The sequence below is a fragment of the Coregonus lavaretus genome (assembly GCF_964263955.1).
Source record: "Coregonus lavaretus genome assembly, chromosome: 9".
Classification (NCBI taxonomy): Eukaryota; Metazoa; Chordata; class Actinopteri; order Salmoniformes; family Salmonidae; genus Coregonus; species Coregonus lavaretus.
In genome coordinates, this window is record NC_139996.1 from 43,771,108 (window position 1) to 43,843,196 (window position 72,089).

Genomic DNA, 72,089 nt, shown 5'->3' on the forward strand with positions numbered 1-72,089 from the left:
CTCATCATTAAGCTTGGGGCCCTGGGTCTGAACCCCGCCCTGTGCAACTGGGTCCTGGACTTCCTGACGGGCCGCCCTCAGGTGGTGAATGTGAGAAACAACATCTCCACTTCGCTGATCCTCAACACTGGGGCCCCTCAAGGGTGCGTGCTCAGCCCCCTCCTGTACTCCCTGTTCACCCATGACTGCGTGGCCAAGCACGCCTCCAACTCAATCATCAAGTTTGCAGAAGACACAACAGTAGTAGGCTTGATTACCAACAATGACGAGACAGCCTACAGGGAGGAGGTGAGGGCTCTGGGAGTGTGGTGCCAGGAAAATAACCTCTCACTCAACGTCAACAAAACAAAGGAGATTATCGTGGACTTCAGGAAACAGCAGAGGGTGCACCCCCCTATCCACATCGGCGGGACCGCAGTGGAGAAGGTGGAAAGCGTCAAGTTCCTTGTCGTACACATCACTGACAAATTGAAATGGTCCACCCACGCAGACAGTGTGGTGAAGCAGGCGCAACAGAGCCTCTTCAACCTCAGGAGGCCGAAGAAATTTGGCTTGGCACCTAAAACCCTCAAACTTTTACAGATGCACAATTGAGAGCATCCTGTCAGGCTGTATCAACGCCTGGTACGGCGACTGCACCGCCCGCAACCGCAGGGCTCTCCAGAGGGTGGTGCGGTCTGCCGAACGCATTACCGGGGGCAAACTACCCGCCCTCCAGGACACCTACAGCACCCAATGTCACAGGAAGGACAAAAAGATAATCAAGAATATCAACCACCCGAGCCACTGCCTGTTCACCCCGCTATCATCCAGAAGGCGTGGTCAGTACAGGAGCATCGAAGCTGGGACCTAGAGACTGAAAAACAGCTTCTATCTCAAGGCCATCAGACTGTTAAATAGCCATCACTAGCACAGAGGCTGCTGCTGCCTATTGAAATCATTGGCCACTTTAAGAAATTGTACACTTGTCATCTCATATGTATATACCGTATTCTATAATATTCTACTGTATCTTAGTCCATGCCGCTCTGTCATTGCTCGTCCATATATGTATATATTCTTAATTCCATTCCTTACTTAGATTGGTATGTATTGGGTATATGTTGTGAAATTGTTAGATAATACTTGTTAGATATTACTGCACTGTCTGAGCTAGAAGCACAAGTATTTCGCTACACCTGCAATAACATCTGCTAAACACGTGTTTGTGACAAATAAAAATGTGATTTGATAGATTTTTCTCTAAGTTGCCGCGATGTCACGTGTCCTACTTAGATCAGTACACTCGTAACTTAAGCATTACATAACTTATATTTGATCAAATAAACCTCACGTAACAAATAATCCGTACATTTTTTGGGTTGACCAAATTCGACACTCATTGACCTCTACAGTATACAAAAACTCCTTGGTTGGTGGGCGAAACAACGAAAAAAACGCCACCTGCTGGAGGGAGACAGATTTTCCACCAAGTTGGGCTCCCCTTCCTCTCTGGCTGAAGGCAGTTCTCGCAACAACAAAAAAACAGATTATTGCCATATTTTTTGGGAGTCAAACATTAAAATGCTGTTATAGAAGGTCAAGTAAAAATCCAACCCAGTACATGAATGAATGCCTTTATAGTTTTACGGTTTACCGCCCAGCCAGTGTATTCTGTGCATATGACAAATAGACTTGAATTTTGTTACGTGTATAGCTAGCTATCTAGCTAATGTTAGGCCTACTAATTTGTGTATAAATGGTTGAAGATTTTACATCAATGACAAAAAATGAATGTAAAGATTGCAATTACTCTCATTTTTTATTGTTCTGAATGTATAATGTATGTTTGTCTCCTGAGTGGCGCAGTGGTCTAAGGCACTGCATCGCAGTGTTAACTGTGCCACTAGAGATCCTGGTTCGAATCCAGGCTCTGTCGCAACCGGCCGCGACCGGGAGACTCATGGGCGGCGCACAATTGGCCCAGCGTCGTCCAGGGTAGGGGAGGGAATGGCCGGCAGGGATGTAGCTCAGTTGATAGAGCATGGCGTTTGCAACGCCAGGGTTGTGGGTTTGATTCCCACGGGGGGCCAGTATAAAAAAAAGATGTATTCACTAACTGTAAGTCGCTCTGGATAAGAGCGTCTGCTAAATGACTAAAATGTAAATGTAAAAAATGTAAATGTATAAATGTGAAAGTGAGTTTGGATGTTTGAAAAAGTAGCATTGTATAGCCTAACATTAACGTTACTAGCACCTTGCAGGGAAGCAAATGTGTTTCACCAGTTTGTCCAGTATGGGCAACCATAGTTTGGCAAGTGGATGTTTGATAGTAATAACACAGAGTAACGGTATCTTTTGTAAACAAGCCTAAAGATTGTTTTAGTGTTGACTACTGCAGCTGGGGTAGCAAATTAGCAATAATATTAGCAAGCATTTTCCAGCTAGTATTTTCACCAGCTAGTACGCATGCCCTGACACATTCCTCAGGATAAGGTTTTTTGGGATTTATAGGAGGTGGGAGAGTGAGTATTGTAGGTTTGCAAGAGTTTCAAGAGTGATCGGGAGTTTTTCAGACATGCACACATTTCCTGCAGTACATGTTGTCAGGAAACCTAAGAGATGCTGTTCGTTCACGGGTACGTTTTTGTGAATACTCAACCCGATCACGCCGGGTTAACAGACCTGTTCGTTTCCCAACGTTCACGCAGGGTGTGCCGAAGCCGTATGTGTGTGACACCTTTGATAACTCCTGAAACCTGTTAGTTTGCGGGAAAGTGATCTGGAAATTTCAGCCCGGAAACGTTTCTCTTCATGAAGTGCATCGAACCAAATATTATTCCTGATGAAAAAAAAATATGCACAGTGCGCAGGATTCACTCATCTGAATCATCACAATCCAAATTCATCTTTTCAAAACATATGCTGGGTTTCTCATAGTTTTGTAGACTTTCCATTGTCGCACAGAAACACTATCCACAATAGAAATAAGGAAAGGTAAATACGATGGAGGAACACAGTTGATATGAATGTATAGACCTCAATCCACACCAAAGCAAAGCTTTAAAATGGAATGTAACAATGTTGGCGATGATGACAGGAGTTATTTTTAACCCAAAGTTACTTAGAAGTAATCCAACTTCATTCTCTGCATGTCCGCAATATATTTAAAAATATCATACAAATTAGACAGTACCAATTGCCTACATATTTCCCTATATTGTACATGGTATGACACTGACAGGGTGATTTAGAATTTTGTGCAGTAGTATTTACTGATTGCCGCAAACAGTGAACACAACTGCAGGTACAAAGGCAAGAAAATGATCAGAAGTTCTGTAAATGTATTTAAGCATTTGATCATTGCTGTTCCGCTATAGATACGTTTCAACACAGATCAGAAAATTGCTTGCATACGATTGAGAAAAACTAAGTATAAAATGTAGTATTTCCATTGGTTTTTCCAACCTATTTGAAGGTTTGATGTCAGAGTTTCTCAATGCAGCAATTACCTTGGTGGAGGATGGGCTTCATTACCATTTCAAAAGTTTTCAGGGGAGTCAAACCAAAACCTTTTAGACGCTTCGTGCAAATTCCAATTTTGGTTCAGTATTAGCTTTTATATGGAGGAATTTACAGATTCATCCCATAAAAGTAATGGTTTGTTAATCAAAAACGGGAAGATAGTTCTAGATCTGCTGATGCATATGAACACTGACCTGATAGCTAGTAACAAATATTATTTTAATTTCAGCAGGAAGGAGAGAATAATACGTTTGGGAATCGTAACAGGTACACTAAGTAACAGAAAAGAAACGAGAGCAGCACAAAACCTAAATGATTTCTATGAGCCTATTTGTGTGATTGTATATTAGCTCTAATTTTTTTGTAGTGATAATTTAACTTCTGAAAGTTAATACAGGACATCAGGACATCCATAATGAGCGGGACATTGATGCAGAAGCTGCTTTAAGAGCTTCCATGAGTCAATGACAGGCAAGAAGCATACACTGATCCTCCCCATGGTAATCTTTGTTTTCCCCGTCACTGAATAAGCACATCGTTGGAACACAACTATGACACTGCACTGTTACTCTTATAGTACATTTTGAAATTGTTCAAAGATATAACAGCTGTGAACATACTAGCGTTGAAAACATTTGAGTCAATTTGGGCTTACAATTCTAATAAGTGGACTTCATACGAAAAAATAAGGATCTCATTAAGAAAATCGAAGGTACAAAAAAGCAGGGTAGGAAAATAGTGTTATCTTGCATTAACCAACAATAACGACATGAGGATCCCGTCCGTTTGTTTCTTACATCTCCCTTTCTTTAACGACAGGGGAACATACAGTAACGCACCAATAAAATATATCCCAACTAAAATTGCACATTGTTAATCCAGCAGATACCGTAATACTTGGAACCTGCTGTTATAGAGCGTCTTTAGGCTGTCATAAGCATGACATAGCAGCAATGTATTATTCCGTAGGGCTAAATGTTCAGAACGTTGCAGATAGAAATGAAATGTAAAGAGCTGATAAGTGTATAAGACTCTCTATTCTTGAGGACAGACAATCATATCAATATTACACAATATGTTTCTATCTGGACGTTCTGTGACATTGCACCCTCCTGAACAGACCACAGGTGTCATTGGTGATAATAACACCTTGTATTAGCTGCAAGCAATCTTGCAGCATAGTGTCACATACAGCGGTAGTCAGCCTAAGCATGTCAGCTTATTACCATGAATAGTTATGACAGCTTATAACATTTATATCATGCTTTTAACGGCGATGTGACTGTTCTATGACAGAGTCCCAGGAAAGTGTTACCAGAGATATGCTACACAGGGTATGTGAAAAAACTTTACAGATTAAATGAACAAGGTATTGCACAGACTAATAAAAAGGCAACAATAAATATACAGCAAATTCATAGAACATTTACATTACAATTTTAGTCAGGTTTTGGAAGATTTTAGGATCAGTTTAGTGTCAGTTGTGTTGGGGTGGAGGTGGAGGAGAGACTTAACTAGTCATCCCATTCGTCATCATCCTCAAAATCCTCTTCGTCATCATCATCTTCATCTTCATCTAGGATATGACAAAGCAAACTTGTAAACAAACCATAGTGATCTACATCTTTATATTGAGGGAAACTGGTAATAAAACAATTCAGATGAGTACTTAAATTCAGCGTCTTCACAGCTGCTCACCAATGCCTGCTCGGCACAAGACTGTATTCGGACGTTAAATTAAAGGCATTAGCTCAGCTCTCAGGCAAGGTTATTCCTCAAGCATGTGCTGTTAACTGAATCACTTCCATCACACTGACAGTGGGCACCTACCTGAGGAGTGGATGGCTTTGCTCCTCTTCTGCATTACTTCCATAAGTGCCCCCACTATACCTGCCGACGGAGCTGGTGTAGGGGAGCCAGAGTCTGGGCCGTCTGGTACCTGACACGCGCACACACACAGTTACAAACACACACAAACATGGAAATGCACACAAACATACACAGGCAAAGGTGGTACACTTACGGTTTTGAGCTGGATGCCCTGTCGTATCTGGTCGAGCAGCGCATCGCGCCCCACAGTGGTGGCCGGTGGCTTGGAGGCCAGTGCCTCCACTTTCTTCAGCTGGGTGCCCCCACGGATCTGCTCCAGCAGGGCCGATTTACCCCCCGAGCCCTGGGGTGAGTGGGACAACGGCACACCACAGTCCAGCTCTGGAGGGGGCAGGGGTCCAAGTGGGGGTGGTGGAGGAGGTGGTGGAGGAGGGGCTCCCCCGCCACCTGAGGGTGGTGCTGCTGGTGGGGGAGGCGGTGGTGGGGCATGGGGTGCTGCGTTGGCATGCAAGGGTGGAGGGGGAGGTGGTGGCTGGTGGTGGTGGCCCCCTCTGGTGGGGGGCGGGGGAGGAGGGGGGGCTCCTAGGGCGCCAGGCCTGGAGGGGGGGGGTGGAGGAGGGGCAGAGGTGGGGGCCCGAGAGGGTGGAGGTGGTGGCGGGGCACCCCGGCCACCTCGCAATGGTGGTGGGGGGGGAGCTGGGCCCGAGCTGTGGGGCGGGGGAGGGGGAGGTGGGCCTCCCCGAGAGGGAGGGGGTGGTGGGGCTGGGTGGGACAAAGACGGAAAGAGACGGAGAAAGAGAGAGAGAAGTCAGTTAAAGAGTCACAATATCCCATCCAGCAGGGTTCGAGTTACTGGGGTGCACAAGAGTACTGCTCGGTCCCATTACAAATCAGGGCTCTCTCACTTAATAGGCACTGAAAATAGCGTGTGCAACCCCATAAACGTTGTTTCCAATTATAGGTTACCCTCCAAGAGTTAATGTGTAATTCAAACCCTGTCATCCAGATACTCTGTTTCAAATCACTCCAATACACAGCCAAAACAACACCCAGCACAGCAACTTGGCAATTAACATCCAAAATCAAACAGTGCTAAAAACTAAAACACTCCACCACAAGTTTCCAATCCATGCTTGATTTTCTGAGTCGAGTAGTGGAATACCAGGAACCTCATTAATATTTTTTAAATCAGTTATACTTCTGGTACATTGACTGTTCAAGAGCTCAGAAATTCTGGCAACATTTTACATTATAGCCTTTCAACTCTGTTTATTTAAAATTCAGACAAACCACAAGCTAGTTAGCTTTATCCAGTCAAGCAGGTCAAAGCTCACACAGTCAACACCTGAGGCAGAATCACACCAACCACAACTCTATTGAAACACACAGATAGTTACCCACCACACCACCTGCGCGGCCCTGGAAAAATGCCACATAATTAAGCCCCATCTGGCTTGCACCATCTCATTACCAGTGGAGTGCATTCTCAACAAGGAAGTTCATCACATTCACAGTGGGTGGAATCCTTAATGCTTGAGATACACAGAACTCAGAGGGTGGTTCAGGTGAGCTCACCTTGCCTACGGAGCTCGTTCTTGACGGCCTCCACCCCTCCTTTCTTTTCGATGAAGTCGTAGATAACCTTGGAGGTCTCCTTGTCCTTCAGCTGGGCCTCTGAGATGCCACACATGTCAAACAGGTTCTTCAGCTCTGGGTCCAGGTTATTCAACTGGGACAGATAAATGGAGACAGAGAGAAAGACCTGGTCAGGACAATCCAAAACAGGCACATAGGACAGCATCTGTGGTGTTTTGTGGGCTACAATTACGCTGTACAACCATGACCTAAAATAAAAAAATGCAATGCCAATTTCATTTAACTCAGAAAACTTCTTATTGAGCACGCAATAATCAAATTACTTTGTCAATCTTTGTGACATTCTGCCATCAGGTGGATGAAAAGGGGAATTGCACCTGGTGGTGCGCACAACAATAACCCCAAGCACACATCAAAATCCACAAAGAAATGGTACATTGACCACAAAATCAACATTTTGAAATGGTCATCTCAGTCTCCAGACTTGAACCCCAATGAAAACCACCTGTGGTTTGAATTCAAGAGGGTAGTCCATAAGAGCAGACAAAGGATATCAAGGATCTGGAGAAATTCTGTATGGAGGAATGATCTAAGATCTCTCCAAATGTGTTCTCCAATTTCATAAAACATTTTAGAAAAAGGCTGTGTCGTTATCCTCTCAAGGGGCTGGTGCTAGAGCCCCAATCATTTTGACACATTTCTTTTGCATTTTTTTGTATTACTTGTTAAACAAACTCTTTCTCTTAGTAATTGTATTAGTATTAAATAATATAATAATTTCCCAATTTTTTTTGCATACGATATAGCTCAATATTTGTGTTATTCATTTTATTGTATTTTCTGGTCATCTTTATCAAGGGTGCCAATAATTATGGACCTGGCTGTATATTCAGGTGTCTGCTAAATGGCGCTTTATTGATGTAATTTGTTAAATCCACTTCAAAATCAGTGTAGATGAAGGGGAGGAGACAGGTTAAAGAAGGATTTTTAAGCCTCGAGACAACTGAGATAAGGATTGTGTATGTGCCATTCAGAGGGTGAATGGGCAAGACAAAATATTTAAGTGCCTTTGAACGGGGTATGGTAGTAGGTGCCAGGCACAACGGTTTGTGTCAATAACTGCAACGCTGCTAGGTTTTTCAAGCTCAACAGTTTCCCATGTGTATCAAGACTGGTTCACCACCCAAAGGACATCCAGCCAATTTGACACAGCTGTGCAAAGCATTGGAGTCATGGGCCAGCAACCCTGTGGAACGCTTTCGACACCTTGTAGAGTCCATGCCCCGATGAATTGAGGCTCTACATAGAATAGAGGAGCGCACTACAGAATATAGCCTAGTTGTTGTTCCTGTCCAGTTTGTAGCCTATTCAGTGCACCGTGGATTGGTCTGCCACTTCCCCTTGTACTGTAAAATACATTGAATCCCCTCCCCCTCATATAATTAACTCCAAATAATTTTCCACCAACAGGTTTCTGTGTCAATGCAACACACAACCAGTAAACAAAACATACCGACATGGTTTGCGTTTTCAACACCACAATAAATAGACAAACAGAAAACAGATCCTTCCCTACCTTGTAGGCTTACCCAGTATGAAAGGCTTGGCTTGACAAATCTCTGAATGTCATTAAACATTAAATCTGTTTTGTAACAGATGCCTCTTTCATCAACTTGCCTCTGTACAGTTTGGATTGCATATGATGCAGTAATACAAGGACTGAATGCACGTCTAATTTACACATCTCCATCTGGCTTTCGGGGTCACCTAATTTTTTAACATAGCTACATCTATGGGCTTTTATGTTTTTCTGTCGTGCGTAGTCTGTGGTTGCCTATATCATAGACTATGTATTGGATGACACTCCCGGTTTGGGCGGGAAATAGTGGGTTACCCGGAAGAAAAGTGATTCTCGGGATGGAACATTTTAAAAATACCAGGAAAATGTTGAACCCTAGTATGTAGCTTATTCTTTAGATGTTTGGGGCTGCAGGCAAAATCAAAGTGACACTGGACTGGCACACTTGCCAGTCGGTTTCCATCCAATTGGCAACAGATTTTCATGCGAATATTCTAAAACCTGCATAAAAACAATATCTACATTTCAGGGTTTAGTTTAGGAAAATTTGGCGACAGACAACGTGACCGGGAAGATTTTAATTTACCTGACATTTGAGAAATTTACCGGACATCCAAATGCATTCAGATCCGATTTGGTGTGGCCAGCGCCATCAATAAACAAGGAATATTGGTCAAATTAGCCACATTTAGGTGTCCTTAAAAACAGCATAAAACAAAAACACTACTCCTAGTGTTTCGATGTGTAGCACACGCTATTTTCAGTGCCTATAGACACCTTTTTTATTGGTTTTTAGTCTACTTTCCTAAAACAACAATTGTCCACCTCAGGTTCAGCTCTCGGAGATTTGAGCACTAAATGCATCAGGGCATTGCATGCATAGGTCTAGATGTCCATTGTATGATACTAATATTAACCTCTAAAAGTTTAAGCCGTTGGGCCTTTACTACTACAGTACCAGTCAAAAGTTTGGACTCACCTACTCATATTGTTTACTATTTTCTATATTGTAGAATAATAGTGAAGATATCAAAACTATGAAATAACACATATGGAATCATGTAGTAACCAAAAAAAGCTATTCTGCAAATAGCCAACCTTTTCCTTGATGACAGCTTTGCACACTCTTAGCATTCTCTCAACCAGCTTCACCTGGAATGCTTTTCCAACAGTCTTGATGGAGTTCCCACATATGCTGAGCACTTTTCCATCACTCCGTGGTCCGACTCATCCCAAACCATCCCGATGGGGTTGAGGTCGGGGGATTGTGGAAGTCAGGTCATCTGATGCAGCACTCCATCACTCTCCTTCTTGGTAAAATAGCCCTTACACAGCCTGGAGGTGTGTTGGGTCATTGTCCTGTTGAAATACAAATGATAGTCCCACTAAGCCCAACCCAAATGGGATGGCGTATCGCTGCAGAATGCTGTGGTAGCCATGCTGGGTAAGTGTGCCTTGAATTCTGAATAAATCACAGACAGTGTCACCAGCAAAGCACCCCCACACCATAACACCTGCTCCTTCACAATTGGAGATCATCCGTTCACCCACACCGTGTCTCATAAAGACACAGCAGTTGGAACCAAAAATCTCCAATTTGGACTCCAGACCAAAGGACAATTTGCTCGTGTTTCTTGGCCCAAGCAGGTCTCTTCTTCTTATTGGTGTCCCCCTAGACATGCTAACCTCTCACCATTACAATAACGGGAGGTTAGCCTTATTGGTGGGGTACGATATTTATGACTAACTTTCTCACTCATCATTATTCACAATTCATTGATGATTATCTGTAATCATCATAGCGTTCACATTTGTATTTACAATAAAAGTGACTCCAAAATGACACAATACATGATCTACCATTCATTTCTACTGGGCACAAAATACTCAAACACAACGAAAACAAAACAGCAAATGCATCCAACAAATTTGTAATCACAAGCTTGATGTAGTCATTGCGTGCTAGGAATATGGGACTAAATACTTAACTTTTGACTACTTTAATACACAAGTGAATGTCCCAATACTTATTCTCCCCTAAAAGTGCTGAAAAAGTTCACCTAATATGGATGAAAATACCCTCAAGTTAAAGCTGACAGTCTACACTTTAACCTCATAGTCATTGTATCATTTCAAATCCAAAGTGCTATGAGTACAGAGCCAAAACAAAGTCAACAAAAACTGTCACTGTCCCAATACTTTAGTAGCTCACTGTATTTAGGCTGTATTGAAGCGTTAGTTTCTAGGTGCGCAAGGAATATCCACTCAGATTGGAGAGCAGGCAGAGCATGTGTTAACTTTCCTGAATAACTGGGCCTGCCGGGAGCATATGTGGCTACATTATTATAGGACGACTTGGGAGAATGATGATCTGCAACAGACAGCGCATTCAGTATCAGAAGTAAAAACACAGCCAGACTAGCATGCTACTGTGCCTTTCCAGACCTTATAAACTGTCGAGAGTAGACCCACAACTGATCCAAATCGAACGGAACATTCAAAACACAGGGCTTTTGCGACGTTATTCAAATTACATTTTCACTGCAGAATGTTGTACTCACTTGAAAACAATAATGCAATTATTCATTGCATTGTGGTGTTGTAGACTAATCTAGGTAGGATCATTGTATTGTCCCTAAACAAGATCAATAGGGGAGATTTTTGAGCTGTGTCTCTCATGTCTTCACTGTTCTTTCATGTGCAATGATGCACTTGGCCTCTCTGCTGCCTATCAGCTATTCCTATTTGGCGCATGCAGGCAGATGAGGAAATTTGGCTAGAATGGAATAAATTATTTAGTAAAACCTGCAAAAGAGCGAATGTAAACCCCAAAATAAAAAAAGCACTACCCTCACCTGTGCCCAAAAATATAAAAAAAATAAACACACAACTCCCCCCAAAGCAACAAAAAAAGTTTGTCAACCCTCCCCTATTTTGGACCACCCCTCCCCCAGTAAATTGCGATCTGTCCCTTACAGAGACTGCAGGAATTGAGTAGGTCGCCTAGCATTTCATGCAGCGGTCTTATTACATTGTGTAGTTAATAAAGATCATTGTTTGCTATATCTGTGTTGAGGTTTGGTGTCCTATCCTCTGACGCTGGACCATACCGTCAAACAAAGGTGGTGGCATCATCAAGCTACTCTAACATGCTTTATTACATTACTTTGAGAAGCTCCATGGCACATTTATACATTTGCACGCAGGCCAGGTAGCCTAGGTCTAAACAGGTGAACAAACTTGGACAGGAGCGTTCCAAACAAAACATAATGAATAAATTGACAAAACCCGTCAATGGAATGAAATAAACCAAAAATTGTTTCTCACAAGTGTAACAAAGGTTATCCACTCTGACAATGAGAACGGTAAATGACTAATAATATATTGAATGCATTATCAGAAATTACCGTAACCAAACAATTATTGTAGATTAGAAATTATGGGAATTAACAGTAAATGTACAACTAGTGATATACAATATGTAAATGGGGGAATTGATAGACACTAACAATCAAAGGGCAAACAATTCACACAATGATGTTATGAAACAATAAATGCACACGAATTGGCGGGAGAGATGTGCCTTGTGCATCTAAGCTAGGGCTGGGCGGTATACTGATATTGATGCATGGACCTGTTTGGGTTATTGCTTTACCCTCTATAAGGTATTTCACTTTTATAGTTTACTCCGTTACTTGAGTCAGCTATATACAATATTTTGGCCCTATCGCCCAGCCCTAATTTAAGCCACACTCCCCTTCCTCTTGACTCAACATTTTAAATTATACACAAGAAACATTATCTTGACACATACTGTAGGCCTAAGGAATACTCTTACAAATGGCGTCAGGTTCAAAGAAGTAGCCATTTATGGAAAACCACTGCAATTTCGAAAAACAAATGCAATTTAACTTATTTTATCAATTTTATCAAATTGCTTTGCGTGCCAGGCAAATACCCTCGTGGCACGTCGAAAAGTAAATTCACACACTACGGAGATAGAGTGTACGTTAATGTAGTTTTTATGTCACAAAAGTGGTGGCTTCTTGTAATACACTACGTTATTCTACGTACTTTTGTACAACATGAAAATTGTGATGCGCCGTATTATTCCTTCCGCCGCCGTGGGGGCAGTGTCATCAAAGATATTTATAACTAACCCAAGATAGTTCATCTGTGTCTTTTACAGTGGGAGCAAATGAAGCGTAGTGGGCAGAACAAGCAGAGAGGTGGGCAGAGCCAAGCCCGAGTGAGAGATCCTATCGGCGCGCTGTAGCATATATTTGCATATTTCCGTTAGGGAACGCGTCCTCTGTGAAGTGCAAACTTTAGAAGGAGTGCAAACTCAATTCGACCTTGTACTCCTTCTAAACAACGCAACTTTTTAAAAAACTTTGGCAAAGCGTCAACTCTATAAAACTTATTTTCGTAACAGATTCTAGTTTTGGGAACAGAAAAATGTATTGAGATCAGATGTTTGCCCAGTTTCACCTAGTTCCATCCTCTCCCACTACCCACGACTGGACTTCCTCTCACTACCATATTTGGTGATGAGAAAACGTTCTAAACGGATGCTTCAGCTTTATAGCCCCTGTGAAGTGTCTGGGTTACCCTTTCTGTCTGTTGTGTCATCGCTTGGTTCCTTGATCTGATCTATAGGCTATAGCTATTAATCAAAGTAGCCTATTTTGCATTGATAATCTCAGTGACTTTTCAAACAGTAAACCAACCAACAAGAATTGACCCAAAAAGGTATTTTGTTTAGAAGTAATAACTAGTGATTCCAGGCTATTGTGAAATAGTAGAACCTGCTCTAGCCAACTGTGCTTTTTTCTTTGTGACCAAAACATGAAGTTCTATTTTTAGTTGATATCGAATGAATACACAAGCAGGATATTAAACTGGTATAATGTTTCGCTTAATATTTGCCAGGGTATATTTTTTTAAATTATAAATCTGATTATTTCGTATGGAGATGTGGGAAGCTAAAAAGGCTAGCTAGCTTGCTGCCAGCTAGCTACTACTAGCAAGGGAAGGCAACTCTTCCTTGCTTTCACAAAATGAAATTACAAAAATGTAAAACTTTGCTATCGCATCCTTGTGATTGGGAGTGGGGAACGGTGAGGATATTATGTTACCAAAAAGTGTCCACTGCTCCAGAAATCTCATTCTGTGCACGCACATCAACGGAGTGAACCTTTACGTTGACGATGCCTGTCTTAAGAGTGATGGACTGTGCCAACCCCGCGGCCTCCGCAACAGATTAGTCCACTGAGGAAGGCGCGAATCAGGCACGTGTCTAGTGTGCCATGACTTTTTTTTTTTTTTGCGACTGCTTGACAAAAACATATTCTCTTGACCAACAGCCTATCGTCCAAACAATGAACCAGTCGACTAAATGGGGTCAGCCCTATTATATATTATACAGTGCCTTCAGAAAGTATTCACACCCCTTGACTTCCCTTACAAAAAAGGGAATTTGCATATACTCCAGAATGTCATAAAGAGTGATCAGATGAATTCTGACTTTCAGATGAAAGTCCCTCTTTGCCATGAAAATGAACTTAATCCCCAAAAAACATTTTGTAAGTACGTTAAACAATGCATGAACATAACGTTTTGCGGTGTAAAGGACTTGCATTATGTTTAAAAGTGATAAACAGTGTTTTTCATGGTTGCAAAAGCGAGGGACGCAAATGCAACTGCAATTCAAGAACGACCCACCAGCTGCTTAGAGAGCCACTATATTGCAATGGATAGACAATTTATCCTATATTCCATGTCCATTTTTTATATCATCTTATCACTTTCTTTTGTTCTTCTTCCATTATTGTAGTTTTGTCTTCTCCCTCTACACAGATACCCACTTTTCGTTTGTTTTTGTTCATCATCTTCTTCCTCCTCTGGGAAACAAGTATTTTTACCCAACAATCTGTACTGCATGTTCTGACACATTATGTAACACCATTAACTTTAATCTTTGAGGTCTCCCTCAGGCTTTGTTGGTCTATTTTTCTCTCCCTGGGCATGAGCTATAGTGACAGGTCTCTTCAGGGCCACTAAGTGTGCTCACATTGCTCCTGTAAACCTATCTTGTTGATCCCCATACCCTTAAAAAAAAGGAGAACATCATTGGCAGACACTTTACACCCCTCCCCAAAAAACATTTCCACTGCATTTCAGCCCTGCCACAAAAGGACCAGCTGCCATCATGTTAGTGATTCTCTCGTTAACACAGGTCAGAGTGTTGACGGGGACAAGGCTAGAGATCACTCTGTCATGCTGATTGAGTTAGAATAACAGACTGGAAGCTTTAAAAGGAGGGTGGTGCTTGAAATCATTGTTCTTCCTCTGTTAACCATGGTTACCTGCAAGGAAACACATGCCGTCATCATTGCTTTGCACAAAAAGGGCTTCACAGGCAAGGATATTGCTGCTATTAAAATTGCACCTAAATCAACAGTTTTTCGGATCATCAAAACTTCAAGGAGAGAGGTTTAATTGTCGTGAAGAAGGCGTCAGGGCACCCAAGAAAGTCCAGCAAGCGCCAGGACCGTCATCTAAAATTGATTCAGCTGTGGGATCGGGGCACCACCAGTGCAGAGCTTGCTCAGGAATGGGAGCAGGCAGGTGTGAGTGCATCTGCACGCACAGTGAGGCGAACACTTTTGGAGGATGGCCTGGTGTCAAGAAGGGCAGCAAAGAAGCGACTTCTCTCCAGGAAAAACATCAGGGACAGACTGATATTCTGCAAAAGGTACCGGGATTGGACTGCTGAGGACTGGGGTAAAGTCATTTTCTCTGATGAATCCCCTTTCCGATTGTTTGGGGCATCCGGAAAACACCTTGTCCGGAGAAGACAAGGTGAGCGCTACCATCAGTCCTCTATCATGCCAACAGTAAAGCATCCTGAGACCATTCATGTGAGGGGTTGCTTCTCAGCCAAGGGAGTGGGCTCACTCACATTTTTGCCTAAGAACACAGCCATGAATAAAGAATGGTACCAACACCTCCTCTGAGAGCAACTTCTCCCAACCATCCAAGAAGAGTTTGGTGACGACCAATGCCTTTTCCAGCATGATGGAGCACCTTGCCATGAGGCAAAGGGTGATAACTAAGTGGCTGGGGGAACAAAACATCAACATTTTGGGTCCATGGCCAGTAAACTCCCCAGACCTTAATCCCATTGAGAATTTGTGGTCAATCCTCAAGAGGCGGGTGGACAAACAAAAACTCACAAATTCTGACAAACTCCAAGCATTGATTATGCAAGAATGGGCTCCCATCAGTAAGGATGTGGCCCAGAAGTTAATTGACAGCATGTCAGGGCGGATTGCAGAGGTCTTGAAAAAGAAAGGTCAACACAGCAAATATTGACTCTTTGCATAAACTTAATGTAATTGTCAATAAAAGCCTTTGACACTTATGGAATGCTTGTAATTATACTTCAGTATACCATAGTAAGATCTGACAAAAATATCTAAAAACACTGAAGCAGCAAACTTTGTGAAGACCAATACTTGTGTCATTCTCAAAACTTTTGACCACGACTGTACTGCAATCTTTTTTCATAAGGCTTTTTCCACATATTTAAAAACCGTTTGAGGTTAATGGCTGTGATAGGAACAAACTGAGGATGGCTCAACAACATTGTAGTTACGCCACAACACTAACCTAAAAGACAGAGTGAAAGGAAATAAGTCTGTACAGAATAAAAAATAAAAAATAAAAAAAACATCCTGTTTGCAATAAGGCACTAAAGTAATACTGCAAAGAAAATGTGGCAAAGAAATTCATGTTTTGTCCTGAATACAAAGCATTATCACCGAGTACCACTCTTCAAATGTTCAAGCATGGTGGTGGCTGCATCATGTTATGGATATGCTAGTCATCGGAATAGACAGTGGGAGAGAAATTCACCTTTCAGCAGGACAATAACCTAAAACTCAAGGCCAAATATACACTGGAGTTGCTTACCAAGACGACATTGAATGTTCCTGAGTGGCCTAGTTCCAGTTCGGACTTAAAATCGCCTTGAACATCTATGGCAAGACTTGAAAATGGCTGTCTAGCAGTGATCAGCAACCAACCCGACAGAGCTTGAAGAGTTATCCAGGTGTGCAAAGCTCTTAGAGACTTACGCACTTCTCAGTAGTTAGTATTCAGACTTACCTTATGAAGGTGCGTAACGGGCTTTGCAGACATGGTTCCCTTGCGTGCACTAAATACATGTAATTCAACCACTGAAAACCCTCCCACTTGTTGGCCAACAGATTTTCTCGTGGAGTTTTCATTCAATTGGGTTTTCAGTACATTTATCTTAAGCCATCCCTTTAAATACGGTGTACATTTAATTCAAATTTTGACGACAGACTAGAATACATTGAGAGAACGGGTTCAGAAATAGCTATCAATGAAAGAAAGCCATCTAAATAAATCTAAATATACAGTGCATTCGGAAAGTATTCAGACCCCTTGACTTTTCCACGTTGTTATATTACAGCCTTAATCTAAAATGGATTAAAACAAATATTTTCCTTATCACAATACACCATAATGACAACGCAAAAACAGGTTTTTAGACATTTTTGCTATTTTTAACATTTACATAAGTATTCAGACCCTTTACTTAGTACTTTGTTGAAGCGATTACAGCCTTGAGTCTTCTTGGGTATGACGCGACAAGCTTGGCACACCTGTATTTGGGGAGTTTCTCCCATTCTTCTCTGCAGATCCTCTCAAGCTCTGTCAGGTTGGATGGGGAGAGTCGCTGCACACTCCTGTGTTGTCTTGGCTGTGTGCTTAGGGTCATTGTCCTGTTGGAAGGTGAACCTTCGCCTCAGTCTGAGGTCCTGAGTGCTTTGGAGCATGTTTTTATCAAGGATCTCTCTGTACTTCGCTCCGTTTATCTTTCTCTCAATCCTGACTAGTCTCCCAGTCCCTGCCGCTGAAAAACATCCCCACAGCATGAGGCTGCCACCACCATGATTCACCGTAGGGATGGTGCCAGGTTTCCTCCAGACGTGACGCTTGGCCTTCAGGCCAAAGAAATCAATCTTGGTTTCATCAGACCAGAGAATCTTGTTTCTCATGGTCTGAAAGTCCTTTAGGTGCCTTCTGGCAAACTCCAAGCAGGCTGTCATGTGCCTTTTATTGAGGAGTGGCTTCCGTCTGGCCACTCTACTATAAAGGCCTGATTGGTGGTTGTCCTTCTGGAAGGTTCTCCCATCTTCACAGAGGAACTCCGGAGCTCTGTCAGAGTGACCATCGGGTTCTTGGTCACCTCGCTGACCAAGGCCCTTCTCCCCCGATTGCTCAGTTCTGCCAGGCGGCCAGCTCTAGGAAGAGTCTTGGTGGTTCCAAACTTCTTCCATTTAAGAATGATGGAGGCCACTGTAGTTCTTGGGGACTTTTAATGCTGCAGAAATTGTTTGGTACCCTTACCCAGATCTGTGCCTCGACACAATCCTGTCTCGGAGCTCTACGGACAATTCCTTCGACCTAATGGCTTGGTTTTTGCTCTGACATGCACTGTCAACTGTGGGACCTTATATAGACAGGTGTGTGCCTTTCCAAATCATGTCCAATCAATTGAATTTACCACAGGTGGACTCCAATCAAGTTGTAGAAACATCTCAAGGATGATCAATGGAAACAGGATGCACCTGAGCTCAATTTTGAGTCTCATAGCAAAGGGTCTGAATACTTACATAAATAAGGTATCTGTTTTTTATTTGTAATATATTTGCAAACATTTCTAAAAACCTGTTTTCGCTTTGTCATTATGGGGTATTTTGTGTGGATTGATGAGGATAAAAAATAATTTAATCAGTTTTAGAATAAGGCTGTAACGTAACAAAATGTTGAAAAAGTCAAGGGTCTGAATACTTTCCGAATGCAATGTATGCATATCCGTTTCAACAACTGGTAGATTTAAAAACACTGATCCTGTAGATTATTTTGGCAAATTTTAGGAAAGTATGAATTATTTAAAAAAATTAACGGGTTTGGCGAGCCTTCACGCACAAAATATATAAATGAATAAAAACATACTGTGGTTTACATTTACATTTTACATTTTTTATCCAGAGCGACTTACAGTTAGTGAGTGCATACATTATTTTTTGTATTATTATTATTTTTCCATACTGGCCCCCCGTGGGAATCAAACCCACAACCCTGGCGTTGCAAACGCCATGCTCTACCAACTGAGCTACATCCCTGCCGGCCATTTCCTCCCCTACCCTGGACGACGCTGGGCCAATTGTGCGCCGCCTCATGGGTCTCCTGGTCGCGGCCGGCTACGACAGAGCCTGGATTCGAACCAGGATATCTAGTGGCACAGCTAGCACTGCGATGCAGTGCCTTAGACCACTGCGCCACTGAGCACATTCAGTTTTTTAACCCATGGTAATGTTTGAATATTAGTGTACATAGAATTATAATAGGGAGAATAGTGTACAATAGTAGGCTATACCCTCTATTGCCTGCACTAACCATGGAACTGTGTGATGACACAGCCAATTATTGCACCATGCGGCAGGTTCAAACTGTTATGTTTTGGTCTACACTCGGCTCCATAACGATTCAATTAGCCTATGTGTCTTTTTTTAAATGATCAACTGTTACTAATGATCCTCAGCAACAACCACATGTTCATTTATGCGCGATTACCTCGGGTCGGAATCGGGGCCTATATGCTTAAGCCAACTTCTCTGACAGTTGTTGTCTGAATGGCATGACAATGATTGTCAGATGACTAATTGTTAGGTCTAATATTGGCAAAAAAATTTAGTTACATTAAACATTACGTTTTGGGCAACACTTCCAAGCATATCAAAGTGATGGTAATGATTGATGAACTACAGAACACAGGTATTTTATGAGGACCAACTGACTTATGACTTGCGCTACTGAAGCATAGCTTCCCAAAACAGTGACAAACAATTTTCTGGAATATTCCGGGTTGCAGGAGAGGCTTGTATGACGGCATTGGATGCATGATAAGTATGCGCTGTATACAAATGAGGCCATTGTGTGGGTCAATCATGGGTCGGCCACACAGGTCACCATTGTGTGCCCATGAAGGATCCGGTGTGTGTGTGTGTGTGGTACTCACATCGAAGCCTGTGCTTGGGTCCCAGCCCACATGGCCGATGTGCCTGAAGAGAGAGACACATGACAGACAGGGATGAGCACATACATACACGTGTACTCACAAGCAAGCCGATTGACAAACGTGTGTAGGTGTGCATTTCACACGCAGCAACAAACACGTGCAAGCACAGACACTCATGTAAGACCACTCACTTATGCGCACACACACACACACACACACATTTATGAATGCAGACAAACACAACTGAGCCACTGAAGAGGTTCTCAAGACACAAAGAACACCCTCAAACATGAGTGACAAGCTCAATCCGTTACACAACTTCAGAGAACAAACATTCAGAAAAACTCCAGCTGCGCTACATTTATCTACACAGACCCGTCTGAAGTGTACTCTAGACGGAAGTGTGGTCCACTCACTGGAAGTTGCTGGGGGTGCCTATGTCTGCCTTGGTGAGCTTCTTCCTCTTGCCCTTGACTTTCTTCTCCTTCTTGCTGAGGCTGCTGTGCAGCATGTTGTTGAGGTGGTGTGGCTGTGGAAGCTGCTGCTGCTGGGAGTTGTGGAAGCGCACATTGTTAATCTCTGGGTTCTTGATGTCCACTGTGGCCATAGGGAGAGCCGGGCCTATAGTAGGAGGGAGAGATGGAGGAAGAAAATGAGAAACTGTTAGAACTAGAAGCTCAGAACCAGTGCTGGGAAGCTCAGAAGCAGTGTTTCTCTCATGAAATGAGGTGGAGCCAATCCAAAAGGTTGTCCTTTGATTTCTTAGCATACTTCACAAGTTGTATTACACCAAGGCCAGATAGATCATACACAACCCTTTTAAATTATTAATAAAAAGTAACATTTACTTTGCATACTTGACTGGTAGTAAACTTACTTTGCATAACTTGGCCTGTGTTGGCCTGTGTTGTGACTATGGTAGTCTTTGAACCCATCAATATCGCAATCTTAAAATGTAAATATCAATATCTCTCTCTCTCTATCTATCTATATATTTATTTTTACATTGAAACAAGGGAAAACGTTCAGGACTGAGCAAGACAGCTGACAATGCAGGACCACACACAATAAAACACTAGTCTTTCGATGTATTTAGCACTATTTCAAAATAGTGTACAGACAAGAAACAATAGAGGGCACTAATTGTCTATACACATGCCAGTGCCTTTGTGAATATCTAGAACCCGAACACCAGCATAGGCGCCAAACAACAACAAAGTCAGTATAAATTCCATTTAAATTATAATTCAAAGATTTTACATTTATCCAAAGAAATTGCATAATTATGTAAATCATGTGCATTCATTTCTTAATTCACTAGAATTTAAATGGGATCATGGACATGAACTCTGCCTGACGACAACCCTACCGTTAAACACCTCTCTCAGCCAGCTCTTAATCCTCGGTTCCTCTAGCACCACACACCCCTTCTTTTCCTCTTCCTCTTCATATTCCTTCTCTTTCTCTTCCTCAAAAGAACAGGGGCAGAACAATGGCATATAAAACCCATCCACTAGCAGCACTGGACACCCAAGCAGACCCAACCAGTCTTCCAACTTCAACTCACTGTCCAATGACTCTGTTAAAGACAGGCTTGATAAAGAAGTTGTGCAATTCATCCTTGTTCCATCCATATGATACAGTGTTGGGTAGACCAACTGACTAGCGAGGCTCTCAGACTGCCTGTGGCTACGCCAAGGAATAGCACAGCAGTCTTTTACAGACAACTAAAGAAACGGTGACAGAATCAATCTGGTTCAAAGCCAGTGCCTGTCCTCCCATTGTGTGTGTATGCGTGTGTGTTTGTTTCTTATGTGACATCAGTTGAGTCAAACCCAGTCATACAAAAAACAGAGCTATGGCCAACTTCAGAGCTGGGAGCCATGTTGCTCCTTGGACAATTCATCTTGACCATCTAGTGCTTGGTTTAAAATTCTGCCAATTCTTTGGACTGTTAATGGTAAAAAATGACCCAGGAGGCACCAACATGGCTGCTATCAAATTAACGCAATGTTGTCTAGGAACATTATAATAATGACTTCTGATTGAAACTGCAATGGCCAACTAAAACAGAGCTACAGTAGTTCTGTGAACTATTCTTGCATGAGGAATAACCTTGCATGAGACCTAGGTTAGGCTTCAGTTCAGCAGGCTAACAGTCTTATGGCATGCAGATGATTCGGGTCCAACCCCAGTTAGTCACACAAACTCTCATGGTGTGGTCAAACCTTCCCTCTGTCCAGGCATTTGATCACGCTCCTCAAATCCATGTTAATCTCCACAAAATGCAGATGGATCAGACATAAATCAGTAATCTACAGCTAATCCCAACCAAATCCCTGGATTTCCTACAAATGTTAGAAGTCTCAGCTATCAACGAGGACTTTGAAAGCTCCTTCGCCTTGAGACATGTTTACCCTTATCATTCCACTTCATTGGGATCTTTCAATTGACAACTTCCAACGAATCTATGTAGTGGTACCATACAGATGGTTGTCTTTGGCTGTATGAAAGTCAATGATTGACAGATAATGTCAATGGTTATCCTGTCCATATTAGGGTTCAGAAACCTCATAAATGTAATGATTAAATATCACAAATATTAAAGTGCTTCCTTCCCCAAAGCACACACTGTCAGCATAACAGTGAATTATGACAAGGAAAACAAAAGGAACATATTGAGGGAGGGAGGGAAGCAAAAAAGGAAATAACTCCTAAAGAAAAGACCTCAAGACTTCTCCATCATGGTTGACAACTCCCCGGTGTCCCCCTCCCTGAGTGCAAAGAACCATGGAGTGACCCTGGACAACACCCTGTCATGTCTGAAAACATAAAAGTGGTGACCTGCTCCTGCAGGTTCATGCTCTAGAACCCTCAAACTCAACTCTGGACCTTGAAGCCAGTTCCACTGCATTTTTTCATTGTTCCCATCTAATCAGGGACTGATTTAGACCTGGGACACCAGGTGTGTGCAATTAACTATCAAGTAGAACAGAAAACCAGCAGGCTCCGGACCTCGTAGGGTCAGAGTTGAGTACCCCTGCTCTAGAACATCTTTAGAGTATGACCCTTCCTCACACAGAAAGCGGCACAGGTCCTAATCCAGGCACTTGTCATCTCCCGTCTAGACTACTGCAACACTCTGTTGGCTGGCCTCCCTGCTTGTGCCATGATACCCCTGCAACTTATCCAGAACGCCGCAGCCCGCCTTGTGTTCAACCTTCCCAAGTTCTCCCATGTCACCCCGCTCCTCCGCACAATCCACTGGCTTCCAGTCGAAGCTCGGATCCACTACAAAACCAGTGTTGCCTACGGAGCAGTAAGGGGAACTGCCCCTCCCTACCATCAGGCTATGCTCAAACCCTACAACCCAACCCGAGCACTCCATTCTGCCACCTTTGGTCTCTTGGCCCTCCCACCCCTACGGGGGTTCAGCTCTCGCTCAGCCCAGTCAAAGCTCTTCTCTGTTCTGGCACCCCAATGGTGGAACCAGCTTCCCCCTGACGCTAGGACAGCAGTCCCTGCCCATCTTCCAAAAACATCTGAAACCCTACCTCTTCAAAGAGTATCTTAAATGAATCCCAGAGCGATTTTAGCCCATAGTACATTACATTCAAGGTATGCTGTATACAAGTCTGTGAGAAGGCTGATTTAAAGAGAGAGTGTTGGCAGTTGGACACGTACTGAGTGACCCATGTGGTTTACACATGGCACACAGGGGGCCTCATGCTGCACAGATGAACCCTAAGGCACAATGTTGGGGCTAAACATTAGTGTCAACTCAGAGTGAGTGAGTGTGTACTCATAAGCATTATATTTAGCCTATTTCTTTACAGGAAATGACCAGTCGTATCATGCCATATTGCAGAGGGGTGTATGTGTGTGTTTGTGTGTGTAGACATGCATGTACACCAATACATGTGATTTTGCTTGACTGATTATAGGAGACCTATGCTTTTAAATCATAAAATAGCCAAGGATTATATTTCACTGAAACATGTTGAAGGTCAAATTTGGACTATACAAATTGGTACAAATCAAAGAATGGACAACATACCATTTGCAGGGTCACATCTTTTTTCTGCAAAACAAAATGGGAACAATTATAATTTCGCAGCCAATTCAAGTTGGCTTAGCCACAGCTATCAGAGCGACAGAGATGTATATGGAAGCGTGAAAGGACAAGCAAAGTGTCTGGAAAGCGTTCAGAGTTAGTTTATGAGAGTCAGATGGACAGACAAAAATAGGATGGAAGTGTATGGAAAGGTAGCCACCGGCAGGTTGTTGAGAATACCAGTTCCATTCAGATCCTGCCCGCCAAATGCTTTTTCAGAAAATATGCAAAAACAAGAAAAATACTACTGGAAGAACAGTACAGAATGAAAGCTAGCTGTCCCTACCATACCATTACAGTACCCACTTTCCCTGCCCCACGTCTTTGAAAGCTCACTCCTCACAGCAAGAGCAGCAAACTTCAAAGGCCGGCATGCAGAGAGAAACAGAGAAGGATTGAGAGAAGCCAGAGAGGAACACCACTGCAGATATATCACTGAGTTTCCAACAGAAACCAGCAGGAAAATTTGACACAGGGCTCAAATCCAAAACAATTCCTAGACCCTTGTTGACCCAAAATGAACCCCCTCGCCGATCTGAGTTACAAGATAGGTCTCAGGTAATATGAGGGATTGGTTTGAGATTGGGCCCTGTGGTCTTGTTAGTAGTAGCACAGGAAGATAAATTGGAGCTTCCTCCCCTTCCTCTGTCCAGAGGGTGAAAGGTTCAGGTACTGAGAAAGCAGAGGTAGTGTAGACTGAGCATGCGGAGCCACTGTAGTTACCCGTTTTACGTTGGCGTCTGCCGAGTAGGTCGTTAAGTGCGGCTCTAAATCGCTTGGCCTCTTCCTCACTAGCAAAGTTCAGGCCTACCTGGCAGTTCTGGTGATAAAGAGAGGAAAGAAAGATCAGTATTTTAATTTAAGACACTGTCTACGTGGGGTCCAAAAGCTTTCAAGTGGCGAGATATCATACTTACATCTCCTGCGAACGAAATGAAATACGACCTAGAGCTGTTGATTGAGAAGTTATTGTAGAGCTCCTGTTCAAACATGGTTTTCCCTTCCTGAAAAGAGAGAGAAATAACATTCATTACTGAACTGCCTTTTAGCAGCAGAGGGAATTCCTCAGGAAAGGGACTCAGTGTTAGGCTAGTGAGGCTAGGCTAGCTTCAACCATCCTCCCTCTACTTCACTCACCTTGATGTCAAAGACCCTGATGAAGTAGGACCTCAGAGGGTTATCCTTAATCAGACAGGCCACTCCGCAGCACCTCTTCACCCAGGATGAGCTTCTGTCTGCCCCATACACCTGGACCACCGCTGAGCACAGGGTCTGAGGACGAATTCACAGTGGGAGTGTGTGAGCGTTACAGCAAAGTAAAAACACTATAGTGACACATACAGAGACACAGAATTTGTAAAATGTTTTGTTAATAAAATGTGATTAAGAAGTGCAGCGTTGGATTGCACATTATCTTCTTTCTTCACGAAACTTGCCTAACTAGTGGAATGCCTCTAGGGGGCAATGTGTAAGTGATGGCCATATAGAGGAAGAGGAACACATCCACGAACAGGAAACACTGATTACTTGCCCCGAGAGCATAGTACAATGTTTGCAAATAATACACCCTGAGCAGACCTGATAGAGAATGATGACAGACATAGCCAATGGCCACAAAATCCATGCTTGGTTTGCTTCAAGGACACAGGGAGCGACCTGTGCCAATCACAAAACGAGACAATGAGGAAGAGGAAATACCACTCTGGCTTGCTTCCTCTTCAGTGATTTATTATTGCGGGTAGGAGAGAAAGAACATGAGGAAGCATTTCTCTCCTCAAACTCACACCTCATCATAACACAGGAAAGGTCACTGGCCAGACGATAAAAATCGGTTTAATTTTTTGCCTGATTCAGTTTTTTTTATTCTGTATTCCCTCTTGGTTTATCCAGGTTTCCGATATTCCCAGTTATCAGGTTTTCACTCTCAAAATCACACCTTGAAAGAAAAAAAAAAAAAAAGGGAGAAAAAGAGAGATGTTCTAAGTCCACAAAAATGTTTACATAGTGTTTTTTTCTGGATCAAAATGGGATCAGATGGTGGGCAACCAAATATTTTAGAGACCGTCCTCTTGGCCACAGAGACAACATTTTGCTGTTTTAATGCTAATTTCCTGCAATTCTACACATTATGCCATGGGTCAGAGAAATTTAGAGTTAGAAAGCTAATTTCCTTCAATTGTAAAAATGTTGCCATGTGGCGGAAATAATTTTACAGTTTTAAAGCTAGTTTCCTGCAATTGTACACACTTTATCCATGGCTTATGCCATCTGAGAAACTCGAACATTATAACAAAATCAATGGCGGCACCATGCTATGACACTTTTGGAATTTTAGATTCTCCCTGACTGTCTAGTTGTTATTTTTGTGATTGTTAGTTCTCAAAGATTATCTTATTTAAAAAACATATATAGATCAAATATAAATTCTACATTCAGTACTTTATATCTGGTATTAGTCATTTAAGTTTACACTAAAAACGTTTATTTCATATATATATATATATATATATATATATATATATATATATAGAAATAAACGTTTTTAGTGTAAACTTAAATGACTAAAACCAGATATAAAGTACTGAATGTAGAATTTATGTTTGATCTATATATATATATATATATATATATATATATATATATATATATATATATATATATATATATATATATATATATATATACACACACTACCGTTCAAAAGTTTGGGGTCACTTAGAAATGTCCTTGTTTTCTAAAGAAAAGCAATTGTTTTGTCCATTAAAATAACAAATTGATCAAAAATACAGTGTAGACGTTGTTAATGTTGTAAATGGCTATTGCAGCTGGAAACGGCTGATTTTTTTATGGAATATCTACATAGGCGTACAGTGGCCCATTATCAGCAACAATCAGTCCTGTGTTCCAATGGCACGTTGTGTTTGCTAATCCAAGTTTATCATTTTAAAAGGCTAATTGATCATTAGAAAACCCTTTTGCAATTACGTTAGCACAGATGAAAACTGTTGTGCTGATTAAAGAAGCAATAAAACTGACCTTCTTGAGACTAGTTGAGTATCTGGAGCATCAGCAATTGTGAGTTCAATTACAGGCTCAAAATGGCCAGAAACAAAGATCTGAGCAAGAGGACAAATACATGAGTGTCTAGTTTGAGAAACAGGCGCCTCCTCACAGGTCCTCAACTGGCAGCTTCAATAAATAGTACCCGCAAAACACCAGTCTCAACGTCAACAGTGAAGAGGCAACTCCGGAATGCTGACCTTCTAGGCAGAGTTGCAAAGAAAAAGCCATATCTAAGACTGGCCAATAAAAATAAAAGATTAAAGATGAAAGTTATTTGTTTCTGGCCATTTTGAGCCTGTAATCGAACCCACAATTGCTGATGCTCCAAATACTCAACTAGTCTCAAGAAGGCCAGTTTTATTGCTTCTTTAAAATCAGCACAACAGTTTTCAGCTGTGCTAACATAATTGCAAAAGGGTTTTCTAATGATCAATTAGCCTTTTAAAATGATCAACTTGGATTAGCAAACATAACGTGCCATTGGAACACAGGACTGATGGTTGCTGATAATGGGCCTCTGTACGCCTATGTAGATATTCCATTTTTTTTTTTTTTATCAGCCGTTTCCAGCTACAATAGCCATTTACAACATTAACAATGTCTACACTGTATTTCTGATCAATTTGATGTTATTTTAAAAGGACAAAAAAATTGCTTTTCTTTCAAAAACAAGGACATTTAAGTGACCCCAAACTTTTGAACAGTACCAGTCAAAGGTTTGGACACACCTACTCATTACAGTTTTTATTTTATTTATTTTTTTACTATTTTCTACATTGTAGAATAATAGTGAAGACAGCAAAACTATGAAATAACATATATGGAATCATGTAGTAACCAAAAAAGTGTTAAACAAATCTAAATACATTTTAGATTCTTCAAAGTAGCCACCTTTTGCCTTGATGACAGCTTTGCACACTCTTGGCATTCTCTCAACCAGCTTCACCTGGAATGCTTTTCCAACAGCCTTGAAGGAGTTCCCACATATGCTGAGTACTTGTTGGCTGCTTTTCCTTCACTCTGCAGTCCAACTCATCCAAAACCATATCAAATGGGTTGAGGTCGGGTGATTGTGGAGGCCAGGTCATCTGATGCAGCACTCCATCACTCTCCTTCTTGGTAAAATAGCCCTTACACAGCCTGGAGGTGTGTTTCGGGTCATTGTCCTGTTGAAAAACAAATTATAGTCCCACTAAGCGCAAACCCGATGGGATGCCGTATTGCTGCAGAATGATGTGGTAGCCATGCTGGTCAAGTGTGCCTTGAATTTTAAATAAATCACCAACAGTGTCACCAGCAAAGCACCCCCACACCTCCTCCTCCATGCTTCTCGGTGGGAACCACACATGCAGAGATCATCCGTTCACCTACTCTGCGTCTCACAAAGACACGGCGTTTGGAACCGAAAATGTCAAATTTGGACTCCAGACCAAAGGACACATTTCCACCGGTCTAATGTCCATTGCTCGTGTTTTTTGGCCCGAGCAGGTCTCTTCTTCTTTTTGGTTATTTAGTAGTGGTTTCTTTGCAGAAATTCGACCATGAAGGCCTGATTCCCGCAGTCTCCTCTGAACAGTTGATGTTGAGATGTGTCTGTTAATTGAACTCTGTGAAGCATTTATTTGGACTGCAATTTCTGAAGCTGGTAACTCTAATGAACTTATCCTCTGCAGCAGTGGTAACTCTAGGTCTTCCATTCCTGTGGCGGTCTTCATAAGAGCCAGTTTCATCGTAGCGCTTGATGGTTTTTGCGACTGCACTTGAAGAAACACTCAAAGTTTTTTAAATGTTCTGGATTGACTGACCTGTTTTAAAGTAATGATGGACTGTCGTTTCTCTTTGCTTATTTGAGCGGTTCTTGCCATAATATGGACTTGGTCTTTTACCAAATAGGGCTATCTTCTTTATGCCAACCCTACCTTGTCACAACAACTGATTGGCTCAAACGCATTAAGAAGGAAAGAAATTCCACAAATTAACTTTTAACAAGGCACACCTGTTAATTGAAATGCATTCCAGGTGACTACCTCATGGAGCTGGTTGAGAGAATGCCAAGCGTGTGCAAAGGTGTCATCAAGGCAAAGGGTGGCTAATTGAAGAATCTCAAATATAAAATATATTTTGATTTGTCTAACACTTTTTTGGTTACTACATGATTCCATGTGTTATTTAATAATAATAATAATAATAATAATAATAATAATAATAATAATAATGCCATTTAGCAGATGCTTTTATCCAAAGCGACTTACAGTCATGCGTGCATAATTTTTTTGTGTGTCTTCACTACAATGTAGAAAATAGTAAACATAAAGAAAAACCCTGGAATGAGTAGGTGTGTCCAAACTTTTGACTGGTACCGTATATATATTTATTATTTTTATATTGGTTGTGGCGGCAATGATTTAGCAGCGGCGGCCCGCTGCTGCTAAATGAATATAGGGGAAACACTGTTAAACCACATCAGGAGACCACTTCAATTCAAGTGCACACCTGTCAGAGACAATTGTTTGTTTATCGATGTTTCTATAGCGCTCAAGTGATTGCAGAGTTTGCTAAACAAATGGCCACTGGATTGATGCAAATAATCATGATATCATTCTGCCAGGTAGACATAGGCTCCTTTGTAGTTAACATTTCATTGATAATAAAGGTTTGCGAGTCTGAAAGTGTAGACAGAGGTGTGCGCCACACACAGACAGAGGCATAAATCAATCCAGATCAGTATGTTCCCAATTCCCATGGTAGGACACATGTTATGGGATAAAAAGAACACACATCAAGCTATGGCTCTGTCTTACTAGACCCTCTTGACTTACAGCAAATGGTGATATTATAATGTGATTTATTTGGACAGTGTACTGTAGGCTATAGTAGTCGTTCCACTGGGCTCTCATTTGACACTTTTGCTCATCTAATGCAGCTTCTCAATAATAAACAGATTTGACTTTCACCTTTACAAAAACAATTGCAGTAAAAGTGCAGTAACTGTAGTCGACTATTTTTGGATGCAGTATTTGCAGCATACTGCTGTTATACTTCACTATAACTGCAGTTATACTGCACTCTGACTGCAATCTTTTTTTCGTAAGGACACAAATACCTTCTTAGCCTTTAGCGTTGGGAAAATAGTTGCTTCTTCACGCAAGGAGCCTGTGTTATCTGTGTAAACAATGGCTCGTGTAAACAATGGGACGAAGTAAGGACAATATGTATGTTCTGAACATAATCCATATTGTGCAAACACCGGCTAATGTCTTCCCTCGGTAAATTGCGATGGCTGTCAAATACAAACAAAATACTAACGTGCAAACATGCCAGACTGCAGTGCATCAGTTGGTTGAGTAAATTGTCAATTTTATATCACCCACAGTAGTGCAACCTTAGCTTAGGTCAACACTGTATCGGTCATGTTTATTAATTATGGGGTATGTGCTGCATAGGCTAAAAACAATGACCTTTGCATTACTGTTTACAGCCAGGCGAAAACCACTAATACTTCAGAGGCATACGTTTACATTTCCAAGCCAATTTCTTGACAGCAAATCCCTCTGACAGGCAAACAGCTCTGCTTGCTCAAAGTCTGCATCGTTCCAGCAAAGCCATAGAAAAAGCTGCTGAGCTGTCATGCGTCTTATCGGCCTACAGCCAGGTTTTTGCCTAACGTTAGCCTACATAACACTAACATTTAGCAAATAGCCGAACACATTCTTTTTGCAACGGTGCAGGTAGACAAATTGCACTTGAACTTGAGAGCTTGGCATGGTCGTAAACAAGACAACTTACAATGCATTTCCTGCCCAGGTAGTTGAAGAGGCATTCGTTCTCTTGCGGGGTGAGGAATATGGAGCCAATATTTCCAACCCGCCGTTGCTGAGGATGGCTATTCATGTTCGCAAATAATTTCTAGATAAACAAAATTAACTGTTTTACTCTTGAACATTACATAAAATTCGTGCAGCCTTTGATCGCCATGGCCTGCAAACGGATCATCTCATGGCGTTGTTTCTAAGGTAGAGGTCTGCAAAATGAAATATTTCAGGATCCTGGTTGTTGGATAACAACCTCCATGACCCAGTCGCCTGGAATAAACCGTGGGAACCCCAATCTTTGCAGTGGGCAAATTCTAAACTTTCATTCGGAACTCCAGCTGCAACATCGATACATCCATCCAACATGGCAGTGTAAAGGAACAACCATTCTAATGAAGAAGAGAGGGGTCGTGTAGAAATAAAATAAAAAATATAAATTTGAAGAGCAGGGCTTCCCGAACGAAATTAATTTGCATTAAAAAAAGATTTTGCCTGTCGTCTTTAAATGTTCTGGTGTTAGAATATAACGAGGATTCCAACATATCCCGAACGATGAAATGGTCTAGCCCTATTTCCCAGTGGATTCTGCAACAGGAATGCAGTATGCTGAGGGGGTGCGCGTGGAGCTGGGCAGAGGGTGTTTGTTATTTATGAGGGAGGAGCTACTGCTGTTGTCAAGAGAGGGTTACAATGTTACATATGTACAATATAGCCTACTTATTTATTACATTTTGGGCACATACACTTGATATTTCTTATAATTGTGCTCTCTCACTACCCCCCCCCCCCTCTCACTCTCTCTCTCTCTCTCAAACACACTGAGGTCAGTGAGTTCAATTGTTATCAATGTTTTTTTTAGTTTTAAAACAAGTCCAAAAGCTATATCATAATTCAGGTTTAATGTCCTCTAGCCTTATGCTACCATACTGCCCAGTGCTTCAGTCACCCCAACAACTGAGCCTCAATACCCCCTGGGGTGTAGATTTGCCTCAAAGTGCCCCTCTATGTCTTCCATCTAACATATAAAAAGGGGAGGAAGAGAGATAGACAGATGGACAGACTTTATCTGAGGGGGCTGTTCTACCAGGTGCCACCTGCCCTTCCTTAAACCCTGTCATTGAGGTATTAGCAAAGCGCTAATCTGTTAGGCTAGCAGCCCCTCTTGTGTGTTTGTTTGTGTTGTTAAAAAGGTATAAATCAAATTGTCACGTGCGCCGAATATAACAGGTGTAGACTTTACAGTGAAATGCTTACTTACAGGCCCTTTCCCAAAAATGCAGAGTTAAAAATTAAGACAAATAAGCAAAAAAAAGTCACACAATAAAATAACAGTAACAAGGTTCTATACAAGGAGAACAGGTCCCGAGTCAATGTGCAGGGGTAAGAGGTAGTTGTGGTAAATGAGGTAATATGTACATGTAGGTAGGGGTAAAAGTGACTAGGCAATCAGGATAGATAATAAACAGAGTAGCAGCAGCATATGTGAAGAGTGTGAAAGTGTGTCAATGTGTGAGTGTGTGTGTGTGTTTTGTGTGTGTGAGTGTAGCAGTGGAGGCTGCTGAGGGGAGAACGGCTCATAATAATGGCTGGAATGGAGTGTAATGGATGGAATGAAGTGAATGGAATGGTATCAAACCCATGAAAACCATATATTTAATACCATTCCAATTACTCCATTCCAGCCATTATTATGAGCCGTTCTCCCCTAAGCAGCCGCCCATGTTCACCCATGACTGCGTGGCCAAGCACGCCTCCAACTCAATCATCAAGTTTGCAGATGACACAACAGCAGTAGGCTTGATTACCGACAATGACGAGACCGCCTACAGGGAGGAGGTGAGGGCTCTGGGAGTATGGTGCCAGGAAAATAACCTCACTCAACGTCAACAAAACAAAGGAGATGATCGTGGACTTCAGGAGACAGCAGAGGGTGCACCCCCCTATCCACATCGGACCGCAGTGGAGAAGGTGGAAAGCTTCAAATTCCTTGGCGTACACATCACTGACAAACTGAAATGGTCCACCCACGCAGACAGTGTGGTGAAGAAGGTGCAACAGAGCCTCTTCAACCTCAGGAGGCTGAAGAAATTTGGCTTGGCACCTAAAACTCTCACAAACTTTTACAGATGCACAATTGAGAGCATCATGTCGGGCTGTATCACCGCCTGGTACGGCAACTGCACCGCCCGCAACTGCAGGGCTCTCCAGAGGGTGGTGCGGTCTGCCGAACGCATTACCGGGGGAAACTACCCGCCCTCCAAGACACCTACAGCACCCGATGTCACAGGAAGGCCAAAAAGATCATCAAGGACATCAACCACCCGAGCCACTGCCTGTTCACCCCGCTATCATCCAGAAGGCGAGGTCAGTACAGGTGCATCAAAGCTGGGACCGAGAGAATGAAAAACAGCTTCTATCTCAAGGCCATCAGACTGTTAAATAGCCATCACTAGCACATTAGAGGCTGCTGCTGCCTATTGAAATCACTGGCCACTTTAATAATGTTTAGATATCTTGCACTACTCATCTCATATGTATATACTGTATTCTATTCTATAATATTCTACTGTATCTTAGTCCATGCCACTCTGTCATTGCTTGTCCATATATGTATACATTCTTAAATTCCATTCCTTACTAGATTTGTGTGTATTGGGTATATGTTGTGAAATTGTTAGATATTACTTGTTAGATATTACTGCACTGTCGGAGTTAGAAGCACAAGCATTTCGCTACACTCGCAATAACATCTGCTAAACACGTGTATGTGACAAATAACATTTGATTTGATTTGACGTAGTGTGTGTGTGTGTGTGTGACAATTCTTAGGTTCTTCCTCTGACACCGCCTGGTGTAGAGGTCCTGGATGGCATGGAGCTCGATCCCAGTGATGTACTGGGCCATACTCACCCCCCTCTGTAGTGCCTTGCGGTCAGGTGCCTTGCAGTTGCCATACCAAGCAGTGATGCAGCCAGTTAAGATGCTCTCAATGGTGTAGCTGTACAACTCTTTGAGGATCTGAGGGCCCATGCCAAATCTTTCCAGCCTTCTGAGGGGGAAGAGATGTTGTCGTGCCCTCTTCACGACTGTGTTGGTGTGTTTGGACCATGATAGGTCCTTAGTGATGTGGACACCGAAGAACTTGAACCCTCGACCCGCTCCACTACAGCCCTGTCGATGTGAATGGGGGCGTGCTCGTCCCTCCGTTTCCTGTAGTCCAGCTCCTTTGTTTTGCTGACGTTGAGGGAGAGGTTGTTATCCTGGCACAACATCGCTCATCGTCCTCGGTGATCAGGCCTACCACGTCGTGTCATCTGCAAACTTAATGATGGTGTTGGAGTCGTGCACGGCCATGCAGTCGTGGGTGAACAGGGAGTACAGGAGGAGACTAAGCATAGGATATGACACTAAGCTAACATTAGTGTGGAGACTAAGCTAACATAACTGTGGAGAGACGTGCTGTGTCATAAGTCTGACCACATGGTGGCCACAAGATTATCTCTCTTTCTCACTCACACACACACCGCATGCATGCACACGCATGCACACACACATACACACACACAAGGACACACACCTTTTGACCTCTTCACCACCTTTCGTTATCTCACATACATGTACACACGACTTGACCGCCACTCACACAAGGCTGACAGAAATAGTGGTGGAGGGCACACAATTTTCCACTAGTGATGTTTTGTCTGTGGTTCGACACTCAAATCAAATCTAATTTTATTTGTCACATGCGCCGAATACAACAGGTGCAGACCTTACAGTATAATGCTTACTTACAAGTCCTTAACCTACAATGCAGTTTAAAGAAAGAATACCAAAAAAAAATCACTAAAAATACAATATAAAATAATACGAAAGTACAAATAATTAAAGAGCAGCTTTAAAAATAACAATAGCGAGGCTATATACAGGGGGTACCGGTACCGAGTCAATGTGCGGGGCACCGGTTAGTCGAGGTAATTGGGGTAATATGTACATGTAGGTAGAGTTATTAAAGTGACTATGCATAGATAATAAACAGTGAGTAGCAGCAGCATAAAAGAGTTGTGGGGGGGCAATGCAAATAGTCTGGGTAGCCATTTGATTAGATGTTCAGGAGTCTTATGGCTTGGGGGTAGAAGCTGTTTATAAGCCTCTTGGACCTAGACTTGGCGCTCTGGTACTGCTTGCCGTGAGGTAGCAGAGAGATGACTAGGGTGGCTGGAGTCTTTGACAATTTTTAGGGCCTTCCTCTGACACCTCCTGGTATAGAGGTCCTGGATGGCAGGAAGCTTGGCCCCAGTGATGTACTGGGACGTACGAACTACCCTCTGTAGTGCCTTTCGGTCGGAGGCTGAGCAGTTGCCATACCAGGCAGTGATGCAACCAGTCTGGATGCTCTCGATGGTGCAGCCGTATAACCTTTTGAGGATCTGAGGACCCATGCCAAATCATTTCAGTCTCCTTAGGGGGAATAGGTTTTGTCGTGCTCTCTTCACGACTGTCTTGGTGTGCTTGGACCATGTTAGTTTGTTGGTGATGTGGACACCAATGAATTTGAAGCTCTCAACCTGCTCCATTACAGCCCTGTCGATGAGAATGGGGGCGTGCTCGGTCGTCTTCTTTTTGCTGTAGTCCACAATCATCTCCTTGTCTTGATCACGTTGAGGGAGAGGTTGTTGTCCTGGCACCACACGGCCAAGTCTGTGACCTCCTCCCTATAGGCTGTCTCGTCGTTGTCGGTGATCAGTGAACCGGGAGTACAGGAGGGGACTGAGCACACACCCCTGAGGGGCCCCCGTGTTGTGGATAAGCGTGGCAGATGTGTTGTTACCTACCCTAAGCCCCCCGTGGGAAATCGAACCCACAACCCTGGTGTTGCAAGCGACATGCTCTACCAACTGAGCTACACGGGGCCCTACCACCTGGGGGCGGCCCGTCAGGAAGTCCAGGATCCAGTTGCAGAGGGAGGTGTTTAGACCCAGGGTCCTTAGCTTAGTGATGAGCTTTGAGGGCACTATGGTGTTGAACGCTGAGCTGTAGTCAATTAATAGCATTCTCACGTATGTGTTCCTTTTGTCCAGGTGTGAAAGAGCAGTGTGGAGCGCAATAGAGATTGCATCATCTGTGGATCTGTTGGGGCGATATGCAAATTGGAGTGGGTCTAGGGTTTCTGGAATAATGGTGTTGATGTGAGCCATGACCAGCCTTTTAAAGCACTTCATGGCTACAGATGTGAGTGCTATGGGTCGGTAGTCATTTAGGCAGGTTACCTTAGTGTTTTTGGGCACAGGGACTATGGTGGTCTGCTTGAAACATGTTGGTATTACAGACTCAGACAGGGAGAAGTTGAAAATGTCAGTGAATACACTTGCCAGTTGGTCAGCGCATGCTCAGAGTACACGTCCTGGTAATCCATCTGGCCCTACGGCCTTGTGAATGTTGACCTGTTTAAAGGTCTTACTCACTTCGGCTTCGGAGAGCGTGATCACACAGTCATCTGGAACAGCTGATGCTCTCATGCATGTTTCAGTGTTACTTGCCTTAAAGTGAGCATAGAAGTAATTTAGCTTGTCTGGTAGGCTTGTGTCACTGGGCATCTCGCGGCTGTGCTTCCCTTTGTAGTCTGTAATAGTTTGCAAGCCCTGCCATATCTGACGAGCGTCGGAGCCGGTGTAGTATGATTTGATTTTAGTCCTGTATTGACGCTTTGCCTGTTTGATGGTTCGTCGGAGGGCATAGCAGGATTTCTTATAAGCATCCGGGTTAGAGTCCCGCTCCTTGAAAGCGGCAGCTCTACCCTTTAGCTCAGTGCAGATGTTGCCTGTAATCCATGGCTTCTGGTTGGGGTATGTACGTACAGTCACTGTGGGGATGACGTCATCGATGCACTTATTGATGAAGCCAGTGTCTGATGTGGTGTACTCCTCAATGCCATCGGAAGAATCCCGGAACATATTCCAGTCTGTGCAAGCAAAACAGTCCTGTAGCTTAGCATCTGCTTCATCTGACCACTTTTTTATTGACCGAGTCACTGGTGCTTTCTGCTTTTGTTTTTGATTGTAAACAGGAATCAGGAGGCTAGAATTATGGTCAGATTTTCCAAATGGAGGGTGAGGGAGAGCTTTGTACGCGTCTCTGTGTGTGGAGTAATGGTGGTCTAGACTTTTTTCCCCTCTGGTTGCACATTTAACATGCTGGTAAAACGATTTAAGTTTCCCTGCATTAAAGTCCCCGGCCATTAGGAGCGCCGCCCTGGATGAGCGTTTTCCTTTTTGCTTATGGCCGTATACAGATCATTGAGTGCGGTCTTAGTGCCAGCATCGGTTTGTGGTGGTAAATAGACAGCTACGAAGAATATAGATGAAAACTCTCTTGGTAGATGTCACGCCCTGGCTCGGGGGACTCTCGTATGTTGAGCCAGGGTGTTAGTTTCTATGTTTTGTTGTGGGTTCTAGGTTATTGTATTTCTTTGTTTGAGTGACTCCCAATCAGAGGTAACGAGTGTCAGCTGTTGGCTCGTTGGCTCTGATTGGGAGCCATATTTAACTATCTGTCTTTCACGTTGTGTTTGTGGTTTCTTGTTCATTTCGGTTCGTGTTAAACCGTAGACGTCACGTTTTCGTTTGTGTTTTTGATCGTGTGATCATTTATAGTAATAAAATATGTTCACCTTCAACGCTGCGCATTGGTCCTCTATGTTAGACGATCGTGACAGAAGAAACCACCAAGATGGGACCAAGCAGCGTGTTCAGGAGCCATCGCCAGGGAGATCCCTCACAGATCTCCTTCGCCTCCTGGACTGGGTCAAGCCGAGGGAGGAAGACAAGGGCTTGACATTATGGCAGAAGGGCGAGAAGCTGGCGAGGGATATGGAGACGTGGTCCACGGGTAGGAGAGACGCCCCGAAATTTTTTAGGGGGGGGCTCACGACGGCGGACCAGCAGGAGGCCGCGATAGAGCGGTCCAGTGGGTTGCCGGAGAAGGCCGCCGGGTTACGGGGGCCACTGGTAGAAGAGGGGATGGAAGGTGTGGAGGCACGGCGAGAGGTACTGGCGTGTGTTGCCAGTCCGGTCCGGCCCGGTCCAGATCCCGGTGTAGAGCCAGTGGTGTGTGTCCCCAGTACGGTCCGGTCTATTCCTGCTCCCCGCACCGAACCTGCGGTGCGCGTCGCCAGCCCAGTCCGGCCCATTCCTGCTCCCCGCATCAAGTCTGTGGTGCGTCTCGTCAGCCCGGCTCTGCCCGTTCCTGCTCCCCGCACCAGGTCGGGGGTGCGCGTCGCCAGCCCGGTCCGGCCCATTCCTGCTCCCCGCGTCAAGTCTGTGGTGCGTCTCGTCAGCCCGGCTCTGCCCGTTCCTGCTCCCCGCACCAGGTCGGGGGTGCGCGTCGCCAGCCCGGTCCGGCCCATTCCTGCTCCCCGCGTCAAGTCTGTGGTGCGTCTCGTCAGCCCGGCTCTGCCCGTTCCTGCTCTCCGCACCAGGTCTGTGGTGCGCGTCGCCAGCCCGGTCCGGCCCATTCCTGCTCCCAGCACCAAGTCTGTGGGGCGGTTCGTCAGCCCTGTCCGGCCCGCTCCTGCTCCCCACACCAAGCCAGTGGTGTGCGTCGTCAGTGCAGCACGGCCCGTGCCTGTTCCCCACACCAAGCCAGTGGTGTGCGTCGTCGGTCCGGCACGGCACGTGCCTGTTCCACTGGAGCCGGATCCGCCGCCTAGGCGGAGTGCCCACCCGGTCCCTCCCCTGTTGTGTTTCGTTGGCGCGGTCGGAGTCCGCGCCTTTAGGGGGGGGTACTGTCACGCCCTGGCTCGGGGGACTCTCGTATGTTGAGCCAGGGTGTTAGTTTCTATGTTTTGTTGTGGGTTCTAGGTTATTGTATTTCTTTGTTTGAGTGACTCCCAATCAGAGGTAACGAGTGTCAGCTGTTGGCTCGTTGTCTCTGATTGGGAGCCATATTTAACTATCTGTCTTTCACGTTGTGTTTGTGGTTTCTTGTTCATTTCGGTTCGTGTTAAACCGTAGACGTCACGTTTTCGTTTGTGTTTTTGATCGTGTGATCATTTATAGTAATAAAATATGTTCACCTTCAACGCTGCGCATTGGTCCTCTATGTTAGACGATCGTGACAGTAGATAGTGTGGTCTACAGCTTATCATGAGATACTCAACCTCAGGCGAGCAAAACCTAGAGACTTCCTTAGATATCATGCACGAGCTGTTGTTTACAAATATACATAGACCGCCACCCCTTGTCTTACCAGAGGCTGCTGTATTATCCTGCCGATACAGTGTATATCCCGCCAGCTGTATGTTATTCATGTCATCGTTCAGCCACGACTCGGTGAAACATAAGATATTACAGTTTTTAATGTCCCGTTGATAGGATATTCGTGCCTGTAGTTCGTCCATTTTATTATCAAGTGATTGTAAGTTGGCCAATAGTATCGATGGCAAAGGCAGATTAGCCACTCGTTGCCGGCTCCTTACCAAGCACCCCGATCTCCTTCTGCGATATCTCCTTTTCTTTCTACTGCGAATGACAGGGATGAGGGCCCTGCCGGGTGTCTGGAGCAAATCCCTGTAGTCCAACTCATAAAAGACAAATTATTTGTCCAGTTCAAGGTGAGTAATCGCTGTTCTGATGTCCAGAAGCTCTTTTCGGTCATAAGAGACGGTAGCAGCAACATTGTGTACAAAATAAGTTACAAACAATGCGGAAAAGCACACAAAATAGCACGATTGGTTAAGAGTCCATAAAATGGCAGCCATCCCCTCCGGCGCCATCATCTCATATACTCACAGACTAAAGTGAGTGGATTATGTAACAAAGACAGACAGAGAAAATGTCATTAAGACAAGAGAATGGGCTGAACAGAGGAAATTAAGAAAGGAAAGAACCCTAGTTTTGAGACAACCACCACTCCCCCTCCCTTTCCCTAGGCCTCTTCTGTGCAGTACCAAGATCAATTCGTCATTGTATGCTTCTCTCCCTCAGATGGGTCATGTCATTCCAGGTGGTGACTGTAACATGTGGGCTGGTGATTATTAATTCATTCTCATCACAAGTAGATTCCGTGCTGCATTCATGAAGCCGACATCAGAACAAGATGGTGGGCACAATGAGGCCATTCTCGGTCATTGGCTCATCATAGGTCAGTGTTCCTCTACAAGGCCTGGAACACTTCAATCAGAGGGTTTAGCCAAATCTTCACCATCTAGAGTAGACATTGGATATAACAATGGATTTATAACATTACATTTAAAGGCTTAAAAACCTTCATAAACTCTTTATAACCCTTTTATACCACAGCGTTGTTGATTACTTGTTTCTGATTGGCTAGGGCATTCTAGAATGGACATTAAAACCAGATATCGGGACAGTTGGAAAAGACATCGGGACACCTTGCAATCATGACGCCAAACTGAAAAACTGAAATTTGTTTTGTTTCTTGTTCGAACAATGTACCATTTACATTTGTATTTCAATGCAAATGAACTACATTTACTGTTTTGAACAATGCAATTGCAGAGGTTTATTTTACATAATTACTTTAATCTTATTTGGTCAATGAGGTCTGGGCCCATGTTCATAAAGCATCTCAGAGTAAGAGTTTGAGAGTAGGAGTTTTGCCTTTAAGATTAAAATGGATGGACAGAGGCGGGTCTTTGGTTTATATCAGTACTCCTTCTTGGTTAAATCACTGATATTGACAACCATGGACCTGCCACATGTCACCATACAGACTAACAAGCTGATTAGAAAAAGGTATTTTGTTTAAGATGGTATGGTCAATTTATCAATTACTTCTATTATTGAACCTCTTTCACTTACAGTAAGACACCAACTTATCCACCACTAGATGGAGGTAGACACTGCATTAGGGCTGGGATCCATTCAAGGTTGGGGATCTATTACATTTCAACAGTTTAATTAAGGAAATTGATTGAATTTCCATTCATGAAGATGGAAGAAATACTAACTGTAAGTCGCTCTGGATAAGAGTGTCTGGTAAATGACTAAAATGTAAAGAAATTATCAATAATAGGCCATTTCCATGTCATGAAGTGATGAATTGACCCCACCACTGGGCCATTCAGATAAAGATTAATCGGAAGTCACACTACAACATGGTACACTGTAAAAATAGAAAGTCTCAAAACACCATGATTGTGTAATGAAACTATGACAAGTAATGCACCTAAGCTGAGATCTGGTGTTTGGAGGGTGTTTGAATGTAAACCCAATGTAAGTGTTTGAATACACAGAATGTGTTTTAAAATATAAATTAAGTACTCTGAAACAGCCAAAGTGGTTCTTCATTCTGAATATTGGTGTTTTTAAGAGATCGTTGTGAAAACACTTTTTGGGGTTTCAGTGCATATAAAAGGCAGCATCAAAACACAAAAACTGTGTTTTTCATCCAATCAATGGTTTAGAAATGAAAATGCTCTATAGCCTAAATATTGTTTGATGATAAGGGCCTATAGAGAATAGTTTTTGTGGACTTCCACCTTTACTTTTTTATGCTTTATTTTGACAGACTAGGAACAGGAGGGGCAGTAAGATGGTTCATTTCGTTGACATTTTACCCACTCAACCACACAGCCACAATGTAAGAAATGATTCTGGGGTGAAGTGAATGAATGCAAGTCGTGCAGAGCCTGTGGTCTAGCGATAACGCACCTGGCTTAGACAGGTCACCCCTCTCCCCACCAAAGACTGGAGCTAAATTCCCCGCTCCAACCCTTCAATCTGTATCCCCTCTGTCATTTCATAACTGTCTCAATAAAGTGTCCCCAAAAATATATTTAAAAAAATTATCCTCAGTTCTTGCAGTTCAACCTCCAGTTAGTGCTGGTGGTTTAAACACTGTGCTTGACAATGCCTGCCAAAACAGTATAAAATGGCAAATTATCAAATACATAAAACAATGTCCAACGTTAAGACACTTCAGACAAATGGATCTAATTCTGCAGAAGACAGGATTCAAAACGTCATAATGGTGTGTATAAGCTTTAGAGAGAGGACACGACACCAAAAGAGAAGGTATTTACTGCACTAAACAAGCCTCGAAACACCAAAATAGTGTTTTCAACCTTTTCTGCTAGTGCCCTCAGTCCCTGGCAAGGTGTTGCACAATACTTGATTAAGTGGTGTTACTTTACACCATGTTATGTTTCAAAATATCTCATGATGATGTGTTTCAACACTCCAGCAAAGTTAAGGTTTCATCTCCTTCAAGTTGGTGAAAGCTCAGTTGCCACTAGTTTTGGTGTTACAAAGCACTTCATTTTTAACATTGTAATCTAATGTTGTCTGCCACAGAAGGCCTTGATGTAATTACCTTGCCTATGATGTTTCCTTTTTTTAAATTGGTGTCTAGACTCAGACAACAACAAGTTTGAGGTCCTAAATATGTCTGCTCCCGTGATGTATACTTAATTTGTCTTACCCCTATTCTGAATGAACCACCATCTCTATGAAACGTTTGGCACAATCTGTAAGTTGTCTATCCCCTGTGTGACAAAGACGTTGGGCAGGTACCAATATTAATTTGATCTCTAGAGACCTTTCTTCAGTCTGTTAATTAATTGTGTTAGGAAATAAGTGCATTAGAACTATTGGGTGCATGAGCCCTTCCTTTTCTTATCAGTGCAGGTCAATAGTTCACAATGTCTATGACTGCTTGAAACAGAAAGCTGAATGTAGTAATTTATAGATGCAGCCATAGTCATTTAAGTTCTCATTAAGTGATTAGGGTACTACTGGTCATCTATAGACTGACTTTTGGGCTCCAACTACTGTGTCCCACAAAGTTCAAAGAATCAAGTCATTCAATTCAGTGATGACCTGAAGCAAGTTTTTGGAAAATAATGTTCTTCCATTCTCAATGTCTGCCAGTGTCCACACAATGTCAATAACAGCTGAGCTCTGTAATTGTAAGCAGTTTCAGTGTTTCTACAGCTGAAGGGCGGGACCTTGCTCACCTCCTCATCACTCCTTTTTTTTGTGAAAACACAATCAGATAGAGGGAGGACAGGAATGCCCAGTCTGTCATTTTTTTTACAGAGATCTGTTGTCTAGGAATTTAATGAAATGTTCCGCCTGTTAGAGGCTGTTTCTGCTGTGTCCTCAGGAATATTTTGGCTGGAGGAATGTGCTTTGATGGCACATGCATGCGCACTAAACAGCAAAAAGTTAGTTTTACTTAATATACTGTGACCACCAAAGAATATTGTTCCTACCTTCTCATGTCGTGTATATGTTTATGTGACATGCCTAGGGTTGCAAAGGGAGGGTACACTACTGGAAACGTTCAATGTTTACCACTAAACTACCAGAATATTGGTAACTTTAAAATATTTTATGTAATTTATCATATCTAGTGGCCCTTTTGGGTACTTCAGATTATCACAGGCATCTGTAATTATCTCTCGCCCTCTGTGTGGCCTTTTACCATTTAAAATACATAAAATAATCAAATAAGATTATTTTAAAATAATAAATAGAATGGCAAAGCTGTAAAACATTATACTTAATATAAACCATCAACTTAATGAATACCATTGGTGGCTAATATGAAGGGTTCAGCATGAAATATCCTTTATATATATATTTTTACACACTTTTTTTAAATTTACTATGTCAATATGTCAAAAAGTACCCAATTGTCATACTTGAGCAAAAGTAAAGACACGTTAATAGAAAATGACTTAAGTAAAAGTCACCCGATAAAATACTACTTCAGTAAAAGTCTAAAAGTATTTGGTTTTAAATATACTTAAGTATCAAAAGTAAACGTAATTGCTAAAATCTACTTAAGTATCGAAAGTAAAAGTAAAAATATAAACAATTTCAAATTCCTTATATTAAGCAAACCAGACAGCACCATTTTCTAGTTTTTATTTTATTTACGGATAGCCAGGGGCACACTCCAACACTCCAACATAATTTACAAAGGAAGCATTTGTGTTTAGTTAGTTTGCCAGATCAGAGGCAGTAGGGATGACCAGGGATAAGTGTGTGAATTGGAAAACATTTCTGTCCTGCTAAGAATTCAAAATGTAACGAGTACTTTTGGGTGTCAGGGAAAATGTATGGAGTAGAAAGTACATTATTTTCTTTAGGAATGTAGTGAAGTCAAAGTAAAAGTTGTCAAAAATATAAGTAGTAACGTAAAGTACAGATACCCCAAAAAACTACTTAAGTAGTACTTATTAGTATTTTTACTTATTTTTACTCACCACTGAACAGTACCCAAAACCATTCTTTGATTGTATTTGACAATGGAAAAAATTGCTTTGTTTCAATGTAACAGGTCTTTATTGAACTTAGGCCATGGTCTACTTAATGAAGTCCATGATACATGTGATCTGTTGTCATGTTTGAAAGATAACACTCTTTGGTGGAAATCCTCCAGATGAGAAGAGATAGCAGAGTGAGAGTGACTGGCAGAGATGTGTCCCCTCTCTGGCAAGAGCGGTCCCTCTCTGGCATCTCCACTGCCTGAGTTAGCCAGGTCAGTGAGGAGGAGCCAAGCCAACAAAAGAGGGGCATCGCTGGCCCCACAGACACCAAGGGACCCAGGGGAGATCCAAATTGAAGGGCACTGCTGATCCCCAAAAATCCAGATAGAGGTGCATCTAGGAGAGAGGAAAGCATCGTTGAACCCTTATCATTTCAAGAGGACCTGGACTGGTTCCTCAGGATCCATGGGATAAGGCTAGATCAGTAGACGCTTTGAAAGAGGTATGTGAGACTTTAGATCAGGGCTCTCCAACCCTGTTCCTGGAGAGCTACCCTCCAGTAGGTTTTCAATCCAACCCCAGTTTTAACTAACCTAATTCAGCTTATCATCCAGCTAATTATTAGAATCAGGTGCACTAGATTAGGGTTGGAGCGAAAACCTACAGGAACAGGGTTGGAGAGCCTTGCTTTAGATCATAAATCTTTCTCATAGTATTAGATCTTAGGGCTCAGATAACATGTATTTATATCATAAAACTGTTTGACTACTATAGCTATTAGTTTCAGAAGCCATACATATAATTGAGGGGAGAAACATTTTACTCAGTAGTATCTGATAGTGATCATTTTTAAGACTTGCAGGGTCATTAAGATTGAAACTCAGAGATGATGTATTGAACCAAAAGTATGGTGCCACAGTAGATGAACTGGCAGGGAATATTAATAAAAACACCATCACATATGGAAATTATATTCACCAAACTGAAGGGTTGAGAGAAAGACCGCAAGATGTGAAGACAACCAAATGTGAACATGATCAAGGCTTCAGAACAGCCCAGAAATGTGTTAATGGGTGGTGGTGTGTATGTGTGTGTGCGTGTGTGTGTGTGTGTTTGTGTGTGCGAGCGCCTGTGCATGAGTGTGTGCATGTGTAAATTATTTAGGGAGGGTGTTATTAGAGCACCGTTTTTTCTAGTGTTAATGAGAACTGGAAAAGTGACAAGTGCATCAGGTCTACAGTATGACAGGCCAACAATAGCCTGCTTTCATCAAAGGCCAACCTATTTCATAACAGTTGTCAGACACATGATTGCACAGATAGTAACACAGACACAGCTATACATGCATACACGCACACATGCACACACACATTGGAAAAGTGAAAGACCTTCCATATGATATGCAGATCACAGGGATAGCATCAATAAACACATCTCCCTGGATGCTGACTGGCGGTGGATCCAAAGGAAGCAGAGAAAGTGTCTGACTCATCTGTTCTGCCAGGCACTGTGGTGGAGATTATTGTCCACACTCATTCTTTTCAACATTTAACCTCACACAAGCTCAGCTCCCTCAAAAGCACATTCACTCAGACATTAACAAAAAGATCCACAAGCAGTGCAATGCTAGGATGCACACATGCATGAACTCACACCCATATACACACACACACACACACACATTAAATACACAGTTTTGTAGTGCAAAGGTTACTGTAAATCTGTCTAATGAATGTCATTGAGATATAATGATTATGAGTTTTCTATACAGAGGCTCGAACTTGTGGGTATTTTACATTAAGATGGGCCATTTAGTTCCAAGGTTGGTCTCATACTTTCCAAATTACATGAACAGCCTGTGAATTACAGGTTTTTCCAATCGCTTTGGGGCAATTTTGAGAAGTATGTGGTACATTTTCACAACGATTAGTACGAAACTCAAAAGAGATCATCAAAAAGGCAGTTGTTTCAAAACTCTAAGCACATTTTCAATTGACTAAGTACAACTCACAAAATCATACAGCCACTTAATCACCAAAGTTCCATCTAGAAATACGTTTCACATTGCAATACATGTTCAAATAAAGCAATTGCTTTTCACAATGCAATGCTCACATTACTTTTAATTTGATTGTCTTCTCATTTGTTAAAATCCATTTTACTATTACTTAATCCGACTGCTCTAAATTGATAATCACTTAACCGTTTGGTAAACCTATAGATTTTAAACTGGTTTGTCTACTACAGATTCTGAGAACGACATAATGAAAATGTATGTTTATTTAGTATGAACATATCTGTCACGTTCGCTGATTGACGGGTCAGACCAAGGCGCAGCGCGATATGCGTACATGTTTATTAAATATTAAACACAACGACAAAACAACAAACAAAACGAAACGAACCGAACCGTGAAGTCCAAGGCAGCACAACACAACATACCTTAACTGGAACAAGATCCCACAACCCACTAGTGCCAATAGGCTGCCTAAGTATGGTCCCCAATCAGAGACAACGAGCGACAGCTGCCTCTGATTGGGAACCACACCGGCCAACATAGATCTAGACATACTAGAACTACAACATAGAAATACACAACATAGAAACGACACACCCTGACTCAACATATACGAGTCCCCTGAATCAGGGCGTGACAGTATCCCCCCCCCCAAAGGTGCGGACACCGACCTCGCAACATAAACATAACAGGGTAGGGACCGGGTGGGCATTCCGCCTCGGAGGCGGATCCGGCTCAGGACGGTGGGTGGTGCGAGGGGCAGGAACAGGCCGGGCCGGGCTGGCGACGCGCACCACTGGCTTGGTGCGAGGGGCAGGAACAGGCCGGGCTGGCGACGCGCACCACTGCCTTGGTGCGAGGGACAGGAACGGGTCGGGCCGTACTGGGAACATGCACCACTGGCTTAGTGCCGGGAGCAGGAACGGGCCGGACCGGACTGGCGACACGCATCACTTGCTTGGTGCGAGGAGCGGGACTGGGTTCCTTTATTAACCCCCGCTCCTTCTGCTGCCTAACCAGCTCCTCTCGCCGTGCCTCTACACTTTCCTTCTCCCTTTTAGCCTCCTGTAGCGCCTCCCTCTGACCGAATAACTCCTGCTCCCTCTGAACCAATAGCCCCCGTAACATGGTGGCCTCCTAACCTGCAGATTCGCCCTTCCACGGCCTCTTGCTGCCTCGTCATCCACCCCGTGTGCCCGCCCCCCAACATTTTCTTGGGGTTGCCTCTCGGGTCTCCGTCGTCGGCACGGTTGGCCCTGTTTCTCCTCTCCTGCCTGGGCATCTACCTTCACCCATGGCCCTTTCCCCGCAAATATCTCCTCCCATGACCACCATTTGCCCACCTGTGACATGGCTATTCGCTCTTCCTGGGCACGCTGCTAAGTCCTCGTTTGGTGGGATCTTCTGTCACGTTCGTTGATTGACGGGTCAGACCAAGGCGCAGCGTGATATGCGTACATGTTTATTAAATATTAAACACACCGACAAACAAAACGAAACGTGAAGTCCAAGGCAACACAACATACCTTAACTGGAACAAGATCCCACAACCCACTAGTGCCAATAGGCTGCCTAAGTATGGTCCCCAATCAGAGACAACGAGCGACAGCTGCCTCTGATTGGGAACCACACCGGCCAACATAGATCTAGACATACTAGAACTACAACATAGAAATACACAACATAGAAACTACACACCCTGACTCAACATATACGAGTCCCCTGAGTCAGGGTGTGACAATATAAATTATGATATATACTCTAATGTACTATTATGAAGATGACTATTATGATTTTACTTCACAGTAAATAAATAAACATCTGATATTAACAAGAACCAGAGCTGTATTGTATGTAACATATGCATCCCCTAAACAGTAAACATGTATCCAAAATGAAGTAGCTGGGGTCTTTTTGTTGATGTTTTTTCATAATGCATTACTAAAATTGCATTGGCAAAACAGTCCTGTAAAACAGTAGTATATGCCATGTACATAGCAGGCACTTTTGTCCAAAGCCCTCTTCACGACTGTCTTGGTGTATTTGGACCATGATAGTTTGTTGGTGATGTGGACACCAAGGAACTTGAAACTCTCGACCCGCTACACTACAGCCCCATCGATGTGAATGGGGGCGTGTTCGGCCCTCCCTTTCCTCTAGTCCATGATCAGCTCCTTTGTTTTGCTCACGTTGAGGGAGAGGTTGATGTCCTGGCACCACACTGCCAGGTCTCTGACCTCCTTCCTATAGGCTTTCTCGTCGTTGTCAGTGATCAGCCCTACCACTGTTGTGTCATCAGCAAACTTAAAGATGGTGTTGGAGTCGTGGTTGGCCACGCAGTCATGGGTGAACATGGATTACAGGAGGGGACTGAGCACACACCCCTGAGGGGCCCCCGTGTTGAGGATCAGTATGGCAGATGTGTTGTTACTTACCCTTACCCCCTGGGGGCGGCCCGTCAGGAAGTCCAGGATCCAGTTGCAGAGGGAGGTGTTTAATCCCAGGGTCCTTAGCTCAGTGATGAGATTTGTGGGCACTATGGTGTTGAACGCTGAGCTGTAGTCAATGAACAGCATTCTCACATAGGTGTTCCTTTTGTCCAGGTGAGTGCTACGGGGCGTGATCACAATTTTTACAGCTGGTGCTCTCATGCATGATTCAGTGTTGCTTGCCTTGAAGCAAGCATAAAAGGCATTTAGCCCCTCTGGTAGGCTCGCGTCACTGGGCAGCTCGCGGCTGGGTTTCCCTTTGTTGTCCGTAATAGTTTGCAAGCCCTGCCACATCCAACGAGCGTCAGAGCCGGTGTAGTAGGATTCAATCTTAGTCCTGTATTGACGCTTTGCTTGTTTGATGGGTTGTCTGAGGGCATAGCGGGATTTCTTATAAGCGTCAGGATTAGTGTCCCGCTCCTTGAAAGCGGCAGCTCTAGCCTTTAGCTCGGTGCAGATGTTGCCTGTAATCCATGGTTGGAATATGTACGTACAGTCTTTGTGGGGACGACGTCGTCGATACACTTATTGATGTGGTATATTCCTCAACGCCATTGGATGAATCCCGGAACATATTCCAGTCTGTGCTAGGAAAACAGTCCTGTAGTGTAGCATCCGCATCATCTGACCAATTCCGTATTGAGCGAGTCACTGGTACTTCCTGCTTTAGTTTATGATTGTAAGCAGGAATCAGGAGGATATAAATATGGTCAGATTTGCCAAATGGAGAGCCAGGGAGAGCTTTGTATGCGTCTCTGTGTGTGGAGTAAAGGTGGTCTAGAGTTTTTTTTCCTCTGGTTGCACATGTGACATGCTGGTAGAAATTAGGTAAAACGGATTTAAGTTTGCCTGCATTAAAGTCCCCGGCCACTAGGAGCGACGCTTCTGGATGTGCATTTTCTTGTTTGCTTATTCCCTTATACAGCTCGTTGAGTGTGGTCTTAGTGCCAGCATCAGTTTGTGGGGGTAAATAGACGGCTACGAAAAATATAGATGAAAACTCTCTTGGTAGATAGTGTGGTCTACAGCTTATCATGAGGTACTCTATCTCAGGCGAATGTGACCACAGTGGGAATCAAACCTACAGCTCTGGTGTTGCTAGTACCATGCTCTAGCTGACTGAGCCACACAGGACCACTACAAGACATACATATAATACAATACTGAAAAATACAATACATGATTATAATACAGGTGGAAGGTGTATGATTGCCATCCCCTTGACCGTGCCAACCTCCTTCAGGACATGGATGAGGCATGCAATGACATCAATCCAGACCTACTGTATGTCAGGCTTGGATTCGCCATGCCAAAAGGTTTTCTACAGGACATTTACTGTGCCGACGAGAACCTGTGGCCAAATGCTCAAGACAGGCTCGATGCAAACTAGTTTCTGCTAAATGTTATGTTTCTTTCATTTCTTTAATTTGATTACAGTACACCTATAGCGCAATTATATCTGAACAATACATTTATATTTTGCATCAATGATTATGAAAGATGTCTTCAATGAACACACCTTTGGTCACACATGGGATAGAAATGATGGAAATGTGATTTTCTGTCAAGGGTAGCGCAAGTGTGTAGCCTTATGTGAAAACAGTGTAATGTACTGTAATTCACCTGACACAAAACTGAATCCAAACATTACACTGTTGATATTATGTGCATTTTACATTTACTGTGCTTTTAGCCACATTTGTTGATAACAAAATCTGAAAATACTCTGGATACATTCAGCAACATGAAAAGGATATTCCTGGAAAATTAGGGGTAGGTGCAAGACAACTGTCACGATCGTCGAACACAGTGGACCAATGCGCAGCGTGATGAGTGAACATACTTATTTTATTTAGATTCACCACACGAACAAAACAACAAAACGATAACGTGAAGTCCTTGGTTACAATACAACACGGAACAAGATCCCACAAAACACTGTGGAAAACAGGCTGCCTAAGTATGGTCCCCAATCAGAGACAACAAGCAACAGCTGATACTCGTTGCCTCTGATTGAGAACCACCCCGGCCAACACAGAAACACATGAGCTAGATAATCAGCCTAGAACACAAAACACATAGAAACAACACACCCTGGCACAACATAACGGAGTCCCAGAGCCAGGGCGTGACAGTACCCCCCCCCAAAGGCGCGGACTGCGACCGCGCCAAACATAAACCGAACAGGGGAGGGCCGGGTGGGCATTCCTCCTCGGAGGCGGTTCCGGCTCCGGGCTTGACCACCACCCTCCGTAGTGCCCCTGGTCCGATCTGGCCCCGCTGGCTGGAGCTGGACTGGACATCGGTGGAGCGGATTGCTTAGGCTCCGATGTGGAGCAGCTGACCGGTACCTGACCAGGCACCGGTGACCCAGGCACGGGCTGTGCCGGACTGACGACGCGCACCACAGGCTTGGTGCGGGGAGCAGGAACGGGCCGGACCGGGCTGACGATGCACACCACAGGCTTGGTGCGGGGAGCAGGGACGGGCCGAACCGGGCTGACGAAGCGCACTACAGGCTTGGTGCGGGGAGCAGGAACAGGCCGGGCCGGACTGGCGACGTGCACCATTGGCTTGGTGCGGGGAGCAGGAACAGGCCGGGCCGGGCTGGCGACGCGCACCATTGGCTTGGTGCGGGGAGCAGGAACAGGCCGGGCCGGGCTGGCGACGCGCACCATTGGCTTGGTGCAGGGAGCAGGAACAGGCCGGGCCGGGCTGGCGACGCGCACCATAGGCTTGGTGCGGGGAACAGGAACAGGCCGGGCCGGGCTGGCGACGCGCACCATTGGCTTGGTGATGGGAGCAGGAACAGGCCGGGCCGGGCTGGCGACGCGCACCATAGGCTTGGTGCGGGGAGCAGGAACAGGCCGGGCCGGGCTGGCGACGCGCACCATTGGCTTGGTGCGGGGAGCAGGAACAGGCCGGGCCGGGCTGGCGACGCGCACCATTGGCTTGGTGCGGGGAGCAGGAACAGGCCGGGCCGGGCTGGCGACGCGCACCATTGGCTTGGTGCGGGGAGTAGGAACAGGCCGGGCCGGGCTGGCGACGCGCATCACAGGCTTGGTGCGAGGGACAGGAACAGGCCGGACCGCACTGGGAACACACACCACTGGCCTTACCCGGGGATCAGGAACGGGCCGGACCGGACTGGCAACACACCTCAGTACCTCTCGCCGTGCCTCTACATTTTCCTTCCCTCTACTCGCCAATGGCTCCCGTAACCCGGTGGCCTTCTCTCCTCGTCCACTAACTCACCCCTTATCTGCCTCCAGCAGTCCCGTCGTCCACGGTGTGAGCCCCCCCCCCTAAAAATGTATTGGGTTCGTCTCTCCCCCGTGGCTATGGCCTCCATGGCTCTCGCCAGACTCTCCAGCCTCTGCTCCCAAGTCCAACCTCTCTCCTCCTCACGCGGCTTGACCCAGTCGAGGTTGATATCCATTAGAGTCCTCTCTGGCGTTGGCTCCTGGACACGCTGCTTGACCCAGTCGAGGTGGACATCCATCAGAGTCACCTCTGGCGTTGGCTCCTGGACACGCTGCTTGGTCCAGTTATGGTGGGATCTTCTGTCACGATCGTCGAACACAGTGGACCAATGCGCAGCGTGATGAGTGAACATACTTATTTTATTTAGATTCACCACACGAACAAAACAACAAAACGATAACGTGAAGTCCTTGGTTACAATACAAAACCAACACGGAACAAGATCCCACAAAACACTGTGGAAAACAGGCTGCCTGAGTATGGTTCCCAATCAGAGACAACAAGCAACAGCTGATACTCGTTGCCTCTGATTGAGAACCACCCCGGCCAACACAGAAACACATGAGCTAGATAATCAGCCTAGAACACAAAACACATAGAAACAACACACCCTGGTTCAACATAACGGAGTCCCAGAGCCAGGGCGTGACAACAACAAAATCACAAGGGTTTGAGTCAGGACTAACTGGTGTCTCCAAGTGGCCGCACAGCTCTCCAAAGTGTGCACTGTTCCTAAGTAATTTCAAAGAAGAGTATTCAATTATAAGGTGCTTTTTTGAGCTCTCCTAGCTGTGTCGTTGAGGAACTAGAGCAAGGACACTTGTAGTTATTTTGTTTGGAACACAATCCTGAATCCGCGCCATCACACAATTACTGTTGTTGTTTACGCATTCCAAAAACAGCCCATTATAAATCGCAATCTGGGTCAGGTGGGCATCTTTTGAAAGCTTGTTCTTTTGCCAACATACTGTATATCTTCCAATGCTTTCACAAAGTCATTCAGAGAAACAGATAGTCATTTTTGTGAGCATAGAAATAAGTCATGAGTGCATTCAGGTGCGTGTTCTGCTGCAAATTTTCTTCACATTAGACAAACAAAGGCTTATTAAAAAATGTTGACATTGTTTATGACATGAGTTTTATGATATGGAAATGTGAAGTGCACATTTGGCTTGATTGTATGACATCAAAGCAGTATTTATTATAATCCTCAACATCTTTCAAAATACATAGAGTACATTTCCCTCACTCAGATAACAAAGCATTAGCAAAAGTTGACCAATTACCGGGAGGGATGTTGGCAGCTACTTGTCGCGTGAAGCGCAGAGCTTTAGATCTGACGTCATTTATAGCATGATACTGTACAGCCACTGCATTCCAATTTAGGTGCTTATCGGTGCCCAAATCTTCCATTTACAACCCGTATATGGGTACGAGTATTAAGGGTTAAAAGAGCTAAATTGAGAAGATATCATTATGTTGTGTTTTGGTGATTAAACGAATGTACTCATTATATTTCACAGTAAACTTATATTTTGGATCAATGGTTGTGGTGAAATATGTCTACAAACAAAATGAATGAACAATGAAAGGTTTTGAATGTAAGACTGGCTGTGTTACAAGTGTTACCAGTTTGGAGTTTTGTACTGAGTTTAGAAAACATACCACATACTTGTGAAAATAGTACCAATGCGATTAAAGAAAACTGTAAACACATATGAACTGGGTCTCCATAGGTATATAGACCAACATACACTGAGTGTACAAAACATTAGGGACACCAACTTCCTAATATTGAGTTGCACCCCCTTTTGCGATCAGAACAGCCTCAATTCGTCAGGGCATGGACTCTACAAGGTGTTGAAAGCGTTCCACAGGGATGCTGGCCCATGTTGACTCCAATTTTGGCACACACACAATCCATGTCTCAATTGTCTCAAGGCTTAAAAATCCTTCTTAACCGGTTTCCTCCATTTCATCTACACTGATTGAAGTGGATTTAACAATTGACATCAATAAGGGATCATAGCTTACACCTGCAATCACCTGGTCAATCTATGTCATGGAAAGGTGTTCCTAATGTTTTATACACTCTGTATATGGATGACCAACATATTTGTGCCAATTGCACACACATGGCGCCGATATGCCAAAGATATATTTATTTTTCTTACCACAAACTAGCGGCAAGGGACTTATTTAATTTTAGCTGCTCCAAGCATTTTATGGGAAGGAAATGAAAATGTTTGATGAATTACAATGCATGGTTAGCAAAATGACAGTTCATATGTCAAAGTATGAAAGTTCGATGAACAGTTCTATGAACTGAAAGCTAGCGATGACACAAGACGTAACTGTCAGTATTACTAAGTAATAACACTAATATAGGATAATTTATAGTATAACGTTTGTACAATGACTGATTGAGTGATTAGGATAATTGCCTTGTCAGCTCATTGAAGGTTTGAGAGAAGGGTTAGCTTCCATTCTTAATGTTCCCCGCTGCTACCTTCATCTGGAGTCAATCAGCCCAGTCAGGAGATTTGGCTCCTGTTTGAGTTCAGTTGTGTCTATTTGAGGAAAAACTAGACATCAAATGTGGAGTCTTTTGTCTGTTTGGGCTCAGACATTGTGTTTTGGAGGGTATTTTTAGTGGCCAGGGCAAGTGGTGTTCCTGGAGACACTGGGACTAGTTATGGTTCAAGGACGGTCTGAGAGACTTCACCATGGACTGTTTGTCTTGGGCAGGGATTACTGTATAGTTTGACCGACAAAGCAATGCACAGCACTCGCAGCCAAAGCCTTTTCCTCTTCAGTTATAACTACAAATGTTAACTTTATATTCATGAATTCTATGGAACGCACAGCTGTTGGCCCCCCATAATGAACAACAAACAACAAACAACAAAAACAACAACAACCATATTGTTCTTTCTGGTTTTAGACAGGTTTGAAAACCTCCCAGAATCAGATACTGGTCAAAAATATACTGAAATCTATCTTGATTATTATCATTACACCAAACAATGTGCCTATTGCATATACAGTATACATACAAGGATGCTCTCCTAGAAGTGGTGGGTGAAAGTTACGGCCGATTTTCCATGTCTCTCTTGAAGACAACCTCATTGGCCATGTATTCCGAGAGTGGGGTCATGGTTTCTCTCCCTGGACTTGGAAAAAGGCACCAATTGCAATTAGATGTGGGGGCATCTTACACAAGAAGCTAGAAAGCGTTTTCTAGAAAAGAGTGAGCATGTGTGTGTGTGTGTGTGTGTGTGTGTGTGTGTGAGAGACAGAGAGAGTGAGTGTGTTGGTGTGTGTGCATGCGCCCCTGGGTTTGGATGGGAATCATTGTCAAAACAACAGACACACCAGTTATAATTAAGGCCCACTCTGATATGTAAATATCTCCATCGTGGTCACATTAACGAAGGCCAACTCAATACATCTTTGTTAGGGAAATATGACAAACTAATTCCGGCAGCTTGACAGATATTGACAGGAGCACATCCAGTCAAATGGCACCTTTCTCTGAGAAGAATAGAGGAGCATTGTACAGTGTGTGGAATCTAGAGCAGTGCATCTCATTGACCCTCACTCACATGTCCTTTCACCAGCCCTGATTATCCCTGCCTATTGAAGCCCATGATGTGTTTACTTTTTCAAAAAGTGTTGTGATTTCTATCCTGTTCTTTTTCCTTTTCATGTTGGGATAGGACGACTAATTGATCCATGTGGACTCTAGGGCGATGGCGCTGATTGGCCGCTGTCTGCTGGTTGTGGTGTTGTGGGTTGGGGTCAGAGAAGGGGCCGGTGGTGAGCAGATGAAGCAGGCCCAGGCTCCTCTTATCCCTCACCGGCCCTTTATCGTAGTGTGGAACGCCCCCACAGAGTCCTGCCGCCTTCGTTTCAAGGTGGACCTGGACCTCAGCGTCTTTGACATCGTGGCCAACCTCAACGAGACCCTTAGCGGGCCTAATGTTACCATCTTCTACCACAGCCACCTGGGCTATTACCCTTACTATGCCAGCTCTGGGAACCCCATCAATGGGGGCCTGCCCCAGAACCAGAGCCTGTCCAAGCACCTGAGCAAGGCCAGGGCCGACATCGACAAGCTCATCCCCCACAAGGACTTCCGAGGCCTGGGTGTCATTGACTGGGAGAACTGGAGGCCCCAGTGGGTGCGCAACTGGGGCTCGAAGGACATCTACCGCAACAAGTCCAAGGAGCAGATCCGGAAGCTCCATCCAGGTTGGCCTGAGAGCAAGGTGGAGAATGAGGCCAAGGAGGCCTTTGAGAGGGCCGGACAGGCCTTTATGAACAATACTCTACTGTTGGCAGAAAGTCGACGACCTGACGGCCTCTGGGGCTTCTACCTGTTCCCCGACTGCTACAACTATGGCTACAAGACGCACCCGCATCGCTACACAGGTGAATGCCCCAACGTGGAGCACGTCCGTAATGACCATCTGATGTGGCTTTGGAGGGAGAGCACAGCCCTCTACCCCTCCGTGTACCTAGACTACGAACTCAAGTCCTCGGCCAACACCGTCAAATTCGTCCACTACCGTGTCAAAGAGGCCATGAGGATTGCCTCCATCGCACGCACCGACTTCACACTGCCTGTGTTTGTCTACTCTAGACCCTTCTATGCCTACACCTTCACGGTCCTCTCAGAGGTGAGAAGGATTACTAATAACTGGTGATGTTGGGAAACTGATAACTGTTGTTGCTGTTGGTTCAAGAGCGAAAATAATAGTGTTAGGATATTCCAACACATTTTTTAAATGGTCCTCTGTAGCTCAATTGGTAGAGCATGGTGCTTGTAATGCCAGGGTAGTGGGTTCGATCCCCGGGACCACCCATACGTAAAAATTTATGCACACATGACTGTAAGTCGCTTTGGATAAAAGCGTCTGCTAAATGGCTTATTATTATTAAAGTAAGTACTTTCTGTAATTCCTGCAAGCATTTGATTGCCTTTCAGTCATTGTGATAACTACCTAACCTCTGCATTTTTCTCTCAAGTCACTTGTCTTGTCTCCCGCCATGTTCTGCCCCCTAGTCATTGTCGTGGATAAAAAGCTATTAATCTCCCAGAAGCTTCTGGAACTGTCACAGAGTGATGAGTGGAATGCTCAGTCTCAGCTATGACACCTCACATTGATTTACAACACATGGGCTCAGTCCAGAAACATCCCCTAGCCCCTAACCCCTATAGGCACTTGAGTAGATCTAAAAGAACTGGATAGTTACAGCATTTCCACCTTGCCCTCTGATTAACTGGGTGGAATATTGCTTGCCTACAGTATTTTAACCTTTCAGGTGTATAAAAGTGCCTATAGAGAGGTGATATAGGGCTGATTCTGGATTGGGCCATGATCTCTATTTTGAGGTTCAGGAGTCAAGAGGTAAAACATGAGAGTGTACCAATGAACACTGAACACTGGAGCAGGTCAAGTGACCTCACTTTGACCTGAGGGGACACTGTGTTTGGAGTGTTACATATTTTCTTATGTCTCTCCTAGAGTGACCTGGTGCACACTATTGGAGAGAGTGCAGCTCTTGGGGCATCAGGAGTGGTACTTTGGGGCTCCTCAGAATATGCTCGAACTCAGGTAAAGAAATGACACAGAAAACTATGTGAAATATGATTGTTTTTATTTATTAATCCCGGCTCTGAGGAAGCATTCAACATTACATTAAAATGACATAATAATGTCTTGTTGCATGCAGTAAGCAAAAGCTGTGAGTGTCTACATGGTTCCATAAGACACTGAGAGGACGTGACACGTCATCACTTTGAACGTGGATTTCCCTTCCTTACCAGTTTTCAGTGTCTCCTGAAATAGTATGTTTCAGCACAGTCACTGTGGTTTTGAGATCAGGACAGGAGCCTTGAAGAAGGCCTGATTTACATCACACAGACAGTGGTGTGGTGCTTTGTTGGAAAAGGACACATGGTGATTTTGTGGGTCCCTTTGCATCCTGTTTACAAGAGGCTCGTCAGTTATAAATCAAATGTAGATGTGGATTACTTTGCTGCATTATAGACAGGGGTAAGGTTTTAAAGGAGGACATTTTCCACTTACTTGTATTCAAATGGAGATGGGTAAATTGCAACCAACATTGAGCACCATCTCAACACAAGGTGATCTCTCAGTAAACGATCAATATGCGCTAAAATCACCCACACAGCTGATCTCAATTGCAACCATTATTGGCCACCATATTATCGCTCCCTAAAGCTGATGTCGGTTGCTTAAGTCCTGGTTGTACTGTACTGTACTGTGCAAGCATTTCGCTACACCTGCAATAACATCTGCTAAATATGTGTATGTGACCAATAACAATTGATTTGATTTGTATTGGTTGCTGACAAAAATTTTCAAGACTATTTGGTGGGTATTATCTTTGGAATAAATGTAACCTAATATTTGAGCAGACTAAGCACATATTTAACTATTTAACAAGCTTTCCGTACAACTGAAATGAGGTATGTCCTCATTATCCACAGAGAATCAACTGTGGCAATTAACTCTACACATTTTATGAATGTAAAGCTTGTGATGGTATACTTACTTTTAATTTCCAATTTATTTAATCTATTAATAAAACTCTTAACCTTTTACTGCATTGGGATAAATCAGGGTCACACAGTGTTTCTTGGTAGTCTTAAACAAATCTACTTTGAAACAAAAGTATACACCTCACACACATCGGGTACAAAAAAGAAGACACCTGTACCATGTCAGATATAGAGTTGAAATGTATTCAATTTTGAGTTTGCACCCCAATATTGCACTTTATATACACCACAGAAGACTGAAATATAACAAAACCATATTATATATATAATCTATGTTTTCATAAAATAACAGTCTAATGAATGTATGTCAAAAGACAAATGATATGTGACCCAAACATAGAAGTCTATAATGTACTGTATTGTACTTTTCTGTATACTGTACAGTAAACTCGAGTAGAGTATAGTTCAGTTCAGTACAGTACAGGAAAGTAGAGTATAGTTCAGTAGAGTACAGTGGAGTACAGTAGAGTACAGTACAGTATAGTACTCTACTGTACTGTACTCAACTGTACTGTACTGTACTGTACTCTACTGTACTGTACTGAACTATATTCTTCTGTACTGTACTGTACTCTACTGTGCTGTACTGAATTATACTCTACTCAAGTTTACTTTACTCAAGTTTCTTATAATTCACTGGGCCTATATTCTTACAATAATTATTTTTGATGAATTACCAGCCATGCTATTTTCAATGTTCCTGATTAGGGCTGTGGCGGTCATGAAATTTTGTCAACCGATGATTGGTTGCTATTTCATTGGGGCCAGGAGTTGTGAACCTAGACGAAGCTGTCTGGTATCTAACTCGTTTGACACAGTAACAACGGGAGATCAACTGATCTGCTGGTTTATTCTTGTGGGTTTCGGTTGCAAGCAAGTTTGTTTTAACACGCTGGTGCATGTAATCTCTCATTAGTAGCGTTTTAGGAAATCCAGCGCTAACCCGCAGCTGCACGTTAAGTTCTGCCTGTTGGTTGCAATTGACCCGATATGTTTTTACCAAGCTCATCCTGTGTACTAGATGAAACATTTTAAGCCTTGATTCCCTCCATTCCAGTTTTAGAGGAAATAAAATGGAGAGAAAAAAAGAGAAGAAATTCAAGGGATAGTTAGTGCATGAAGTAAATAAACATACTGTGGGTGACATAAGGAAGGTTCTTTCAACATAACTATTATTTCCAGTGAACTGCAGGCCTATTTTTAGTTACACTTTCACAGACACCTTTACTTATGCTGTGTATTTATGCTGTGCATCACATTGTGTTTGTGCCTCTGCCTGTCTATGTGCACCTCCAGAGAAACTGCCTGACCGTGAAGAAGTACATTGACGGCCCTTTAGGCCACTATGTCATCAACGTCACCTCAGCCGCCAAGCTGTGCAGCAAAGCCCTGTGCAAGAAGAACGGCAAGTGTGTGAGGAAGAGCCTCGACTCAGGGGCCTACCTCCACCTCAACCCCCGCTTCTTCCACATTCGCAGCAACCTGGGCCCCCGGGGGCCCCGCTTCCACGTGAGCGGCCATCTTAACAACCACGACATCCTGGACATGAAGCACAAGTTTACTTGCCAGTGCTACCAGGGCTGGACGGGGGTCTACTGCGAGATGCCCCAGATGCCACCGCTCCCTCCCATGCCCCGACCCAGGGACAACAGCCTGCTAGGGGACATACTGGTCATCCTGTCACTTCACTTCTCCTGTCTGTGTGTCATCATGTTCCTTGGCCTCTGCCTCATCATCAAGTGTTTGATACTGTAGAGCAGTGCTTCTCAATTATTTTCTGTTACGCCCCCCCTAGGAAGAAGTAAACATTTCGCACCCCCAAACTCTCCGCCGCGACTGTAAATAGTATCATTTGTCTATAAAATAGTTATAAGTACACCTCTGCATAAAATTGTATCCTTATTAACATTAAAGAAAACAAGAAAAGAAAAAAGAAAGAAATATAGATCAACTTACAACAAAGAATAACTTTATTAACATTGTTTTTTAGTCTGTAACAGAAAATACTTAAAGTGCATCAATTTGCCTAAAATGTAAAAAAAAAATCAATTCTTATTTAAACTGTAAACATTTTTTGACCATTTGATACTGAAAAATAAAATAAAATATAATCAATAAATAATAATAAATTCAAATTGATCAGCAACATTAACTCAGGAGCACAATATATGAAACACTTTGACCTATAAAACAAAAATGAATAAAACAATTTGTGCTGATTTTTTAAAATCAAAACGAGGAAGTCAGGATTAATGGCTACAATGAGCATGTTTTGCAGTGCACAGCTTTTCGAAGCGGGGTTTGAAGCATGATACTGCAACTCTCAGCTCCTGCTCAATGTTTAGCTGGGACCTGTACTTGGGTCTTCAGTGCAGCAACAGCAGAGAAGCCAGTCTCACAAAGATAAGATGTTGCAAAAGGAAGAAGAATGCCCATGGCCCTCTGCCCTAAGAGTGGATACTGCCTCTCTACACTCAGCCATAATTCACTCAGTGTCTGTGATGTGAACCTCAGTCTCAATGTGGAGTCAGACGTCATATCAATGAACTGGTCCTCCTCTGCAGAGCTGAAACCAGTTGGAGCTGGTGCATTGAAAGGATCTCTCACCCAGTCATATTGGGAACTGTTTTCAGGGAAGTACTTTTTAAAGACTCCCATCAGTGATGAAATATGCTCCTTAATATATGGAATCACTGAGGTGGCATCATAGTCAGTAGTGTCAACAAATTCATGCAGGTTCTCGAATGAATCAGTATTTCCTTCATCAAGTCGCCTGCCCCACATTGCAAGCTTTCGAGTGAAAGAGCTGATCTTGTCTGTGACCTGAGGGAGGTGTTTATCTTTCCCTTGAAGCTATAGATTTAGTTCATTTAGCTTTCCAAATATGTCACTCAGTTAGGCCAGTTTTGCCAGGAAGTTCTCATCACTAAATTTTTCTGCGAGGTCATACTTGTGCTCCTGCTCCGAAAACATTCTTATCTGCTCTCTGAGCTCAAAAACTCGGGACAAGAGTTTTCCTCATGACAGCCACCTTGCTTCACTGTGAAACAGCACCGCTTGATGTTCAGCTCCCATCTCCTCACAGATAGCAGAGAAGACTCTTGTTTTTAGTGGTCTGGTCTTTATAAAATTGACTACACCTACAATGTCAGTCATAACCTCACTTAATTCAGAGGAAAGGTGCCTTGATGCCAGTGCTTCTCTGTGTATAACACAGTGTCTCCACTCAGCATCAGGTGAGGCCTTCTTGATGAGTGCCCAACGTCCTTTTCTCATCCCTGCCATGGTCTGTGCACCATCACTGCAAACACCAATGCAGTTCTCCCACTTTAGCCCATTCTCAGTCAGGAAGCAGTCCAGCATTTTGAATAGCTCTTCAGCTGTGGCTCTGTCTCTGACATATTTACAAAAAAGTAGATCCTCACACAGGGAGTTTGTCATGTCAAAACGTACATAAGCGATAAACAAACAGTCTTTGTTGCTGTCAGTTGCTTCATCGAACTGTAAGGCAAAACGTTTGTCTTTGAGTTTATCTACCAGCTGTTCTTTAAGATCGTTAGCAATGTCATTTATACGTCTGGCGACAGTGTCATTGGACAGAGGGATAGTTTTTATTTTTGCAGCACTTGCGTCATCCAGCATGACAGAGACCATGTCTAATGCTGCAGGCAGTATCAGCTCCTCTGCTATGGAGTGTTTTTTTTTGCACTGAGCAATTTGGTACGCCACCTTATATGATGCTAACAGTGCTCGCTGGTTTACTGAAGTAGCATTCACAAAGCGGGACGATTGTTGGTAATATTCTGCACGTTTTCGCCGAAAACACTCAAGCGGCTTATCAGCGTGATTGGGGTGTAATGTCTTTAAGTGACGCCTTAATTTATTTGGCTTCATGCTGTCCGCTGCCAACATTTTTAGACACAGTAAACATACCGTTCTTTCCTCGTCTCCCACCGTAGTCACAGTGAAGCCAAGCGCTAGATACGCTTCGTCATAATTCCTCATCTTAGCTTTCGGGAGACTTACGTTTGTCTCATTATCTCCGTCTCTCTCCGCCTTTCTTTTCATCCCTGTTAAATATTTTTCCATGGTGTCTCTTAAGGGTTTGTTATCTGCACTTCATATATCCTGCTCTGTGCTGTGTGCTCTTGTTCGGTGCAAAAAAACCCTACTCCCTGCGGCAAAAAAAAGCATGTTCCCCGGCATTGCTCCGAGCCCCCCCAGGGGGGCGCGCCCCACTATTTGAGAAGGACTGCTGTAGAGAGAGGACTACCCAGCAAACTGGGAACATTCCCAGGACATTAGCTAACATTCCTATTAAGTTCTGGCTGACATTAGGATGATAACATCCCACAAACATTTTTGATCACCAAATATATATTCTAAAAAATGTTTGAAATGAAATGTTCTTGGAATGTGCTCCTAACATTCACTAAATTGTTGTGCTCAACATCTGTAAAAACTACCACAGAACATTCCCCTAAGGTTCACATTAGGTCGCCAGGGAATATAATAACACAACATTGTGGTAATGTACTTAGAACTTACTGGCGCAACAAAATGTGGGAGCAATAGTGGTTGTGTGGAAACATTACAGGAACGTTCTGCTAATGTTGATGGAAATGTTATTCAAAACAACCACAACAACAAGCAGGGAATATTCCTACAATGGTCTCATGAAGATATAGTGTGACAATATGACATGATGTTCCAAAAACATCCCTGAACAAACTTCAGCAATTATGTCTGGATTCAATTGAATAGGTTCTGAAAAATCTGCCCCAATCATTCCAATTTTAAATATTTGGTAGTAGATATATTTCCTGCCTTAGATAAAACAATTGCCAGAAACTTTAACATAACGCACAAATCAATTAAATCTGACCTCAGTAGATGGATTAACATCCCAATTGCTTTAACCGGCAGAATATCTATTGTCAAAATGAATATTTTGCCACGGCTGAATTTCTGAGTCAGTACTTCCCATGTTTCCCCCTTCTGGCTATTGGGATAAAATTCATAGTGCGGTTTCAAAATGTATATGGCAAGGTAAGTGATCCAGGATAAAAATGAACAAACTTACAAAGAGGGAAAGACTATACGTACCAAACTTTAAATCGTATTTCCAGGCACTAACATTTTGCCCCATCCTAAATTGGTTTAGACATGATTCTTCCGCCCCCCAGGCTGAGTATAGAGAGAAATATGGTGTCTCCTATTGCCCTGGAAGAGGTGGTCTTCACTGATATATCCCTTAAACAATGTAAACTACGCTTTGGTCCTATTGTTGCTCATACAATTTCTATTTGGCCCATAATGGTTTGAGAACAGTCCAAGATTTTAAAAACACATACACATTACCAGTTAACTCCTTGTTTCTATATTTACAACTTGGGTCAGCTATGCTGGCCTATGGAGTACCTTGGGAAACCCAACTACCGAACCATCCAATGATGGGATTTATATGTAAATTATCTGGGTTACCGAAAGGACTAATCTCTATAGTATATAAACAACTTTTGGAAAGCTCATATTCAGAGGTTTATTCAGAGGTAGCCAATACAAAAGTATGGTCTACAGATCTAAGTGAATCTAAATAACCTTTTAACTGGAACAGAATATGGAAAAATATAACTTTAGCATCCCATAATCCGAACCATCAATTTATACATTTTGAGTTTGTTCACAGACTGTATTTAACACCAAGGAAACATTTTACTATGAAATTGGCCCTAACTTCCTCCTTGTTTTCTTTTCCTGTATATACAGAATGTATTATTACTTAAACTCTAAAATATGATCAAAATGATCAATACTTTATAGTTATGTACCTTTTGTAATGTTTTTTTCTTAAAAATGTTTCTTCTTCTTTTGCGTGGCAGCCCACAGCAACAATGTGTGAAATAATGACTTTAAAATATATGAACGGAATATGAAATTATATACATTTAAATATTGCACCTGTAACCCTCATAAAGTTACTACAGTAGTATGATGTTATTGACATGATGTTTCAGTAACATTCTCAGAATATACTGCAGTAATACAATGTGTGAGCAATTAAAGATATTCTGAGAAAACATTCCTGGAATATTCAGCTAATGTTGATGGAGGAGATGTTATTAATAACACCTAACAACAAACAACAAACATTCCTGCAAGAGTCTTATAAAGTTATTATGTAATGTTATGACATGATGGAATGGAAGTGGCTCTGAAAACATTACTGCAATGTTCTGCCAATATTGACGTGCTATATTATTATATGAAGTTGCCAAACTTTAGCCTAAAAATTTCATTTTAATATTTCTACATGATGATATCTTATTAGGGTATTGTCTAAATACAGTAGGGAAAAAAGTATTTAGTCAGCCACCAATTGTGCAAATTCTCCCACTTAAAAAGATGAGAGAGGCCTGTAATTTTCATCATAGGTACACGTCAACTATGAGAGACAAAATGAGAATTTTTTCCCAAGAAAATCACATAGTAGGATTTTTTATGAATTTATTTGCAAATTATGGTGGAAAATAAGTATTTGGTCAATAACAAAAGTTTCTCAATACTTTGTTATATACACGTTGTTGGCAATGACACAGGTCAAACGTTTTCTGTAAGTCTTCACAAGGTTTTCACACACTGTTGCTGGTATTTTGGCCCATTCCTCCATGCAGATCTCCTCTAAGGCAATGATGTTTTGGGGCTATCGCTGGGCAACACGGACTTTCAACTCCCTCCAAAGATTTTCTATGGGGTTGAGATCTGGAGACTGGCTAGGCCACTCCAGGACCTTGAAATGCTTCTTACGAAGCCACTCCTTCGTTGCCCGGGCGGTGTGATTGAGATCATTGTCATACTGAAAGACCCAGCCACGTTTCATCTTCAATGCCCTTGCTGATGAAAGGAGGTTTTCACTCAAAATCTCAAGATACATGGCCCCATTCATTATTTCCTTTACACGGATCAGTCGTCCTGGTCCCTTTGCAGAAAAACAGCCCCAAAGCATGATGTTTCCACCCCCATGCTTCACAGTAGGTATGGTGTTCTTTGGATGCAATTCAGCATTCTTTGTCCTCCAAACACGACGAGTTGAGTTTTTACCAAAAAGTTATATTTTGGTTTCATCTGACCATATGACATTCTCCCAATCCTCTTCTGGATCATCCAAATGCACTAGCAAACTTCAGACGGGCCTGGATATGTACTGGCTTAAGCAGGGGGACACGTCTGGCACTGCAGGATTTGAGTCCCTGGTGGCGTATTGTGTTACTGATGGTAGGCTTTGTTACTTTGGTCCCAGCTCTCTGCAGGTCATTCACTAGGTCCCCCCGTGTGGTTCTGGGATTTTTGCTCACCGTTCTTGTGATCATTTTGACCCCATGGGGTGAGATCTTGCGTGGAGCCCCAGATCGAGGGAGATTATCAGTGGTCTTGTTTGTCTTCCATTTCCTAATAATTGCTCCCACAGTTGATCCCACAGTCCCCCACCCGACTAGAATCACCACTCTTGACGGGTCTGACCTAGAGTATGTGGACAACTACAAATACCTAGGTGTCTGGTTAGACTGTAAACTCTCCTTCCAGACTCACATAAAGAATCTCCAATCCAAAGTTAAATCTAGAATCGGCTTCCTATTTCGCAACAAAGCCTCCTTCACTCATATTGCCAAACATGCCCTCGTAAAACTGACTATCCTACCGATCCTTGACTTCGGCGATGTCATTTACAAAATAGCCTCCAACACTCTACTCAGCAAATTGGATGTAGTCTATCACAGTGCCATCCGTTTTGTCTCCAAAGCCCCATACGCTACCCACCACTGTGACCTGTACGCTCTTGTTGGCTGGTCCTCACTACATGTTCGTCGTCAAACCCACTGGCTCCAGGCCATCTATAAATCACTGCTAGGCAAATCCCCGCCTTATCTTAGCTCATTGGTCACCATAGCAGCACCCACCTGTAGTCTGCGCTCCAGCAGGTTTATCTCACTGGTCATTCCCAAAGCCAACACCTCCTTTGGCCGCCATTCCTTCCATTTCTCTGCTGCCAATGACTGGAACGAATTGCAAAAATCTCTGAAGCTGGAGACTCTTATCTCCCTCACTAACTTTAAGCATCAGTTGTCAGAGCACCTTACCGATCACTGCACCTGTACACAGCCCATCTGAAATTAGCCCACCCAACTACCTCATCCCTATATTGTTATTTATTTTGATCTTTTGCACCCCAGTATCTCTATTTGCACATAATCTCTTGCACATCTAGCATTCCAGTGTTAATACTATTGTAATTATTTTGCACTATAGCCTATTTATTGCCTTACCTCCATAACTTGCTACATTTGCACACACTGTATATATATTTTCTGTTGTATTTTTGACTTTATTTTTTTTACCCCATATGTAACTCTGTGTTGTTTTTATCGCACTGCTTTGCTTTATCTTGGCCAGGTCGCAGTTGTAAATGAGAACTTGTTCTCAACTGGCTTACCTGGTTAAATAAAGGTGAAATAAATAAAATAAAATTTCTTCAAACCAAGCTGCTTACCTATTGCAGATGCAGTCTTCCCAGCCTGGTGCAGGTCTACAATTTTGTTTCTGGTGTCTTTTGACAGCTCTTTGGTCTTGGCCATAGTGGAGTTTGGAGTGTGACTGTTTGAGGTTGTGGACAGGTGTCTTTTATACTGATAACAAGTTCAAACAGGTGCCATTAATACAGGTAACGAGTGGAGGACAGAGGAGCCTCTTAAAGAAGAAGTTACAGGTCTGTGAGAGCCAGAAATCTTGCTTGTTTGTAGGTGACCAAATACTTATTTTCCACCATAATTTGCAAATAAATTCATTAAAAATCCTACAATGTGATTTTCTGGAATTTTTATTCTCAATTTGTCTGTCATATTTGACGTGTACCTATGATGAAAATTACAGGCCTCTCTCATATTTTTAAGTGGGAGAACTTGCACAATTGCTGGCTGACTAAATACTTTTTTATGTATACATACAGTGGGGAGAACATGTTTTTGATACACTGCCGATTTTGCAGGTTTTCCTACTTACAAAGCATGTAGAGGTCTGTAATTTTTATCATAGGTACACTTCAACTGTGAGAGACGGAAAATCACATTGTATGATTTTTAAGTAATTAATTTGCATTTTATTGCATGACATAAGTATTTGATTACCTACCAACCAGTAAGAATTCCGGCTCTCACAGACCTGTTCGTTTTTCTTTAAGAAGCCCTCCTGTTCTCCACTCATTACCTGTATTAACTGCACCTGTTTGAACTCGTTACCTGTATAAAAGACACCTGTCCACACACTCAATCAAACATACTCCAACCTCTCCACAATGGCCAAGACCAGAGAGCTGTGTAAGGACATCAGGGATACAATTGTAGACCTGCACAAGGCTGGGATGGGCTACAGGACAATAGGCAAGCAGCTTAGTGAGAAGGCAACAACTGTTGGCGCAATTATTAGAAAATGGAAGAAGTTCAAGATGACGGTCAATCACCCTCGGTCTGGGCCTCCATGCAAGATCTCACCTCGTGGGGCATCAATGATCATGAGGAAGGTGAGGGATCAGCCCAGAACTACATGGCAGGACCTGGTCAATGACCTGAAGAGAGCTGGGACCACAGTCTCAAAGAAAACCATTAGTAACACACTACGCCGTCATGGATTAAAATCCTGCAGCGCACGCAAGGTCCCCCTGCTCAAGTCAGCGCATGTCCAGGCCCATCTGAAGTTTGCCAATGACCATCTGGATGATCCAGAGGAGGAATGGGAGAAGGTCATGTGGTCTGATGAGACAAAAATAGAGCTTTTTGGTCTAAACTTTTCTGCAAAGTGGACAGGACGACTGCACCGTATTGAGGGGAGGATGGATGGGGCCATGTATCGCGAGATCTTGGCCAACAACCTCCTTCCCTCAGTAAGAGCATTGAAGATGGGTCGTGGCTGGGTCTTCCAGCATGACAACGACCCGAAACACACAGCCAGGGCAACTAAGGAGTGGCTCCGTAAGACGCATCTCAAGGTCCTGGAGTGGCCTAGCCAGTCTCCAGACCTGAACCCAATAGAAAATATTTGGAGGGAGCTGAATGTCCGTATTGCCCAGCGACATCCCCGAAACCTGAAGGATCTGGAGAAGGTCTGTATGGAGGAGTGGGCCAAAATCCCTGCTGCAGTGTGCGCAAACCTGGTCAAGACCTACAGGAAATGTATGATCTCTGTAATTGCAAACAAAGGTTTCTGTACCAAATATTAAGTTCTGCTTTTCTGATGTATCAAATACTTATGTCATGCAATAAAATGCAAATTAATTACTTAAAAATCATACAATGTGATTTTCTGGATTTTTATTTTAGGTTCCGTCTCTCACAGTTGAAGTGTACCTATGATAAAAATTACAGACCTCTACATGCTTTGTAAGTAGGAAAACCTGCAAAATCGGCAGTATATCAAATACTTGTTCTCCCCATTGTATATACTTATTATGGACACATTATGCTTTACATTAGTTATCTTGTTGTTATTAGTTGTTGTTAACTGTTATTAGTCCCATCCTTCAGCTCCATTCAACACCTCCCATCTATCTCTTAACACCATCATTATTGGATTTCTATTTGCCATATATTTTTCAACTTTACTGTGATGTTTCACAAAAGTTCTGAACCCTTCTATTCTCATTGATTCTACAGATTGTAAATTGAAAATAAACATTTTTGCTAAAAGTATTATTATATTATTGATCGATTGACTATGACTTTTCAGATCATCCAGTATTGCTATCTGCAGGGTTAGCTCCAGGTAAATATTGCAATCCTTCAGCCATTCCTGGACCTGTGACCAAAAACAAGCTACAAATGGACAGTACCAAAGCAAATGTTCGAATGATTCTGTCTCTTCGCAGCTAAATCTGCAGATCTGTGAAGATTGTATCCCCCATATAAAGAACATTCTATTGGTAGCAAGAATTTTGTATAATAATTTAAATTGAAAAATTCTATGTTTTGAATCCGTCGTCGTTTTGCGTATCAGTTCATAAACACTATGCCATAGAATCGGTACATCAAAAATCTCTTCCCAACTATTTTGCAATCTATATGGGACGGCTGTCAATCCTTTGGTCCTTAAATTAAACTGGTATACTTTTTTATTTATCACAATGTTCTTTAACCAATTATGTTCTTTAATGCAGGGCCGACAGACAAGTTCCTTACTTTTTCCCCCTTCCACTTTCCTCTTCCATTTTTGCAGTAATGCTGCAGTTATTTGGTTGTAATTTTGGGTAGAGCAGACATTTCTATTTGTTTTTGTTAGCTGATGTGCGACATAACTCCACCAGTCCTACCTATAATATCATTTACGAAGAAAATACCTTTTAAAAACATTTTTTTTTTTTTATAATGGTTTTCTATCAATTAGTATATTTGCGTTTAACCACAATATTTGTTGCATTTTTTGTTCTGTCGTTTCTGGAGGATTACATTTTAAATTTCAACCAACTTTCTATGGCTTGTTTTAGAAATAGTGATATTTGGGAGATTATTTCCTTTTCAAATAACTGAAAGTGAGAGGTTGTAATCTGAATAAAGGGAAAAAGGACATTCTTGAACATTGGGTTAAACAATGTTACTAATTTGCTAGAGAACCAGTTTGGATTTAAGTATAACTTTTGTATGACTGAAGCTTTTAGTGATAGGTCTAATGCTTTAATATTTAATCATTTCTGTCCTCCGAATTCATATTCATTATATAAATAGGCCCGTTTAATTTTGTCTGGCTTGCCGTTCCAAATAAAATGGAATATTTTTTTCTCATATAATTTAAAAAACTGTTCGCTAGGGTTAGGCAAGACCATAAGCAAATAGGTAAACTGGGATAAAACTACTGAGTCAAACAGGGTGATTTTTCCACAAATAGACAGGTATTTATCTTTCCATGGTAGCAAGATCTTATCTATTTTTGCTAACTTTCTATTAAAATGTATTGGAGTGAGATCAATTATTTCATTTGGGATATCACCATCAGACCATTTTATTGGTAAACTACATGGTAATGTATACATTGTATTTTTTAGTGATCCAATACATAATATAGTACATTTATCATACTTTGGTTGTAATCCAGAGAGGTTAGAACATGTGTCTAGATCCTCTATGAGGCTGTGGAGGGATTAAAGTTGTGGATTTAAAAGAAAACATGAATCATCAGGGTACAATGACACCTTTGTTTTTAAGCCATGGATTTCTAATCCCTTGATGTTATTGTTGGATCTGATTTTAAAAGCTAACATTTCGATGGCCATAATACATAGATATGCCGATAGTGGACAACCTTGTTTTACTCCTCTTGATAGTTTAAAACTTTCTGAGAAATAGCCATTATTTACTCTTTTACACCTAAAGTTACTATACATGATTTTAACCCATTTTATAAGAGATTCTCTAAAATTGAAATGCTTCAGGCATTTATATATAAACTCCAGTCATACTTTATCAATTGCCTTTTCAAAGTCTGCTATGAATAGCAGGCCTGGTTTCCCAGATTGTTCATAGTGTTCTATTGTTTCCAGGACTTGCCTTATATTATCTCCAATGTATCGTCCATGTAAAAAACCTGTCTGATTAGAATGAATAATGTCCAACAATACCTTTTTAATTCTATGCGCTATACATTTTGGTAGAATTTTTCATCACAACACTGAAGTGTAAGGGGCCTCCAGTTTTTTAAATGGACTGGATCTTTATATTTCCCACTTGTATCCTGTTTCAGTAATAATGAAATCAGACCTTCTTCTTGAGTGTCTGATGATCTACCATTTACATAGGAGTGGTTAAAACATGCTAATAACGGTCCTCTGAGTATATCAAAAAAGGTTTGGTATACCTCGACTGGTATGGCATCCAACCCTGGAGTTTTCCCTGACTTAAATTCTTTAATTGCATCCAGAAGTTCCTCCTCTGTAATTTCACCTTCACATGAGTCTTTCTGTATGGCTGTTAATTTTACATTATCAATAGAAAATAAATCTCTACAATTAGCTTCAGTTAGAGGAGATGGAGAAGACTGAAAAGAAAACAATACTTTGCTTCCTCCTTCAAAATATCATTTGGTGAATCATGGGTGACTCCGTCATTTGTAACCAGTTTCAGTAAATTATTTTTGGTAGCATTTCTATGTTGAAGATTAAAAAAGAATTTGGTGCATTTTTCCCCATATTCCATCCAGTTTGCTTTATTTTAATAATATATTACACTTGATCTTTCTTGAATAAGTTTCTCAATTTCTTTTTGTTTTTCCTCTAATTTATTCTGAGCCTCTATGTTACATTTTTATTGCTATCTATCTGTTCTGTTAGAACTTCTATTTCCTTTGTTAGTATGGAATCTTTTGACCTAAATTGCTTTTATTTTCGAGATGAGTACTGAATTGCATGGCCTCTAAAGGCACATTTAAAAGTGTCCCATACAATAAGGGGATTTTCTGTAACTATGTTATGTCAGGAAAATTATGTTATAAATTCCTCTGTCCTAGTTAAAAACAAGTTATCATCCAATAGGCTTTGAGTAAATGTCCAATGTCCTCGCCCACGTGGAAATTCAGTAAGAGTAATGTACAGTGGGGAAAAAAAGTATTTAGTCAGCCACCAATTGTGCAAGTTCTCCCACTTAAAAAGATGAGAGAGGCCTGTAATTTTCATCATAGGTACACGTCAACTATGACAGACAAATTGAGAAAAAAAATCCAGAAAATCAGATTTTAGGATTTTTTATGAATTTATTTGCAAATTATGGTGGAAAATAAGTATTTGGTCACCTACAAACAAGCAAGATTTCTGGCTCTCACAGACCTGTAACTTCTTCTTTAA

General features: G+C 42.7%; 2 protein-coding genes across 2 annotated transcripts; one reads left to right on the forward strand and one right to left on the reverse strand.

Moving 5' to 3' along the window:
* Window positions 1–5,018: 5,018 nt before the first annotated feature.
* Window positions 5,019–30,696, reverse strand: LOC311135092 (actin nucleation-promoting factor WASL-like; the record flags this gene model as incomplete). Its single annotated transcript, XM_084168960.1, has 12 exons — window positions 5,019–5,080; window positions 5,335–5,443; window positions 5,528–6,096; window positions 6,736–6,753; window positions 6,910–7,063; window positions 19,629–19,671; window positions 20,045–20,249; window positions 23,686–23,709; window positions 24,466–24,562; window positions 24,660–24,746; window positions 24,880–25,014; window positions 30,592–30,696. The coding sequence occupies 12 exons, from the start codon at window positions 30,694–30,696 to the stop codon at window positions 5,019–5,021; spliced, it is 1,608 nt and encodes a 535-aa protein (XP_084025086.1).
* A 24,677-nt stretch (window positions 30,697–55,373) lies between these two features.
* On the forward strand, window positions 55,374–59,968 carry LOC311135152 (hyaluronidase-like; the record flags this gene model as incomplete). Its single annotated transcript, XM_084169050.1, has 3 exons — window positions 55,374–56,303; window positions 57,153–57,242; window positions 59,510–59,968. 3 exons carry the CDS (start codon window positions 55,374–55,376, stop codon window positions 59,966–59,968), a joined length of 1,479 nt encoding a protein of 492 aa, XP_084025176.1.
* Between the last annotated feature and the right edge of the window lie 12,121 nt (window positions 59,969–72,089).